The sequence below is a fragment of the Dermacentor silvarum genome, chromosome 1 (genome assembly GCF_013339745.2).
Source record: "Dermacentor silvarum isolate Dsil-2018 chromosome 1, BIME_Dsil_1.4, whole genome shotgun sequence".
Classification (NCBI taxonomy): domain Eukaryota; kingdom Metazoa; phylum Arthropoda; class Arachnida; order Ixodida; family Ixodidae; genus Dermacentor; species Dermacentor silvarum.
In genome coordinates, this window is record NC_051154.1 from 408,070,103 (window position 1) to 408,142,191 (window position 72,089).

At 45.7% G+C, this 72,089-nt stretch overlaps 3 protein-coding genes across 3 annotated transcripts; 1 reads left to right on the forward strand and 2 right to left on the reverse strand.

The window, feature by feature from the left end:
* Nucleotides 1-20,552: 20,552 nt before the first annotated feature.
* On the reverse strand, nucleotides 20,553-30,737 carry LOC125942538 (uncharacterized). The gene is made up of 7 exons (XM_049660721.1): nucleotides 30,568-30,737; nucleotides 29,891-29,944; nucleotides 29,579-29,638; nucleotides 26,833-26,886; nucleotides 25,792-25,886; nucleotides 23,223-23,445; nucleotides 20,553-20,755 (listed from the first exon to the last, which is right to left on the reverse strand). The coding sequence occupies exons 1-7, from the start codon at nucleotides 30,683-30,685 to the stop codon at nucleotides 20,595-20,597; spliced, it is 765 nt and encodes a 254-aa protein (XP_049516678.1). The 5' UTR covers nucleotides 30,686-30,737; the 3' UTR covers nucleotides 20,553-20,594.
* A 3,927-nt stretch (nucleotides 30,738-34,664) lies between these two features.
* LOC125942539 (uncharacterized) lies at nucleotides 34,665-37,879 on the reverse strand. The gene is made up of 3 exons (XM_049660723.1): nucleotides 37,856-37,879; nucleotides 36,688-36,782; nucleotides 34,665-35,336 (listed from the first exon to the last, which is right to left on the reverse strand). The coding sequence occupies exons 1-3, from the start codon at nucleotides 37,860-37,862 to the stop codon at nucleotides 35,034-35,036; spliced, it is 405 nt and encodes a 134-aa protein (XP_049516680.1). The 5' UTR covers nucleotides 37,863-37,879; the 3' UTR covers nucleotides 34,665-35,033.
* Nucleotides 37,880-40,979: 3,100 nt separating this feature from the next.
* Nucleotides 40,980-44,354, forward strand: LOC125942537 (uncharacterized). Its single transcript, XM_049660720.1, has 2 exons — nucleotides 40,980-42,152; nucleotides 43,479-44,354. The coding sequence occupies exons 1-2, from the start codon at nucleotides 41,006-41,008 to the stop codon at nucleotides 44,027-44,029; spliced, it is 1,698 nt and encodes a 565-aa protein (XP_049516677.1). The 5' UTR covers nucleotides 40,980-41,005; the 3' UTR covers nucleotides 44,030-44,354.
* Nucleotides 44,355-72,089: the final 27,735 nt, after the last annotated feature.

Below are 72,089 nucleotides of genomic sequence, written 5' to 3' on the forward strand. Positions count from 1 at the left end.
AGCGAACGCACTCAATCTCCCACGCGCAAGCAAGGAAGCCGGAAGCCAGCGCCGGAGGGAGCGGGGGGGGGGGGGGGGGCGCACTTTCACTCTGCCAACAACCGCGCTCGTCGCTCGCTCGCACCGTCTCTATCTCCACACGGCTCTGACCTTTATGCGCCGCGTGCATTCGCCGCTCAGTTTCCGTTGAAGCGATAGACCGCACGTACAGTGGTGAGCACTGTTAGGGTGAAAACGCGAGCGCGTGGCCGACGGCACTATCAGCGCCGCGTAACAGCCATCGTGGAAACATTGCACATCGCAGCATGTGCTTTGCGAAACACTCTGTCCACCCGACGCGCGCATCACGTCATCGATACGCTTGTTTCGTCGTCGCTAGCCGCATTTTTTGTTCGCTGAGCTGATACCTTCTGCATTTCAAGGGTCCATCTGGATTGAAGATTGGCGCGTGAAGGAAAAAAGTGAGTGTAAGAGGGATAATTATTAAACTTTTATTCAAGAGAAAAATTGCACATTTTGCAATTCAGTTAACAAGGACCATGAGAACAAATATAAAAACATGAGCAAATCTATAGCGAGTCATGTGACCACTTACAGGCACGACTGCAGCTATTCTGGACGGTAACGAGTCGTAAAGTGATCGACATATTCCGATCGCTTTCAGCCTTTCCCACTCGTTGCTGACTTGCGCCCACAACTGGCCGAAGTCGCGGAATAAAGGGGCTTCCTTGCCAAAGAAGCTTTCAGACCGGCCCCACACTTTTCATATCACATTCAGGTCCGCTCCTTTCGGAGGCATTCCAGTAGCTGCATTTGCTGACTCCGCCTGGAACTCCTTGACAGCCCGCGCCGGGTGTATCGGTGACCGGTCCTGTTGAACAGGTAATGCACCGTCTGGGAATAACTGCTCGCATATGGCAACAGCACATTGTTCAAAATGTTGCGTATTGTTCCAGACGATAAGTGTCCCACGTATACGTTGCAGGGGGCCCTAAACCATATCTTGAAACAGCCACCCCACACGTTCACCTCGATCTCCCACTGGCAGAAACACCTTGCACGTTGTCCGGTCGTTCCTGCGTGGCATTGTGACGTTAACTAAAACATTGCTTTTCAAAGCAGGAATTTGCCTCACCGTGTGCCTGTAGTCTCCAAACACGCAATCTTTGGTCTTGTCGCGTCGAAAACGTCGACTCATCCGAAAAGATGACGCGACCCCATGCTTCGTGCAGCTCAGCGAACTGCCGTCGTGCGTCCTTGTTTGCCGCCGTTAGTAGTGGCTTCTGCGCTGCGACGCGACTGCGAAGGCCCGCAGTACGCAGGCGACGTCGAACAGTGGTGTCCGAAACGTCCAAATCCAAGTCCTCGCGTATTGCTGGGGCTGGCAAGAAAGGGTTACGAACAGCAGCTGCAACTATGAGGGCGTCTTCATCGTCTGTGGTAGCTTTAGGGCGGGGCGCGCGGGGTGCATCCTGAATGCGACCTTCATACTTGTAGGCTTGAATTATCCTGTTCACAGTCTTCAGGGGCCTATTACTAAAGCGCCAATAGACCGCTGGGAATAACCTTTCAGGGAAAGATCGACAATTGAGCGCCGTTCATCATCGGGAACCCTAGCCATAATACGATCTGGCGACAGAATGAACGGCTGCGAAAGATGTTGGTTGTTTTATATACGGCGTTGCATGCACAACAACTTGAAGGGAACGAATAGACACGCCCCCATAGATATACAAGTTTTTTTGTCTGTTCTGTTCAAGCACAGATGTTTAAAGAAATCTTAAAATGCAGGATGCATGGGCTTAGAAAACAAAAATCGGCTAGCAGACGACGAACAAGTGCATTCATGACGTCATGCGCGCGGTGGAACAATTATTTCGCGGAAGGCGTGATGCGCATGCGCAATGTTTCCAGTGATGACCGTACGGGGCGCTGACAGTGCCGTCGGCCACGCGCTCGCGTGTTCACCCTAACAGTGCTCACCGCTGTACCTTCGGCCCGCTGACGGCGTATGCGCTTGCTGCCAGCGTTTGACAGTCGTTGTCTGCAGTCATTCGTGTGATCTATTCATGTTTGTTTGTGCGCGCTCACACCACGCTTGTTCATTCAGTTAGTAATAGTCGGGCCACATTTTCAACGCACGCTACACATGCAATGCTGCCCGGATCGGCAGTGCAGCGCTACAGTGTGTCCCTTCGCACGCGCTGCCCACGGGAAGCGCTTCTCATCAACACCACCGTTTCACACGCGCCTTCTCGTGGTCATCGGAGTCTTCTCTTCATGTCGGTCTACTTACGCCGCAGCACACCTGCCTTACTTAATCAGCTCAGGGTTACTACAATTCATATTGCTACCAAAGCCGCTCACCTTACTTCGTATGACATTGCTGTGTTGCTATCGCATTCATTGCTTCGCCCTTAGGGCGAAACTGTGACATTTTTCTGTGAAAAGCGAGCGGCGAGAATGACGGCCTTGCGATATTTATCCGAAGACGATAGCTTCGAAAGCTATGCAAGGTTTCTTCGGCGTGTAAGTGAACTTCTTTACGGGACTGTGTACAAGCCTCCGCCGTTGACTCCAGTCTGGCATGTGATTGACAGGCATTATCCACTGGAACACTACAACGAAGTGGAGTTTCTAGCCCGGTATCGTTTTTCCAAGCGAGCTGTTGCAACCATACTGACAGAGCTGCAACTGCTTTGTAACACTGACAGCAGAGGAGCGCCGCTACCTGCTCTGTTGAAGGTCCTCATCGCACTGCGTTTTTACGGAACGGGTGCCATGCAAACTGTTGTAGGGGACCTTGTGCGTGTATCCCAACCCTCTATATGCCGATGCATTTGAGATAAGACACAGCTGATATGCCTACGTCTGTATCCCAAGTACGTTCGGCTGCCAAACGCCAGTGAAGCGAGGAGTCATGACTAGGTTCTATGCCATTGGAGGATTCTCCGGGGTTACTGGGTGCATAGATTGTACTTATATACCCATTAAAAGCCCCGGTGTAGACGACGCAGAAGAGACGGAGGAACGAGCCACACGCCTCGAGAAGCGTCGTAAGTACGAAGTGGCCAGGCGAGTGGATTCAGATGAGGATAGCACCCGAAACGTGTTCAAGTCACTGGACGACAACCCCTTATCCTCCCGCCTCACCGACCATCTAGCCGTCTTTGTGGCAATTGAGAAACAACAAGATGAAGACTTGCATAATAAATACGTTACCATTTAATAGTGTCTAGTCTTTAATATAACCATAACTTAACGAGAGGTAACAACCAAACCTAAACATTCAGACGTAGGAAGCTAAATGAAAAAGACGTAACCGTAGAGAGAACCAAGCTAAACAATAAGATTAACCGTACCTCTAGCTACGCACACCCAGCATAACTGAGTTAAGCCACAGCCAATTTTTCTTCCTCCGTGAAATAAGTTTTGCCCGGCATGGCAACACACCACACAACACACACACACGCACACACACGCACGCACACGCACACACGCGCGCGCGCGCGATACAAACGCAGGCCAAAAAGAAAAAGAAAGCGACGCCTGACCAACCGAACTGTCAGATGCTGCCAAAGTTGCTAGGCTGGGCTTGCTTTCCTGCCATGTGCATCATTTTTGAGCTATTTTTACGTCATTGACGAAAGAAATGGTATTTATGCCCTTATATAGAAGTAGAAATGCAATTCTAACAGCGCCGGAAGTTTACTTTGGCAATTCATTAGAATATTTTGCATATTTTCGTAAGTAATCTCAAAACCAGAAGCCTGTAACGTTCCACTTCCTTTGGTGAGGCGTAAAGTCCCTAGATTTTAGGCAAAAAATATATCTAGGGACTTTAGTGAGGCGCTCCTTCCGCAAGGAAGGTAAAAGGAAGCTTTTAGAATTCGCGATGGCCTTCTGAGGGCGCCTAACGTTTAGGTAGCATGAAGGACTCCTTGAGTAAGGTAGGGAAACGGTCTAAGGTTAGGAGCATTTCTGAATCCGGGCCTAAATGAACGTCTGAAAGACGCACTAAAAAATCCGTGCAGTCCGTTTAGAAGGTGATAAACGGTCGTATATCGTTGCTAATGTCCGGCGGATATGACTATTGCAAGAAGTTCTACAATCCTGCTTAAAGTAGTTTCGAAAAATCCTGTCTTGAAATGGGATTTTGTAAGACTAATCTGCATTTAAAAAATACAGATTGAATCCTGCTACAATCAGGATTTTGACATCCGTTTCTTTCACTCTCCCCTCTAGCGCCCCCCTCGTCTCCCTTTCCTTCCCTCTCCCCATGCCCTTGCGGCGTTTTGCCGGCCAACGGCATGCAGGTTTGCGCTTGTCCAATACACGAAACAAACAGCAATAACATTTTTTTATTGCAAAAAGTAAACACGACTAGACAAGCTAGCAATCAACTTTAAATGTGAGTGCCTCCGAGCAACGTCTATTACAGGTATCGACCTTGATAAACCTGGTTTCGAACAGGCTGCTGAGCTGTAGCTCCTTAATTCAGCAGGTCTTCTTACTGCAAAAGCATTAGGCATGTGTAAAACGTATGTTAATTGAAGCCACACTTTTCTTAGTGAACGTATAGTTTTTCAATGCATTGGCAATAAGCGCTGCAACATATCTTGGCAATGGGCAGCACTACAATATATTGGTCCAAGCGCACAGTTTTCGAGCATTCCACCTTTATTAACATGGTTCTAACATTAACCGATCACAAGGGAAATTCCCTTCTGTTGCCTTGAAGACATACTTTACATCTAACTGAAGGTGTTGCATGTACACTCGGCCACAAAATATTGCGGGGGGCGCGAGCGCATGGTGAAGCGGTCCTCCTCTCCTTCTAGCGGTGCACCCCTGGTGTCGAGACCGACTCTTGCGCGCATGCGCGTCCTTCCGTGACCGCAAGCGTGCATGTTTCCGCGCTTGTTACTTGCGCGCCGGCGATATCCGAGTGTAGCCGCGAGGTGCGCTGTGGCGACTTCGACAGCCCGCGCCGCTGCGGACGCTTTTTTGTCGAAACACGAGCGCAGATATATATCGCCCGGTCGCAAGCGCAACAAGTCATTTTTTTCTACGTTGCCTCTTTACGTGGCCAATCATCGTTCTTTTTTTTAAGAACGGTACGTTCTCCCGCAGAACAGCGTGGCAGAGAAAAAAACCTAGTATACGGGTCTGCAAAGACTGCGCTGGCTTCTCGCCCATACGTATGCCTTTAGATGACAGGCGACACAAAAAAGTGCTGATCCCTGTCGTGTTTCCACAAAAAGCGGCCGCAGCGTCGCGGGCTGTCGAAGTCGCCACAGCGCACCTCGCGGCTACACTCGGATATCGCCGGCGCGCAAGGAACAAGCGCGGAAACATGCACGCTAGCAGTCACGGAAGGACGCGCATGCGCGCAAGCGTCGGTCTCGACACCAGGGGTGCGCCGCTAGGAGGAGAGGAGGACCGCTTCGCCACGCGCTCGCGCCCCCCGCAATATTTTGTGGCCGAGTGTACAATCGCCAACCAGTGTAAGTGTCGGCTATTTTGCTAGCTTTCAGGAGGCTGTTGTCTTGACTAGTTGGCGACTGGTAGATGACAGCAGCCTCCTAAACATGTGCGAAGTAGGTGCCAATTAGCATTCAAAGAAAGGAATAGATAATGCATTCCTGATAATGTTGTACGAGAAAAGAGGTAAGTGCGTTACACCACCCCAATTTTATTTGCCACAGATCACATAGCCAATTCAGAAATGGCGCAGGCTTGAGCATATACCTAAACACCAATCTATCAAACACATCGCATACTTCAAATTGAGCAAATATATTGCGATTCCTTAAAAAATAAAAGACAGCAGACGAGTGCAACCTTCAGTAACAGCGACTATTTGCAGCACGGCTGCTTCAAGCATATACAGTAAGAACTTCAGTTGCTTGTAATTAAACCATTAAAATGTTGCATGCCTATGACTTGCCTGTTTGAAAACCTCCACACAATAACATTGCGAAGCAGTTGTAAAGTATTTTTTTTCAAAAACAGTGAGTCATCCACACACAAGGTGGGAACATAAGCCGTAATTTTCCACCCACTTTGACCTTGGTGACATTTATAGTTACGCAATGGGTTGAAGGTTAAGCTCGTGCAGTTTATAAATCAATTATGATCTAGAGTGCTTGCATATGCAATTTATTGCTTACACCGAAATGAGCCCACACACTAAAACCCACATGGCGCGCGGCGACGATTTCATCGCCGTTGCACTTTATACGGAATATCACGGCGACGACGACGGCGGCAAAAATGCGCTTGGAGTGCCCATATAATTTCTGTCGCAATAAAAAAAAGAACCGCGGCGTAAATTTCTCTCTCTCAAATGGCAAGGTCGCCGTTACGTCGTCGCGCCGTAACACGCGTGTTCGAGTCGATGTCGCAACGTTGCGGCTGCGACGCAGAGGGAAGCAACGACAGAGGCCCAGTCCGGCCAACGAAACTGCTCACAACCGGCCAACGCTCGCTTCAACGGCAGGAAAAGAACGGGGGGTTAAGCTGGCGCCGGGCCGGCGGCGGGCGCGCACGCAGACAGTCGAAGGTGGGGGAGCTACTACGGAGTTGAGAAGGAGAGTGAGGGGAGCCACCGAAGCGACGGAGTCACCTCTGCTGAAGCCAAATCCGCTTCCCTGACGCCCTCGTCCCTCACCTTCGACGTGTCCGCGCGCGCCCGGCGCCGCCCGCTCCCTACAGCATCGTTTTCTGCGAGCGTTGGCCAACGTGGGCAGTCTCGTGGCCCCTACTCGCCATCTGCTTGCGCACCGTGATATATAACGACTCCATTCGTACGTCGTGCTGTGGTGCACGAATACTTCAGAAATAAGTCCCTCCTTTAATTCGAACAAACTTTCGGGCTCCTTCGAGTTCGAATTATCGAGATACGGCTGTATATGTCACGCTGAAAATTTAATTCGTACGATTTAATATGAAATAACAGTTACCTTGCTTATTGGAGTTCAGGAGTTTCGTGGTGGCCCTTTGGGCGGCGGCGTTTTCGTCTACCCCTTTCGGCACGTGTAGAGGGTACATGATCGGTGTCTTCACCCTCGCGCGCCTTCTCTCTTGCACGTAGGTATGTGCCTGCATAGTAAGTTACAAAAAGACTCTTTATTGTTATGCTGATAAACTCGGAGTATCTATGTTTATAATGTAACAGCAGTGCCTATTACAACTGTATATTGGAATTTTTCTTTTTTTAACAGAATTTTGTTACTGCACAGACTTGCAAAAAGAAAACGCCAGTGATACCTTAAAATTTATTTGTTGCAGGACTGAAGCCAAAAATTGTTAGGTATCCCGAAAAAAGATGCTGTAAATAGCTACACTGTCGGATTATGTTACAAAAACAAGGCAACAGTGCACTACATACAGGGTGTTTCACTTAACTTTAGCCAAACTTTAAAAATATGCAAGTGCCACGTACCAGGACAGAACCACGGTAATGTTGGAGATACTCAGATTAATTTTTGCGTTCCGCCTAGTTAGATAATTAGTTCTAACTAATTAATTAACTTCTCAATCACTATAGTTAGATGAAAAGAGTCAATGAGAAGATTGTAAATCAACATGAGAAACCCCTGATACCGCTTTCTGTTTCTCAATATGAGCTACATAAAGTGTTTTTCCAAGTGTGAAAGATGCCTGCAAATACACGCAAACTGCCTCGAGCGGCCAGTCGTTCGGCAGTTTTGCGTGTATTCGCGGGCATCTTTCACGCTCAGAAAAACACACGAGTGATCTCGCACAAGAGCGTTGACGGAAGAATGCTGTGGCTACGCGAAGATCGTAGCACGTCTCATCATTCTGCGCCAAACGGGAATGTCATCGTCATCCTAACGATCAATGGTCAACGAAACGTCACAGAGGTAATTTTAGACAGCTTTGGCAAACCTGAATACGCACACAATAAAAGAAACGTACGCAGACGTTAACATGCTTCTTAAACAATATTAGATATTCCAGTTAAAATCAAGGCGCTTTCATTGCAAAACTTCATTACCGCCTAAAACTTCCACCTAAAACTCCCGCCTGAAAACCGTAAATAATTAAACACGACAGGTGTCAAAGTGGCAGTGACTACTTACGTGAGCAAAGAAGATGTGGAAGGCAGTCTGGCACTCCGCAGTTCATGAACGAATACGCGTCAGGAACTTAACGGCTGGTCCTGAGAAAAATAACGGTGAATGTAACGGCGGGTTCAAAAGTTACGCAATCTGGAGGGAAGCTGCGCGGACAGCGCAGTCCGCTCGGCTGCTCAGACTGCGTCGGCGCAAGCGATGACGCCGATGAGCCGTCGCTAGAGTGACCTAGAATATGGGAGAGTGTCCAAAGCGCCGGCTCCGGCGAGGGCCTTTTTCTGTGAAATGCTGTGCCGCGCCGCTGCTGCTCCGGACCCGTGGGCTTTTCGCGCTCGCGAAGCGCGCGGGAAGCGAGGGTCGTCTGCTACGCGCTGTATTTTTTTGCGTTCGTCTTCAACGCAAAGCACCTAAACTCTAACTTCTACAGCGTGGTGCTGCATGGAGCTCACCAATATCTGAGCGTTTCTTTGTGCTTGGGCAGCAATATAATGCAAAAACTAACGTATCAAACTCATCAGCGCGGCCTAGCTCCAGTGCTGGAGTTCGGGAACGGTATTACGGTAACTGTGCGTGCGTATAAACGCGCTAAATGAGCCCGCGCAACGAAAGAACGTAAAAAAATATACGTTATTCGCATGGGTACGCGGGCGATAGCACCACGCTTGCAAGAATAAGAGTAACAAAAAATTTCACAGTTTCGCCCTAAGGGCGAAGCAATGAATGCGATAGCAACACAGCAATGTCATACGAAGTAAGGTAAATGCATTCCTTAGCAATATGAATTGTAGTAAACATGAGCTGATTATGTAAGCAGGTGTGCTGCGGCGTAAGTAGACCGACATGAAGAGAGACTCGATGACCACGAGAAGGCGCGTGTGAAACGGTGGTGTTGATGAGAAGCGCTTCCCGTGGGCAGCGCGTGCGAAGGGACACACCTGTAGCGCTGCACTGCCGATCTGGGCAGCATTGCATGTGTAGCGTGCGTTGGAAAATGTGGCCCGACTATTACTAACTGAATGAACAAGCGTGGTGTGAGCGCGCACAAACAAACATGAATAGATCACACTGAATGACTGCAGACAACGACTGTCAAAACGGTGGCAGCAAGCCCATACGCCGCAGCGGCGAGGGTACGCGCGGTCTATCGCTTCAACGGAAACTGAGCGGCGAATGCACGGCGCATAAAATTCAGAGCCGTTGCGAGATAAGAGATGGTGTGGGCGGAGCGACGAGCGTGGTTGTTGGCAGAATAGAAGTGCGCCACCCCCCCGCTCCCTCCGGCGCTGGCTTCCCGCTTCCTTGCTTGCGCGTGGGCGATTGAGTGCGTTCGCTCTCCGTGATAGCGCGCGTCCCCGCACGCTTCCGCTCCGGCATACGGCGCGCGGCGAAGATTTTATCTATAGGGAACCTCACGGCAACGGCGACGACGACGGCGATGCCGACGGCAGAAATCCGGTGGAAGTGTCCATATAATTGCTATCGCAATAAAAAGTAAATTACTCGCGCAGTCAAGTGAAATACTTGCGTGCGTGCAGTGACCGCTTCGCTCAACATTACGCGCTTTTCGCTCACGACAGTGGCGCACCGACGGGGGGGGGGGGGGGGGGCTGTAACCTCCCCCCCCTGAGGCCGAGTTAACCCCCCTTTTGTTTAACCCCTTTTCTTTTCTTGCGCCTTTGAGTACTGCAACTAAGATGATGTAAGACGCGGAATCGTCTACACAAAGTGCATTTTTTGACAATTTCCCGTGAAGAAATTGAAATTAGTGCGGTTTGGAAGGTATTGGCAAACTAAGGCAAACTGTCAACCCCCCCCCCCCCCCCCCTCTGGGAGAGATCCTGGTGCGCTACTGGCTCACGGTCAGTAGTGGTATATGTAAGGGAAGCAAGAGAAAGAGCAAGGACGGCCCTAACGCCGCAATATTGGCTTATTTCGCTTCAGAGATTGCGTACACAAACAATTCTTGCTGTGCGCTATCTCTTCAACACAAACTTCGCGCATGATGTACGTTAAGGTTCACCGTGAGCGAAGGTTTTTTGAAATTCAGAAATTCGAAAGAAAAGCCATTCGATCCAGCCATATAGCTAAACAAATATATTTATTTTTCGACATTGAAATGAATAGATAGCTATTACTGGCCTAGCCATTTACTAATTTGTGATGTAAAAGTTATTACTGCAATAACCTTGTTTTAATAATCCGTGAATCCTCTCTGACATTACCAACATGTCACTTCTCATTATATAGTTATTGCGTAACGTGTGATTTTTTACTTAAACTAACAAGCCTTCATGGCGCGTGACGATGTTTGTGTTTGCATTATATTGAGTGGAAAATCGTCTTGAAGATTACTGTCTCTGATGCACTACAAATATCGCTATTGATTCTACATATCCCTAAAATAGTTACCTTCAATAACAGCAAAAAATGAAAAGTTTATGTTCTGGTGTTTCGTTGCCTCTTTCATTACGTAACTACAAGTACGTAGTTATTGATAAGTAAGTATATTTGCTGTGTACGAACCAGCGAGAATACGAAATAAATTCCCAAAGTTACTTTCATGTTAAATTCGCTTAGTGTTTGCGCTCTTGCAACATAAGAAGGCGAAAGACGAGTTGCACATACGTAATCCATCATGTTCGTTTTCTGACACTTGCTCGTAATTATGGAATGAGGCATACGTATACAATGTTGCACTGTTAGCGTTTCATTTATTTTGGTTTGTCTGGTTTTTTGCCGCGTATATTCTCGCACGGTTGTACTGCTAAGCTCGAGGACGCGGGTTCGATTCCAGGCCACGGCGGCTTACATTTCGATGGAGGCGAAATGCATAAACACCCGTGTACCGAGATTTAGGTGCACGTTAAAGAACCCCAGGTGGTCGAAATTAACGGAGCCCTCCACTGCGGCGTCTCTCATAGCCGTATTGTGATTTTGGGGTGTAAAACCCCAGAAATGATCATTACTATTATTACCCTTTACCTGTGCTCTCAGTTCTTCATGATATATGGGCAAGTTAGACACGTTGAGATCGAGATTGGCATTCAACACGTTTTTATCGTCACACCCACAGCATCAGAGGGATTTCTGGCCGTCGTCATATGACCACACGTCATATTGTTATCGTTAATCGTGACGTGAGTGCAAGTATGTCAAGTTACTAATGCCATGACCCATCAGTCATCTTAGCCACACATTAGTGCCTTTCCACACTATAATTTGGTATATATACCAAGTGAACGAGCCGCGAGAGTTACGCGCTTTGTATTTATTTTTGATACCGCGGCATCGGCCAACAGACACATTGCGCTTCCCAAGAGCCCAGTTAAGGATTTCGCCTTAATAAAGAAACAACAGAGCACGGGATGCAGTCTTGTAAAGCAAATTGAATGCAATAAATAAATGAAAGGAAACGATAGGGTGTAAAAAGCATTAGCATGAGCTAGCCATATCTGCTACGTTCTCTTCGTTATTATCGCGGTGTCCAGCTTATTTTCTTCAGCACGTTCACGTTGCTCATTCCACGCATAACTAAGTGAAGTAAGCGCGCGGAATGCGTTACTCAAACAGCCGCGTAAGCGCGGACCAAGCGAGCTAGAAGGAAATAGACAAAATACCCGTATTCACAGCCGGCAAACGCGTTCTCTGTGCGGTAAGTCACTGCGGTATTACCTGGCGGTGACGTGGTACTTAATATATCCCAAATTCGCAATGTTGGCTAATAGCAACGAAAATATCAGGCTCGTAGCAGACGCCCACCGCCTTGGCGCGGCTTCCGCAGCGGAGAAAGCCCACGATGATGATGATGATTTTGGCATCCCCTTTGAAACGGGGCGGTGACAAATAGTCACCTAGCCTGCTTGATTTAATCAGGTACTATACATATTCTTTATCTAGCATTTTTGTATACCTCTCTTTATTATTTTTATTTTTCAAAAATTTACCTTGCACCACTGCCTATGATTTTAAGAGATCAGGTCGTATCCATCTTTTCCCAGCTTTTTTCCACCAGTACTCCAATCGTCTCTTCTGATCTCTACGGCTGATCTGTTTATGTTTCCTTCCACTTTGAAACCAAGCGCTTCTGGGAGTTGCACGTTACCTACGGTTCTCGCTGGGTGGATCCCGTCGCATTCCATCAGGATGTGCTGAGTGGTTTCTGGATCTTTACTGCAGCATGCACATGTCTCATCTAGTTCCGAATATTTCTTCCGATATGTTTTCGTCCTTAGGCAACCGGCTCGAGCCTCAAGCAAGGCACTGCCCTTTGTGTTATCGTACAGATTTTCCCTTCTAATTTCTTTCTTCTCATTCTTGTAAATCTCCATTGTCCTTTTCGTTTCCATTCTTTGCATCCAATTCACGGTCTCTATTTCTCTCACTTTCTTTCTGATGACCCCTGGTTGTCTATTTACAGTTTCGATTATCCTGTACTTGGTTGCCAACTTCCTTGACCTCTTCCTCCATTCTGTGTCTACGCTTTTCATGTAGAGATACTTATGCACTTTAGCCGCCCATTTATTTCATCCATGTTCCTGAGCCTTTCTTCAAAACTAATTTTGCTCTGTGCTTCTCTGACTTCAAAAGAGGCCCAACCCACGTCACCCTGCACTGCCTCATTTGTCACCCATGCCACCCTGTCACCCATGCCTCATTTGTCAACCCATGTCACCCTGCACTGCCACGGGCCCGGTACAGCAGCGCCGCGGCGCGGGAGTTCACACAAAAAGGTCCTCGCTCCTCCCATGCATTCGCGCGGCGCTTTACACTCTCCCATATCTCTCCCATATATTTGGTCACTCTACCGTCGCGCCACTCCTCGCTTTGTCAGGTAGCCGCTATGATACGTCGCGGCGCTGCATCCTCTTGCGACACACGCTGCTGCAATGCAGAAAAATACTGAATGTGGCTTCGTACTCCGGTACCTGAAGCACAGAAATGCTAGCTAATTTAACTAAGAAAATACTAAATGCGGCTGCTACCATAATGCTAGCGCCACGTTACAAAGATAATTTGAAATAACAAAAGTCGAACTTTTTAATGCCTCATTCTTGGCACTTAGCGGTAGGTAGGTAGGTTCCTAAATCGCTTTGTAATACAAGAAAGTGATGTGCAACCTATAATGAAATCGAACCTCTGCCGTGGGGCACAGCAGCCGGTTCTCTGCAACTAGACTACGGTGTCTTTTTCTTCCTTTCGGTCAAGGTAAAACAGGTTAACCAAACCGACAAAACGAAAACAGCGACAAACAATATCAAAACATTTTACAGTTTGAACCGTCAGTCCAACTTGGCTGACATTGTCATTTAAAATTCTCTGAGCGTTGTCAAGGGATCTACCCTCGACAGCCACTCAGGAACACAGCAATCATGCGTTCTAAATTTTTCTTCAAACAAAAATGGCAATATTCGCCAGGAGGGACAGATCGCGTTGAAGTGTATCGAGGACTGTTCAACAATGTCCTCGCGTCGATGACAAAATCAACGTCGAAAGTGGTGCTTAGTTTCTGGAGAAGTTCAGAAACTGCGACAAGCGGAATTCGGTGACTTGTAACCCATGATGCAAGCCATCCTTGAAATTCCGCACATTTACGTGGACAAAGACTTGCCTGATTTTCTGCAGATGATGATGCATAGTCCGAAGAACCTCCATTTTCGATGCCCGCGCTCATAGGAGGGTCGTCTTGTGGAACAAAATATTCTCTAGAAATGTCTTGCGTATGTGCTTCTACATTTTCTCCTTTCAAGGCAAGGTCACTTTCGTGAAAACTGTACTTGGATTGAGCATCCTCATGTGGCGAGGATCTTCTTCTTTCTGGGGTTTTTACGTGCCAAAACCAGTTCTGATTATGAGGCACGCCGTAGTGGAGGGCTCCGGATTAATTTTGACCACCTGGAGTTCTTTAACGTGCACTACAACGCAAGCACACGGGCGTTTTTGCATTTCGCCTCCATCGAAACGCGGCCGCCGCGGCCGGGATTTGATCCCGCGATCTCGTGCTCAGCAGCGCAACGCCTTAGCTGACTGAGCCACCCCGGCGGGTCATGTGGCGAGGATACTTCACTAGAAGCATGGGTACTACTTTCATTAACCTACCATGATACTTATTGGACGGTACTCATGGCAACAGGACTGGCAGATATCAGTTCGTCATTAACTCTACGCCTCTTCTGACGGTCTGAAAGGTCAGCGTAACTTTTCTTCTTTATTGTGGACTTCATTATGAGCATAAAGAGCAAGTGGCTGCCCATTCAGTGCTCATTCAGTGGCTGCCCATTCAGTGCTCACAACACCCGCACCTGGGTTGATTGCACTCTTTCTAACAGGGCGAGCAAAACAAAAACCACGTCCGTTTTTCCCGCCAAAAAGCAGAACAAAGAAAACAACAACCAAAAAACAATATTGTAGGCTGCTAGAACAAGCGATTTTAAACGTCTTCTAAAATCCGCCTTATAGCAAGATTTTTCCATCCCCATTGAATCCTTCTCGATGTTGACTTCTTCAATCTAGATTTTTGACGGTCAAAACGAAATATCCATGAATAAGAATGATTATATCTATTTTGTGCTAGCTGGGAGGCAGCAAGGACTTGTGCCGGAGTTCGGACTTCTTCCCGAAAAGACCACTGCATCAAGGCCAAGTCAACTACCAAAATGGCAGCACCAGCGTCCCCCCATCCTGCTGCAGCAACCTCGGGAGCCACATACTTTTCGTAGATCATCCGCTGAAGACCCTGAAACCTGGCTGGAGACATACGAGAGGACCGCGACGTTCAACAAATGGAGAGACGACGACAAGCTGCGCCATGTTTATTTTTCATTGGATGATGCTGCTCGGACTGGTTTGAGAACAGAGAGACCACCCTGGTGACATGGGACCTATTCGTGAGAACTTCGTGAGGACTTTCACGAATGTCGTGCGAAAAGAAAGGGCCGAACATTTATTAGAAACCAGAGTGCAATTCCCGAACGAGAACATCGCGATCTTCACGGAGGAGATGACTCGCCGCTTCCGCCACGCCGAACCCGATATGTCTGAGGAAAAGAAAGTTCGGTTCTTGATGCGGGCGTCAAAGAGCATCTATTCACCGGATTGATGCGCAACCCGCCCAAGACGGTGGCAGAATTTGTTTCGGAGGCCACAACGATCGAAAAGACGCTTGAAATGCCAGCCAGGCAATACAACCGCCGTGCACTGACAAACTACGCCGAAGCTCAAGCGCTAGGCGCCGACGACCTGCGCGACGATCAGAGCGGTTGTACGGGAAGAGTTGCAGAAATTATTCCCAAGGTCGAGCCTCAGGTGACTTCGATCACTGACATAGTTAAAGAAGAGATTCAGCGGTCACTGGAAGTGCCAGAAGTTCCGGCATCGCCTCACCACAGCTGCAAGCGATGACCTACGCTGCCGTGGCCCGTCATCAAGGCCCCCTCCGCGCTCCCGCCAGGGCCCCGTAACGCCGCAGTACCGTCGTCCACCGCCGCCGCCGCCAGCACGCCCGCCCGTCGCCCAGCGCAGCTACCAGAGGAGACGGACATTTGGCGCGCCCCCCGAACCACCGCCTGCTCTGCTATCACTGCGGGGAAGCCGGCCATGTACTACCACCGATGCCCATACCGCGAGATGGGCCTACGATGGTTCGCCGTCAACGCGCCACGTCCACAGCTTGGCGAGCGGGACCCCGCGACATCGCTGACTACCTCGCCGGAGCCCAGTGGCAACCACGACGACCCTCACGCTCGCCGTCACCAGGACGTTTACCTGTCGCCGCAGCGCCGGCCATACACTGGCCCAGCCCGGGGCCGGTCCGTGAGCCCTATCCGGGAAACTAAAGGCAGCAACCGATGGAGGGTGCGGTTGCTGTACGACGCAATTCCGAAGATCCTCCGCCACCGACGAAGAAGATTCGCGAATCATCACGACGAATGATCAGCACGCCGCCTGGCTCTTGCCTTGACGACAACACTTCGCCGCCGAAAGAAGACCTGCCGACGCCACTAGCAGCAGCGGGGCAAGCCGACGCAGCCGTGATCCGACGCCACGACTTAACCGCAACGCCAGACGACGGTCTACCGACTTAGACGTGCTAATCGATGGTCATAACGTCACCGCTCTCGTCGACACTGGAGCCGACTATTCCGTCTTCAGTGGCCCGTTCGCCGCCAAGTTGAAGAAGGTGAAAACGGCCTGGCAAGGACCCGATATCCGGACAGCGGGAGGCCACCTAATAACGCCGACTGGAATCTGCACAGCGCGAGTCACGGTAAACAACCGCACTTACCCGGCGAGCTTCGTAATCCTGCAGCACTGCTCCAGGGATGTCATCCTAGGCATGGACTTTCTTAATCAACACGGTGCAGTCATCGACTTAAAGTCCAAGTTGATAACCCTTTCAACGCACAACGCGATACCACCGGATACAAGCATAAGTTACCATGCCTTGAATGTGCTTGAAGAATAAGTCACCGTTTCGCCTCGCTCCAGCGTAATGATTTCCGTCGGTACCGAGTGCCTGCAGACATGGAGGGCGTCATCGAGGGCGATCATCCCTTACTGCTCTACCGTGAAATTTGCGTCGCTAGAGGCATAGCTGAGCTATGTGCAGGGAAAGCAAGGGTGATGCTCACTAATTTCAGCCCCGAATACAAGCACATTAACAAAGGCACCACGGTCGCCTACATCGACGAAATAAGTACAAGCCAGCAGTGCTTTCGCCTTCACGGATTCCAGTGCGCCTGCAACGACGACTATAGTATCTGAACCAACTTTCGACGTCAACCATAACCTTCACAGGCATAAGAAAGAACAACTAAACGCTCTGCTCCTGCAATACAAGGACTGCTTCTCGTCATCGTCAAAGTCGACAAACCCCTGTCGCCAAGCACCGCATCATAAACGACGAAAATGTCCGCCCACTCCGTCAGAGCCCGTACAGAGTTTCGGCGCGCGAACGCGAGGCCATAAAGGCAACAAGTCGACGAAATGCTACGCGACGACATCATCAGCCGTCCAAGAGTCCGTGGGCGTCCCCCGTGGTGTTAGTGAAGAAGAAGGATGGAACCCTACGTTTCTGCGTCGATTATCGTCGCCTAACAAGATCACGAAGAAGGACGTATACCCCTTCCACGGATTGACGATGCCTTGGATCGACTCTACAACGCAAAGTATTTTTCGTCGATGGACCTCAAAACCGGCTACTGGCAAATCGAAGTCGACGAGAGGGACCAGGAGAAGACTGCCTTTATAACACCAGATGGACTGTTAGAGTTCAAGGTCATGCCGTTTGGTCTTTGCTCGGCACCTGCAACTTTCCAACGCGTCAGGATACAGTACTGGCAGGCTTGAAGTGGCAGACTTGCCTCGTCTATTTGGACGACGTTGTTGTGTTTGCCTCAATCTTCGAAGAACACCTGCGGCGCCTTGAAACAGTTCTTCAAGCAATCAAAACCTCCGGACTCACTTTAAAGCCAGAAAAGTGCCACTTCGCATACGAGGAACTCTTGTTTTTGGGCCACGTCATCACAAGTCTGGAGTGCGCCCCGACCCTCAGAAAACTGTGGCCATCTCCAACTTTCCTCCGCCCGCTGACAAGAAGGCAGTGCGTAGATTTCTTGGACTGTGCGCCTATTACAGGCGCTTCGTCAAGAATTTTTCACGGATCGCTGAGCCACTGACGTATCTCACGAAGGCCGACGTCGAGTTCAACTGGGAGACGCCGCAAGTGGAAGCATTTGAAGAACTGAAGCGATGCCTGCAATCGCCGCCAATACTTGCGCATTTCGACGAAAAACGCCGATACCGCAGTCCACACCGACGCAAGCAGCGTAGGACTCGGCGCCGTGCTTGTGCAGAGGACTGACGGACTAGAAAGGGTTTTAAGTTACGCTAGCCGGTCGCTATCGAAGGCGGAAGCAAATTATTCCACAACAGAAAGGAGTGCCTCGCCATCATCTGGGCTACATCAAAGTTTCGCCCCTACCTCTATGGCAGGCCCTTTAAGTTGTGAGTGACCACCACGCCTTGTGTTGGCTAGCTAACTTGAAGGATCCTTCAGGTCGCCTCGCACGATGGAGTCTGAGACTTCAAGCATTTGACATCACTGTCGTTTACAAGTCCTGGCGAAAGCACTCTGACTCCGACTGTTGTCTCGCGCCCCCGTCGAACCGCCGCCACAGACGATCAGGATGACGACACTTTCTTGGGACCGATCAGTGCCGACGAATTCGCCGAACAACAGCGAGCCGACCCGGAACTATGGAGCCTTGTAGACTACCTGGAAGGCAAGACCGTCATTGTGCCCAAGGTGTTCAGGCGAGGATTGGCGTCGTTTTTCTTGCAAAACGACATTCTCCTAAAGAAGAGCTTCTCGCCTCTCCGAGCCAACTACCTCCTCGTGGTACCCTCAGCATTGCGTCCAGAGGTTCTGCAAGCTCTCCATGACGACCCAACGGCTGGACACCTCGGTTTTTCCCGCACGCTCGCGAGGATACAAGAAAAATATTACTGGCCTCGCCTCTCTGCCGACGTCGCCCATTACGTAAGGACATGCCGAGACTGTCAGCGACGCAAAACACCGCCGACAAGGCCAGCCGGACTTCTACAGCCGATCGAGCCACCTCGCCGACCGTTCCAGCAGATCGGAATGGACTTACTCGGGCCTTTTCCGACGTCGACGTCCGGGAATAAATGGATCGTCGTAGCTACGGACTACCTCAAGCTACGCCGAAACAAAAGCCTTGCCCAAAGGCAGTGCCGCCGAGGTAGCCCGATTCTTCGTTGAGAACATCCTCCTGCGTCACGGTGCCCCAGAAGTCCTCATCACAGACAGAGGTACGGCCTTCACGGCTGAACTAACTCAAGCCATCCTGCGCTACAGCCAGACAAGCCATCGCCGGACCACCGCCTACCACCCGCAGACGAATGGCCTCACCCAGTCCAAAATTCCAACAAGCTAGTCTGTTGGCTATGCGGAAATCTGGCATGTTGGCTTATGGGCCTTTTAGCTTGTGGGCTTATTGGCTTGTGAGCCTGTTGGCTTGTGAGCCTGTTGGCTTGTGGGCCTGTTGGCTTGTGAGCCTGTTGGCTTGTGGGCCTGTTGGCTTGTGGGCCTGTTGGCTTGTGAGCCTGTTGGCTCATAGGCCTGTTGGCCTAGGCCTGCACATACACAGCCCTGTGTTTATTTGGCAGAAAATAAGTCTCTCTAAATGCCTGAAATTATTTTATTATGATAGCAATTACACGGACACTCCAAGCGCATTTCTGCCGTCGCAGTGAGGTTCCGTATGCTCTATGTGCGAGTGAAAGCGTGCAAGGGACGCATGCTTTCACGCGGAGCAAACGAGACTTCTTCCATCACGCGAAAGGCCGTGGGGGGACAGGGAGGGGAGACGACGTTTAGCTGCGGCACCAACGCGTATTCATATAAAAGTTGTCGCAGTTTCACCTGAAAGGCGAATCGTCAATTGCGATAGCAAATTTGTAGAGAGCTATACGGAGTAATGATAGTAGCTTTATCAGCTGTTTAAACTTGGACATGCAGCAGCACCGGCAACACGCAGAACTGTTGTCGACGCCGTCGGCGTTTTGCCCGCGTTCGCACAAAATGCGTGCGGGGTTGGTGACTGTTGCCGGAGCCTCTGATATAAATAGTCACTTGGTGCCGGAGCTAAACGTCGCTGCGTCTCTTCCCTCCCCCTCCCCCCCAAGGCCTTTCGTGCATCGGAAGAAGGCGCGTTTGCTCTACATATATGGTGATTGTAAAGGAGGAAAGAGACGCCTACTTCTGCAGCCCTTAAGGGAGCACGGCGCAGAACGCGCGTTTGTTCTCCGCCGTGGGTTCACTCCCCGTGAAAGGCGCGTCCCTCGCGCTCTTTCACTCGCACATACAGCGTTCGGCGGCGCGCGGCGACGATTTCATCTCCATTGACGTCATACGGAACCTCACGGTGACGGCAACAGCGACGACAGAAATCTGCTTTGGAGTGTCCATATAATTGCTATCGCAATAAAACGTTGCGAGGTGAGAAGGTGGTAAAGACTTCTGACGCTGCTCGACGAGTGTCCTGTTCTGATCTCATTGAAAACCTCCGAGCTGCCACCAGAGGCACCGGCAACAGTCACCAATGTCGCACGCGTTCGGTGCAAATGCGGGAAAAACACCTACGGCATCAACAGTTCTGCGCGTTGCTTGTACTGCTACATGTCCAAGTTTATACAGCTGATAAAATTGCTATCCTCACTCCATATAGCTCAAGCATAGCTGCGAGTCGGCCTAGTTGGAACAGATTCATTTTCTCAAAATTTTTGCGCGCAAATAAACAGGGACGAAGAAAAGGAGACACAAGGACGAGCGCTCGTCCTTGTGTCTCCTTTTCTTCGTCCCTGTTTATTTGCGCGCAAAAATTTTGAGAAAATGAACCATATAGCTCTCTATTAATTTGCGATCGCAATTGATGCTTTGCCTTTCGGGTGAAACTGTAACATATTTTTTATTTACATCAAGGAAAACAATCGACAAAAAGTTTTTGGTATAAACATCTTCACTTTCTCCGCACGTCGCCCAGCTTCTGCGCGAGATGCTTCCGCACATCCTTGAGCCTTTTTTTTTTGCTCTTCCTCCGGGACATCGCAGCCCATGAATATTCCGAAGAGAGCTGCAAGGAAAAAGCAATCAGCAAATTTGAAAACGTAAAAAATGCAGTTGGGATTATATATACAACGAAGCTTTGTGTAAATGCATAAGGAGTGCTGAAACACATGTTTGTGTTTATTCAATGTGAGTGCAAAGTGAATTTAGATGGCATGTTGGCAAAGATTGCAATGCACCTGCGAATGCAACCAGCGTTACAGGGGTGAAAAGAGGAAAGCTGACTTTCTGCACCATTTGTTTGGGTGCATCTACACCACCCTCAAGGAGGCGCATATGCAACTGTCCACGTGGATGCCAGATGGCACAACGCATGTGCAACGTAAGGCCATCTCCTTTGGTGCCCTCTCTCCGATCTTATCGCGATGCGCCTCCCTCGCCCTCTTAGCCAGCGGCCAATAACCCACACGCGCAGGCCAGCTTCCCACTCTGTTACTGCTGTGGCTCAACTAGTATGAGCCATCGCCCCTAGATGGCGTCGCCGTCCCGCAGCAGAGTGTGAGCTGTTCGGCGATAACGCACCAGCAGCAGCAGGAGGCGGCAGCCACTGTCAGCAAGAGAGGCACGAATCAGGCTCGCAAAAAAAGCTTCACTTAAAAAAATCATGTGGATCTCACACACTCTGGGAATCAATGTAAGCGAAACTTTCTGTGCTGTTTGCTTCAACTCTAATTAGCGGTGATGTTGATGGAGTCTTCAGTTATTAGCGCAATACGAGAGTGGTGAGTGAGTGTTTACTTGCATGTACCACCGCTGTTTGCGTGCGTAGTATACAGGCTGTCATTCACTTGTTTCGTGACTGCACGAATTCTACCCATCCTATGCCTCCACTCTACCGTTATAGCTTCCACCCCTCCCGAAGCTTGCAGCAGATTGTTCAATGCTTTTGCAAGGGATATCACAGATAATTACAGCTGTCAAAGGGTATTGTGATGATGCCTGGGAAGTTGCTCAGGGCATTGCGCACATGCTACACGATGGGAAGGTCCCAACAAGTTTCTCGCATCTCCTTTCCTCTCTGCCGCACTCCTGCCATGTATATACATGCTCTGAACCCCTCACAATGCGGCGTGCAAGACAGCAGCAGCAGCAGCAGTGGAAAAGTCCAAGGAAGAGGCAAAGAAAGCTTTGCTTTAAATACACCTGGAACTCGGCAAGGAAGCTTCGCTTTAAAACAAGCTATACAGGCGCAGGTACAGTCAGACATGCATGTAGCAGTTTTCCAGCACCACCTCTACTCATGTAGATGCAATGTAGAGGGTCAAAATGTTGGACTTGGACAGAACCTATTCGTCAACAAGACAGGCAGAAAAGGCGGTGCTTTTGTTTGGTACATTGCCAGTGCCTCTTCGAAACTGGTAGTAGTAAAGCCTAGTGGACCACTAGTTATGAACTGTGTGAAAACTATGGAATATGCCAAGCCTGAAGTTGTCAGGGCTGCAACTGCATGTTTTACATTTATCCTGCACTTCCAGTAACTGTTCAACCCGCCGGGGTGGCTCAGTCAGCTAAGGCGTTGCGCTGCTGAGCACGAGGTCGCGGGATCGAATCCCGGCCCCGGCGGCCGCATTTCGATGGAGGCGAAATGCGAAAACGCCCGTGTGCTTGCGTTGTAGTGCACGTTAAAGAACCCCAGGTGGTCAAAATTAATCCGGAGCCCTCCACTACGGCGTGCCTCATAATCAGAACTGGTTTTGGCACGTAAAACCCACAAAGAAGAAGAACAGTAACTGTTCATTTGTGTCAAATAACAGCAGTCTTCGTTTTTTTTTCTTTTTAAGCGGTTACATTCAGTCATCAAGCAGCTTCAAATGGTGCTGACTCCACCCTTAATGTCTACACTGGAGCACGAAAAGTTCGAGACAATGACTGATGTGAAATAACCCATGATCATTCAAGTGTAGGAGAGAAGTCCATCTCTATTCATGTAGCCAGAGAATGTAGATTTTGTGCATGCATTTATCTGTAGCAACGCCATGACATGGTAAAAATACCGTTGCACGCAAGCCTATGTGCATGCAACTTGTTCACAAGCCTTTTTGGCTACCTCGGGAGTCTAACTTCCTCGCAAATTCGTTAATTCAGATTTGCGATTATTAAGACGATTAGGCACCGGTCACCGTGGCCGAGAATCAAACCCCCGAGCCTACGGTAAACAGCAGAAGCCATAGTAACTGCACCATATATATGCATTGCGGTTTTGAGTGATACACGCACCGAAAGCTCCTTTTACTGACAAAGCATAGCCAACAAAGCCAACCTTACACATGCAAAGGGCTCCATGGTCCAATACTTCAGCATACTGAATTCCTATAATTTATGAACATTACAAAGTTTGAAAATCTGAATAAGTGAACTGCACAGTAGCCGGCCACCCCACTAGCAACAGTAGTTCACTGAAGCAGAAGTTATTTCGAATTGATAGAGTACACTGCATGTCACAGTATAAGATCTACATGCAATGTGTTGCAAACCTTTCAGTGAGGCCACCTTCTCGGGGGTTAAAGCGGGCCTTGGCTCGGTGACCCCCTTTGCCCGGGACTTGTTAGACAGGGTTCCCGTAACGCTGCGGCTCCTAAGTTGCTCAGGTGTCCAATAAACCGACGTTGCCATGCGGCAAAACAACGAATCGGTTGAGGCCCGAAACAATGTGCCCCAGGCCTCCTTTTCAAGCCATTGATTGCTCCCAGCGTAGATCTGTAATATGAAGAATTGCATTAGGCATTATATTTCTACACGTACAATGACCTCCATCTAGAATACACTGACAAAGCATGAGCTGCATTTGCCTGTGCTGGTGGATATTACATCCTGCATATGAGTTTTGACATCTCCCTCTTCTGCACTTTCTTAAACGTGAGCCCACTAATGAAATAGCACAAAAATTAATTGTTATACAGTTGAACCTGCTTATAACGAACCTCCATATAACGAATTCCTGGATATAACGAAGTTTTTCTATTCCCCGCCGTTACCCCATAGAAGCATATGTATTTGAGACCTCTACGTAACGAAGTGGCAGCGGGAGACCCCCTCGATATAACGAAATTTCCCCTCCGACAACTTAGAGATTTCATCCCAAATTTTGTCATTCTTGCGCGAGCTGCAACCGGAAGCACCTTTTCCGCCGTGATGGAATGCGAAGCGAGCACACGTGTGCGTGCGTGCGTGTGCGAGGCGGGCCTGCCTCCCTCGACCCGGCGATCTTGCCGCCGCGGGCGTGACCTTTCCCCCTCCCTTCATTCAAACCTGATCCTGCCGCTTGCTGCAGCTGGCCTAGCCCACCAAGCCGGCACTCTCTCCTTTTCCAGTTAATGTTGCCGACGTGCTGGTACACGCTGTGACACATCACACTCGATGAGCGCGGACACGCGCTGTCAAACGCTGGCGGCGTGTGGAGGCGCCGCTGGAGAAGCGAGCGAAGTGACCTTCGTGCTGTTGTTTATCGCTTCAACGCAAGCTGAGCGCCGAGAACACACAGCACGCACAAAGCTACGAGCCGCCAATGCACCTACAATGCTACACTCTGCTACAGTGACTCTGCCCCAGCGCAGATCGCTTTCAAGCTACGGCCCACGCAACCACGCGCCACCGCGCAGTACGCAGTTGATGCCAGAGTACAGTACAACGCCGCCCCGCTATCCGTCGCTGGTGCCTCGAGCGCACCCTACCAATGTATAGTGATCAAATAATTATGGGGTTTTACGGGCCAAAACCACAATCTGATTATGAGGCACGCCGTATCGGGGGACTCCGAAATAATTTGGACCACCGGGGGTTCTTTAACCTGCACCTAAATCAAAGTACACAGGTGTTTTCGCTTTCATCGAAATGCGGCTGCCGTGGCCCAATTCAATCCCACGATCTCGTGCTTGGCACCCAACACCACAGCCACTAATCAACCACGGCGGGTTGCGCAGGGATCCTGGACAATTGCCACACAAGCATAAATTGGGGAATGAGACTCCCGATCAGGAAACATTCCCCGAAGGCGCTGCATTGCACGCACCGGAGCACTGCACATGTTCGTCATAAACCACAGGCGTTCGCAAACCTTACAAGCGAAACTGAATTGGTAGAACACGAAAGTGAAATGTGTCTTCACAGAAGCTGTTGCATGTTTGCTTTGGGAACTCAAGGTCCGCTATAGCGAAAGGCGCGCAATTTGCGGGTCGGCAACCGTGTTTCAGGTTTGCTTGGAAGTGCAACTCCCCCCTGCTGCGGAGTTGCTTCGCCAAAGGTACGAGCATTTTGGTGTAGTTCCCTATTGTCTTGGGCTGTCAGTTGAGTTGCGACGATGGCACCAACTAGGAAAACTGCTGCACTAAGTGTCGAGAAAGGCAACAATGTCGACGCGGGAATCTCACGAGGGACACTCCAGCGTGAAGCAGAATGCCTTTGCATGTTCACAGCGCACGCTGTGAGCTCTGCCACTTGCATTCCTGAAGCTCAGCGCAACGCAACTCAAGTGGCTGCCCAAGACACCACGGAGCCAGACCGAGATGCTTGTACCTTCGTCAAAGCGACTCGGCAGCAGGATGCAGCGCACCAAGCGAACCTGCGACATGGTAGCCGACCTCAAATTGTTCGCCTTTCGCTGCAGCGGACCGCGAGTTCACAAAGCAAACATGCAACAGCTTCTGTGAAGACACATTTCACTTTCGTGTTCTACCGATTCCTATGAAAGAGAGTTTAACCATATTTTTCTTTTATACTAAAACTAAAAATGCCGCCATTACCGCGTGCCTGGCATGACCCCCGAGATTAGGCAGCGCCCGCAATGTGGTGAAATATCTCGAAGGACCTGTGCAAGGGCTTATGTCATAGCTGTGAACCTCCAGGTGCATGTGTCACCAGCGCTGTTGTTTTGCCAACTGAGCTTACACAAGAGATGACTGCAATGCAATGCTTTCAATGATCTAAGCGTACCTTCAAATACCAGGCTGCAGGGCCTAGCACACAAGTTACAAATTAAGGTTTTTATCGAACATAAGTTTTCTTTCCATGAAAAAAAAAGCAGCACCCAAGGCATTGTGAAATTACCTTTCCATCGTCTCTTTCGCTGCCAATCACTGTCTGGAGGCCCTCTGGCTGCTCACTCATGAGAGCGTCCTCCAACTCCTGTGAGGTCCAGGGTTCTAGTATGACAAGCATTCAATAGGGATAAGGATTGGACACAGGCAGAAGTAAATAACAGCTAGTACAACAATAGCTCTCAAAGTAATAAATGTGGTGAAAGTGCGTAGTCCGCAGCCTTATCCTGAAGCATTTCTTTGTGCAGTTCTCAACATGCTGTTCATTTTTTGCTTTGGTGTTGCTCTGCTCGAGGCTTCCACCTGCACTGCCTATAAGCGAAACCTTGCAGTGTTGCATTAGTTTGAGAGCACACTGCAGTAAGTCAAAGGGTTGTCGTGATGTAGAACAGCTCTAGCAGACTACTAGAGCTCAAGTACTATGCTCATAATTTTGCAATGCTTCTAGCTGTGGACAATAACTACGTACTCTGAATATTTTTTGTAAGCTGTAAACTGTTGCTGATGTGTGGCAATTCATTCTACGGCACTACTTTAACTAACAAAACAACTAACAACCAGGCTACTTTCTAATAATTCATTATTATGGCCGTACAGCACAAGTACAGTCAAGAAAGGAACTGGGATAGATGCTAACTCTAAACAATGCTCTGCTACACAAAACGCACCTGTAAAATACATGGCACATGTGCAAAAAGAAATTTCAAAAAAAGGATGGATGCATGATTAATAACTGATGACTCCTACACAATAAATGCTATCTACTCCAAAGCTATCTATCATGCCGCAGAAAATAAACTTGAATTATCCAAGCCAGACATGAAAGGAGCCCTGCAATGCTTCGGAGAAAGCTTGTTGGGCGGCACCAATAGCTCCAATAGCACCATCATGACGCAGTGATTTCGTACACTTCGTGTGACGGAAATGGCATCGAAGAGAGGCATTATGATCATTGGTTAAAATGCCTTGTTCAATTCACGATCGCAAAATATTGCGAGTACTGCTAAAATAAATACATGCAAAAAAGGCATGTTTACGAAACGTTTCTTACCAAGCTCATCTGGGACCGTCTGTTCGCTGCTGCTACATGGCAGTACCCCAGGCACTAGAAAAAACATTTTGATTAGATTTTCTGCTAATTTCTAATTGATTAGTTCTGTATCAACATCTGCTAACACACATTCCCACTAATTATCCAAGCAAATGCATCAGCTAAGTTGTAACAAATGTTATGAGCCTCACTCGTCCAAAGATTTTCTTTTAGTCACAGAGCACCACAAATGAATGGCACTCATTTTATCATTTTTTGGGTGAATGCTACGCTACTTAGAAGGCACCAGCTTCCCCGAAAGAATTTTTTTTGTTGTTACAGTTTGCGAAAATGTATTGGAAATCTGGCTTTCCAGGGTTTCAGAGATTGTAGTTTGGAGTTGCTGTATTGACAACCGCCATTTTTTTCAATGCTAAAATCATTGTGTGTTTCGATGTTTCCTCACCTCAATTAGGCTTGGAAAGCTCTAGTGGGTCGTGTTCGGAGCTTCAACTTAGTACTGACGATTACGAGGAAGAGTACAAACCTCTGGTGGCCTCGATAGCTTGAATGTGGCTCAACAAAGATGCTTTGCTGCTGGCACCTCTGCGGTTTCCTTTTCTCACAGCACCAAAAATAATATGTCGTATGTGACCTCTATTCCAAGAAATGTCAACCCTCAAATAGACAGTTTCTGTGGAAATGTTTATCTGCAACTTAAAGGGCCCCTAAACCACCTCAGATAATTTTTGAACATTTCAAGTAAACACGCGCATTGATTACAGAATGCCATCACGATCAACGATGCCAAACGCTGCAGCGCTATGCGCCGCGGGCGCACCACAAAACCAAAAAAAACAATGCCGTCCTCCTCCCCTCGCCTCTCCGGTAACCCCAGCGGTCGTCACGACATCAGCGGGGGGAATCTGGTGATGTCAACTGCGGAAATGATGTCCATTGGTCGAACAAGAACCTACGACTTCCGGTTTGTCTGCTAGCAGGTACACGCGCTCCCTGCTCGTCCTCGCCGCGTTGCTCGCTTGTGTGCGCTTGTGCATCGGTAATTACAGCCCGCAACGCAAGTGCCAAATCGCTCGTGCTCCAACACAGTCATGCTTAGCGGTCTGATTAGCTGCGCGAACAGAGTGCGACAGTGTTGGCCTTTCCAGACGTGCGCGCAACACAGGGTCTATAGCGGCATGCTTCGCATAACACGCGCCGGCACCGCAGCAACAGCGAGTAGCCGAGAAGCGCCGAGTCCACGTCCACGTTACCGGCACGCTAACTCGCCGCACGCCGTTTGCCATTCGCAGGCCACCGTTCGACAGGCGTTTTGCTCGCGAGCGGCGAGATTTCCTTGCCGTACGTAGAGAGGATGAGACCGGGACTCATTTGTGCGGCAGCCTCACCGCCGCTGATCGCTCGACGGCGCCGATATCGTCGCCAGGCCTTTTCCGGTTCCCTTCAAAGCTAAAGCGGAGGGCGCTTCGAAATGAATTACCGACGCTCTTCTTCTTCTTTCTGGGGTTTTACGTGCCAAAACCAGTTCTGATTATGAGGCACGCCGTAGTGGAGGGCTCCGGAATAATTTCGACCACCTGGGGTTCTTTAACGTGCACTACAACGCAAGCACACGGGCGTTTTTGCATTTCGCCTCCATCGAAATGCGGCCGCCGGGGCCGGGATTCGATCCCGCGACCTCGGGCTCAGCAGCGCAACGCCTTAGCTGACTGAGCCACCCCGGCGGGTAAATTACCGACGCTCACAAGCCGCAATATTTTCTTATCGTTGTTATCGCTCTTCGCAATAATTGTACACAAAGAAGAAAAATACGCTGATGTTAGTGGCGCCGTCGGCTGCAATGCGAGCACAGCCGAGCCCGTCGTCTCCCGGCTGCAGCTGATGTTTTCGTTGCCGGTGGCGGAGGCGCTTAGGTTCGCGGTCGTCGATTGGGCCGGTGATGGTGCAGCGGGCGGGGCGCCGGCCGAACTGCCGTCTACTTTGGACACCTCTCGCGCGGCAGACTGGAGGCCGGTTCATCGTCCGTATAGGTGCCGCTAGCATGGCTAGCGTGGACGTGTCTTAACCGGAAGTAGGCAGTGTTTTGAGAAGCGCGTTGGTGATGACTTATGTCACGTGACATTTCGAGCAGCACTCGGCGAGAGGGGAGACCAGCCGACGAGGAGAGTAGCAAAGGAAAGAGCGAAACGAGCGAGGGGCGTTTTTCGATCATCAAACCGCGTGTAACTCCGCTATTACCGGCACCATTTCGAAAAATTCTCGCGGCTACGTGTGCGTTGTAGACTCGTGCATAACTGCAACACAACTAAATTTCAACCTCTGGGTAGCTTAGGGGCCCTTTAAAACCACTGACAGACAACAGAAATTATCAATTGAAATGCTGATATTGCAATAACGAAATCTATTCATAAAAATAAGGCTTAGGAAAAATTGAGAAACAGCGATGTTTAAACAAAAAAAAAATGTTGACTTGGTAAAGCCAAGGCACTTCTGGATAAGAGTGTGCTTATCTGAAAGCCTTCCACACAGATTGGTATGGACATTATAAATGGGTGAGCACGTGTACGGACATTATAAATGGGTGAGCACGTGCTTGTGAATAGTGCTACAGGTATGTAGGTGAGTATTGGTGAAAGTGACTAGATAAGTATGAGCGCGTGCACACATAACATATTGGTTAGCAGGAGCAAGTTTCAGCTCACAATCTGTTCATGAGAACTAAGCAATGGTGTCTGAGAAATCTTACCAAGCTGGTCTGATGTGGACCCTGCGGTGCTGGTAGAGGCCGTAGCAGCAGTAATGGATCCTGAAGATAAAGCACAAGCAATGTTGTTGCATATCAGCTCTGCAAAAATTTGTGAACTTGAGGAAGCTTTATGAAAGTGAAAAAAAATGCCATGCACCCAACAGTAGCATGAAGCTACACAGGAAATTTGTAGCTTTGTGCTGCTGTAGGGTAGAGGAGAATTTTTGCTTTCAAGGGTAATTAAGACTGAACAGTCACACGTGAGTATGGCAAACAAGGAAAACCGGCACTGTCCATCAAGTATTAACTTACCTGGGGGTTGCACTGCTTCCGATTCATCGGCGCCAGATGGCCTGTTGCTAGGTTCTGCAATGAACACACCAACAAGTGTTTGTGTATTCTTTCATATATTACAAAGTAAACATGTCAATGTAGCAACTTGCAATGACACAGCTGATTAACTTCTGGGCTTTGAACAAGCAACCCTCGCCAGAGCAATCTCTCTCATTGCCTTGAACAGCATTCGCAACATTCTTCTCCTGCCTTGTCCCATACTGGAGCCAAGGGCCTATGGTATGCTTATTTCACGAGCTCCACCCTTTTCCTTCCTTTTTTTCTGCATGAAATATTTCCAAATTTGCTTGGCAGCATTTCCCAGAAAACCTGTCGTGTTCTGCGAATTTGTGCACTGCGGCCAAACCCCCGGTAAGCAAGAGCTGTGCGGACTCCGCTAATTTGGTGTAGCGCAAACTTTTGCTTGAATTTTCAGCTGTTTTAGGCACATGCCTATGTACTCTTTTCCAGACATCACCATCACGTGTACAAATTTGTTCACAATGTCTAAACCTGGAGCCCCTTATTACGACTCAATAAATTTAAACGCCGATAAATATTTCCATGCAAGCGGCTCCAGATGGAAGCTCTAAAAGCAAATTACTAGTAGTCTATAAGAGCTACTACGCAACACTGGCATATATGAAATCGCTTACCAAGCTGTTGTGCCACACGCTCCTCCGCAGCATCAACGGAAGCCACAGCTGCAGTGGTTCCTGAAGACCATACAAACAATAAGTTATTCCAATGTAGATGAAGTATACTAGCATTCATACATCCATAAAAGTAAAATTAATCTGAGTGTGCTAGCAAATTTAAAATTGCATATGTGGACAAAATATTTTCTCACCCACAAGCTATGATGGCCTGCTTGTTGGCCCACATGGCCTGCTGCGAGAGTGCAGACCCGAGTCTGCAATGATAATGTGCCAACAACAGTGTTTCTGCTACCTTCAACATGACATCAAGTAAACAGACATGTAAATGTAGTACCTTGCAAGTAACATGACATATGAATTATATTTTGGTTCTCAAAAGGACAAAAAGCAAATTCCAATTCAGGACATGTTGTAGACCCTAGCATAATAGAACTCTACAACATAATTCTGGGGCCCCGAATTGTTAATTATAAAATGCAGAAAGAACATAACTGGCTTGTGACTACACTTGCCCTGCAACAAGCTACCACGAGCCCTGTAAAGTGAACTGGCAGCAGCTAACCGCATATACATACTCTAGGATGACTGGTTTGACATGTATTTCAGGAGGCTATATCCCATGCGTAAACAGCTGCAATGCACAATATAAAGTTTATTTAAAATGTCTGCAATGTTTTCATCCCAGAATTGAACAACATGCATCCTTTTTGCCAATATATCTAATGGTCAAAATTTAACTGTAGACATTAAATGCAGGTGCCTGGCTTTTGCTAATGAAGTAAAAAAAATTTGCTGCAATATTAGTAAGATGAAGACAAACACTGAACTTGGAAAATGAACCATATATGTAGCTTGCCTTTTGCTTCCTGCCCTGATATCCGTGAGGGTACAGGAACTTCTGCCCCCACCACCACATCCAGTGACCTTGCGTAAATCATCTTGGTCTCTGAAATCATTATTAAAACACTATAAGTCTAACTCATCAGGCATGTTAGTGAATATAGATAAGCTGTACATTTGTAAACATAGAGGCAGAGTGCAGGAAAAAGAGCTGACTTAATGCCATTTCTTTGCCATTCACCTCATTGTAGAATAACTTTTATCCAGTAACTCTTGAACATACAGATTTATTTATCATGCTTTTATGGGAAATTCGTGGCAGTAGAGTCCATTCAAATATATTTCAAGTTCAGACTCTCGGTATGCTTGCTCGTTTACAAACAAATCTGATCGCTTGCATGAGAGTTCAAAGTTAGGCTATTGCACATAGCTCAATATCACCGATGCCATTGTATGGAAATAGGGATGGTGCAAAACAAACACTGGTGATAAGTGCTTGAAAACACTGCTGCCTGAGTGATGCTGTCCTAGCTTTATGCCTGCCATTTCATTTCGCACTTCGCCCCACGAGCTGGTGCTACAGCACACATAAAGGCACTATTCTAAATGAGCATGCGAGGCATAAACCGAAGACATACCTCCAAAGCACAGAACCACCTAGCCCAATTTTCAACATTACTAATTATGAATTCCAATGATAAAGTGAATGCAACTTTTGCTGCCCTTTTTGGAGCAACTGTTCCAATGAAAAAGTGATGGCACGAGTCACGTCTTCCAGTAAGAATGGGAGCACATTTCGCACAGCGACAACATTGTAGACCACTCGAAGCTGCTCCACAAGAACTGACGGAATGAAACGCAACTCCGCATGACGTATTGCCTTCATGCATGCTTTTTCAGTCATTTACTTCTCACTGCGCTTAATGGCACAAGATAGTTGTGGCTTTCGTGGTAATGGCAAATGCCATAAAATTGCCATGGCATGCAGCATTGTTTTTGCTGTTCGATAGTGAGCACTCTCGCTTGTGCAAAGAATCGGACACAGAGAGCAATGCTGAAGCCACCACTTATGAGTGGGCATTCAACAGGACTAGCGTGTACTAGAGCAGGATGCCTTTGCTGGCAACAAACAGTGGAAGCCGGTGACCACACACAGGGTATCCTGGGTAACTCTCACTATGCTCCAACAGCGTGGGTTGCATTCCAATCGTCTATTAGGAGTCACAGCTCTACGCCAGAAAGGGGTGCTCACTTGAAGATTAGGTCAACTGCTTTGAATCCACCTGTGGAATTCCCCATGACCACTGTAGGTTTGTTTCATTCACCTGCACCACTGAACAAGTTCACAGTGTGGCACGAGCAGCTCAGAAATGGCACAGCTCAACTCTAGCTGTGTAGGTGTTATGTTTTGCCAGCCTAATGTGCATCACCCACGCAAGTTTAAGAGGTTAGAAGTCACAGGTATGGTCAACTTCAGAACCACACCCTACATTTCCTTGAGCACAGTAGACACGCGTAAACAAGGTTTCAACAGCGTTTAAGCTCATGTGCTGTGTTGTCTTCTGCGCTGCTGCTTCGCACCTGCATGTCTGCACCAAGTCAGCATCATCAGTAGGGAAGTTAAAAAAAAATGTGAACTAGTCCTGCACCTTTCCTGTACCGTTTGAAACAACCATGGTTCACATGACGTCATTGCTGCATCACTGAAACAAATGACATGGTGCAGCACCTTGTGAACTGTTTATGTGACGCAGGTGAAACGAATAGACCTTATTCTAGCCATATGCACACAGGCTAATATGGTTTCCTCATGGGCTACCATGGTGAGCTAACTAACTATTATTGATGCAGAAATAATTGATACTAGCAAGCTATGAAAGACTTAATCTTTGCTCAACTTTCACTTTAGGAAAACTTAGCTGCCTATTTAAGGTATTACTGTGATTAGCATTATCGGGGTATTTCATGCACTTTATAGTTTGCCTATCTGTGTCTCACCGTTTTCTTGCCGACTTGGGTCGCTGTATTGTCCATTGCCTTATGATTAGCGCATTGGGCTTATGTGCTGGGGAAACAGGTTTTGAGACTAATCAGACCAACTTGGGTTGCTGTATATTTGAGAATGTGTGTGTGCTGCTCTTCATTAACCTGTTTATGCCAACTTGGATTACTGGGTATGTGCTACTGTGTAGACGCCGCTGTTCAATCAATCTCTTTCACAGCTACCGATTGTTCAATCAATCTCTTTCCACATACCGATTGACCTTGTGTCAATCGGTATGTGGAACTGGGTATGTGCAGCCCGGTTCCTCGCCAGGCGAACGCTCAAGTTTCCCGACTTCGTCGCACCGATGATAATCAAGACGATTCGGCTCTCGTAGCATACACTGATGCCAGTGTTAATGGTGCCACGATTCACACAGCTCTCGTGTGCCCATTGATACCAGAGGCAGGCCAGACGTGCTCGTATGTTGCCGATCCTGCACCGCCGGCTTATCTTGCCGAGCTTGCCGCCATACGGCATGCCTTGGCCGCGTTGCTCCCCTTTGTTCAAGCTGCTCGATATTCTCAGCTCATCATTCGCACGGACTCGACTCAAGCCATCCACGACATACGTAGGGTATCTCGGTCCTCTCTTCTCTCGGATAGCATTCACCGTATTGCTGCCACTACGAATTTAGTGATACGCGTTCAGTGGGTGCCTCGAGCAGCCCTGCCGGGTCTACTTGAAGCAGATTTGGCAACCCACCCTGAGAACATAACGTACCCACTTCCGCATTTTCCTGAAGACGCTTGCGGACAACTGCTCCGGGAAAAAGAAAACCTCCGACGTACCACACGAGCTCTTATACCTCCGTGTGGGTCAGACCTCCCTGGTGGGTTAACCCGCCGAGAGGAGGTTACGTTACGGAGGCTGCGTGTCGGGGTCGCACTCACCCCGTCTGTGACCGCTCTCTGGGCACAACAGTACCACGGTCCCTATGATACATCGTGCCCCTTTTGTGACACTACGATTCAAAATGTGACAGTGACACACCTATTATGGACGTGCTCAGGACTTCACCTAAGCCGTCTCCGCCACCTACGGGCAACAGGCCTTCGGCCTGGCCGCCCACCCGACCTTGAACGTTGGATTCATGGATCGTATCATCGTTCACTTCTGGATTTTTTACATGAATCAAGTCTGTTCGTGTATTTTTGATATGCTTTGTATTATGCCTAAGGGCAAGCTTTCGAAAAAAAACTGGGTATGTGCTAAACTTTAATGAACCTCTTTGACAACAACTTCGATCACTGGGTTTGTGCCTTTTTCCAATGCCAAAAAGAATTACTTAAAACTTATCTGGTGTTCGGCAGAATCAAACTCGCGACAAATATATTCAACAATTTTGTCTGAATTCACACAAGCACCACGTGCGGACTTCATGTTGGCACTGCAAGATGGAAAGCACAAAAAAGGAGCCAAGCTGTATACATGCCTCAAACATCAGGCATTTCAGCGGTGGCAATAAAGCGTGTCACTGTACTGCTTCATTGCTATTGGCATTAACGCTGACATTCATTGTTAGATGGGTGCTGCTGGAATTTTATAAGTAAATAACAATCATAAGAACATGTAAACGTCACTCACCACTCTCAAAATTCTTGGACGCAACTGCATTTTGAAGCACCGAATTAAGCTGCCGAGCTTCAGTTAATTTGGCCTTCAACTTCTCAATTTTCTTGAGGAAGCTTTCGTTCTGTTCATGCAGCTCCTTTTTGAGGTCAGCATTTTCTGCTTCTGCTTTTTCGAGCTCAGCCCGTATATCGCAGCCATCGCTGCAACACATACAGCTGGACGGGCTCTCCTGCTCAATATGGGCAGCCAGGGCTGCCTCAATCGCACCTTGCGTATCGAGGCGAAGCTGCTTTGTTGAAGGTGCAGCCTGCAGTAGTAATTTTAAAAAAAAGATTGCTGTGGTGGTGCACTAATGCAAAGCTTACTGCCTTTCACAGAAATATGTCACACATAGAAAGTAAGCCTTTGGAACTCAACAAGTCTAAATTTACAATGATGTCTAAACTTCCACTTGTGACAGTGTGATTCCAGATAGCCATTGGATAGAGAGAGCCTTAATAGGCCTTAAACGCTTCGCAATATTGCAGTTTAGAGCTCACATATTTTTATCAATATTGAAAGCACGTAAAATGGCTCTTTGTTTTCTTTTTTACTAATTTCTAACATCACACTGAGCTTTTCAATTTGAAGGTAAATGTTTGAAGAAAAATGCATAATCTTGCACTCGGCTGCGCAACGCTCTACAGCGAAGCTGGGCGATCGTAGCCCAGCAATTTCCGGAATGCGTGCAAACTTTTCATCTATTACTCATGATGATAATTTCTTTTCGTGAATCTCGGACTTACAGCCGTCACTGCACATTGCATAGCGCAGCTTGCAGCACTGACACCACGTTCCAATACTGACACCACGTTCCAACGCATTGAAATGCCCACAAAGCGTTCCAGCTGACCTGCTCCGTAAATGCGTCTCTTTCTCTCAGTCTCATTTTCTTTATCTCTCTCCTGAGCATGGCGCGCAAAACCTCTTCACCTCGCAGAGCACGAGCGTGCGAACGTGCCAACTGTGGACGAAGACGACGTTGCTCGACCGCAATCATAGGTTCGCATAAATGCACGTCCTACAAGCGTGGCTGTATAGCCTAGTGGTTACGACGCTTGCCTTGGGACCGCGGGTTCGAATCCCGCCTCAGCAAGAAAGTTTAATTTCTTTTATTTCTTTGATAGTTTCTTGAGAGCCACAAAACACGAACCACAAACGACAAATTACGGCTGGCTTAAACAGCGCTGTTAATAATAACTTTTCAAAGCTAGCATTCATACTGTTCCCAGAACATAGTGGAGCAGCAAATGCAAAATAAGAAAAATTGACACATGCCAACAGTATTTCACCAAAGGATTCTCTAAGATATAAGCAAACAAAAGGGCTTTGCTCAAATGACGAGTTATCGTAGCTTTGCTTCTACACTTCACTCTCTCAACCATGCTTTTCTGTACAGTAAATTACACATTGCATTAGACGTGCACTGAAAGTTGGCATGTCATGATGGTCAAATGTGTTCAATGCACAGACTCAATTGGCAGAACTTATGTGCTTTCATCGAGCAGATCAAGCAGTACGTGTCATAGTGTAGTCTAATACCCAAGTGCCAAAAAGAAGAAAGTATTGAGTAATCATACCTTCATCATCATCATCATAAAACTTTATTATATAGATACCTTCCCTTTCGTCCTCTTCTTCCCTTTCGTTTCATTGAGGTTCATTGTTTTTCTGGGCCTCTTACTTTGGAACATTTCCATTTCCTCCAACGTTTCTGCACGGCACCAGAAAGCAGTGGCATTTGAGCAGGCATGAAATAATATTGCGCAACGCATACACAACACTGACAGTATAGGTTACAACTGTTTTTCTTTTTAGCATCTTACAACACAAATGTAACATTACAATAAAACCTGCACTTAAGTTTTCACTAGTCTTGTTATGTCTGACCTTGACAAGATCTATTGACAAGCATTGTAATTATATACAATGGCAAGATTTGCAGGCAATTAAATTTTTACCAGCAAAAACTACCCACGAGAAAATTAACATGACTAGAATTGAGCATGTGTGTAAGACAGATTGGTGTAATGCCATACCAACTTTAAATTATGCAAGGTGTCAACTTCTCCTCAACCAAGCTATTGGTTTTTTTGTTTTTTTTTTCACTTTAGTGGAAGCACCAAGATTGTAAATGTATTTCTGTAAATCACAACAGTTGCTCTCGGAGCACTGCATCAACATTTGCACCATTTTTCCAAGTCAAACATTAACTATTATGATTTGAAATTGGCCCGCTGTTTAGTTTTTTTAACAGAATTGTATTTATTGGGTCAACAAATTGATCTCTACCTGGACTCGTTGGGATCAATACGGACAAAAAAAAAGAAAAGCCCTAGAACTCCATTCAAGAAGCTTAGTCATGCACGAACACCCAATGAAAATTCTCTTCTATGATATATCCACTATGTCAGGTGTTATATATCTAAGCAAATTCTGTTGACCGAGTTATGCCAGTGGTTCAAAGAAATTGGTAAAGTTTCAAGGTAGACTTTTAACTTCACAAAATAGCTAAATGCTTCTCTCTAAATTTGAAGGCTCGCATTGTAATTGTTTTTTACGATTATCAAATTTTGTTGTATCACGCGACTGCTTATCCAATGACTTAAAATTGGCATTTTAAACCATGATGTCTAATTGTAAGAACTTGGACCTGCAGTGATCCCCAATTGCGAAATTGGGTGCCACTGAAAACCCCAATTGGACTCGATGTTTTCTTTTATTTAACTTTCTCGGCAACCCAATATCACTATACACCGACACCGTAAGGTTTGTGCAGCAGCTTACCTGTCATGTGGAGCACCTTAGCTTCATAATAGCCCCCGGAGACACCGTCGTCGCCGTGCCACCATACTTCATAGTCTTTCGTGCCGTCAAAATCGGCAACGCTTGTCGGACGAAATCCTCTAATCGCACTCGGTTGAACAACCTCCGTTGTCGAGTCTACCTCGTACTGAACAAGAACCAGCATTCTGTCTGCAGAGGCACACTAGCAGATCGCGACGATTTTGGTTTTATAGAAGCACGTGCTTAGCAGGGCAATTCGGACAGTGCGCAGGCCAACACGTACGGAAGAAGGAAAAAACACACAACGTCGAGCTATGGATACGACTTCAGCAGGGGAGTGATGAAATCCGTATCATTACAATCGCGCCCCCAGTGGTTGTTCATCTGTAGCAACGAAACTGAAAACACCAAAAAGCGCATTATTTTAAAAGCAGTAATCGTACACCACTGTAAGTCATATACCAATTTATATTTTACATTTATACGGTGGATTTAGCCAATTTAGTTCTCTAAATCGGAGATGCCGCACAGGCAGAGTGTTGCAGTAAGGTACAATGTTGGGCTAGCTGGAATTAGAAAGATTACACATTACAAAGAGATGCAAATTATTTTATATAGTGTGTTCTTGTGCGAGCTTGGCGGCACCCACCACGACCTCCATTCAAGCCACGAGAAAAGCTTTTTTTTTCCCCCACTGAAATAAAGTCGAGCGAGTTGGTATGATTCATGTCACTGAAAGGCACGAGTAACAAAAAAGGCAACACGGGCGCCGGAGTTTGCCTCATCCAGTCCGTCTTTCTGAGCATTTTTTTTTCGTGTTTGCAAGTGTGCCCTGCATTGTCATAAAGCCTTTTCCTTCCTCCGTGCAACTAGCCCGCCAGCATGCACATTTATTATGAAACGAGGGATGCGGCTGACATAGGACTAATTCAATATATTCACATATTTATATATTTCTTAGACGCAGCAAAATAATGTGGAATGTTTACTTTTGGGGTAATTTGCTTTTGAAGATTGCGAAATATCGCAAACTTCTGTTGTAAACAGCCCGGCAACTACACGCTCAAGAAAGCTCAATTTTGGATAAATTAGAGTTTAAGGAATTTCCATTTAGGACGCAAAATTTTATTCATGTACCTTTATTAGTTTTAAACCGCAGCTTAGTAGCTTTAATACCTTCCCGCAAAAATGGGCAAAAGTAGGACCAGAATTCTAAATATTGCTTAATTTCGGTCGAATTATTAAGAAAACTAATAAAGGTACATAAATGAAATTTTGCGTCTTAAATGAAAATTCCTTGAACTCTAATTTACCCACAATTTAGCTTCCTTGAGCGTGTAGTTGCCGGGCTGTTTACAACAGAAGTTTGCGATATTTCGCAATCTTCAAAAGCAAATTACCCAAAAATAAAAAATTCAACATTCTTTTGCTGCGTCTAAGAAATAGATAAATATGTCCTAAAGCTACACAGCAAGCCGCAATGCAGAAAGTGCGGTAGTGTCTTCTAAATATGGTCACAACTGAGATACAGTTCGCAAAAACCATGTATCTCATGCTTGTTCATGAACAATTATATTTAAATCACATTAATCAATTTCTTTACATCATATATAGTTGGAATCTACAAGAATTAAGCTTTTTTTATGGTATATACGACAAATTTATATCCTAAGCAGAAGAACCACCACGGTTGCTCCAAAAGTACTATAACGGGGGGCTCGTGCCGCGGGAGTGGGACCGCCACCTGAAAGCATAGGCCGATGCGTAGCGTGCGCAGATTACGCAGAAAGTATTAGTGAAATTTTGTATCCATATTCATGCATCCCCCCCCCCCATGCAGGGATCCCCCCCCTTTTTTTGTAGGAAGCCAGTAAAATGTTTTCAGTGCAACTAGCATATAAATTCCGTTTGTAGCAAATATATTTACATCGATAATAAAACCTACGTTTCCTTTAAGGCTTTCGTTCATCTGCTACACACGAGGTTAAATATTATATAGATTAAATATTTTGGAAAACTCGGACAGAAAACCCTACCTTATCAGGCGACAACAAAAGCGCAAGCTTTCCTGCTAGTCTGTTCTTTCGTTCCTCCATGTGGGAAACTATCATCCATCCATCTATCCGTGCATCTATCCTCGTGTTGCGCAATTCGCACGATTCGCATTTTTAACGAACAAAAAACGACTACTGTTCCGTGTTCTGCTCCGTGACTGAGGCACGTTCGGCAGCTAGACCGAAATATAGTGCTGAATGAAATGTCGCAAATACCGCCGAAACGCTACCGGCAGTATCTGCAGCCTGGATCGAGCAGTCAAGTCCCAAGGCAAACTCGGAAGTACGTGTCGAAAAGGATCACCAAACGTGCCGCCGCTACTACTAAGGTACGTATGCATGCATTGGAAGCTTCATGAACTTTTTGAGATATAAATTATTGGATTACAAACACGAAATCTAGAGTGGATAACAAGCAGCATAGCTATGTGTTACGAGAACGAAACACCTAGCGCCGTCTTTACAGCCGGCATTATCGAAATGATTAAGTGCGGCTCACGTAGCATTTTCGGTGTTCCGCCACTGCTGCCATCGGTTCTTCAATGCCCGTTTACTGCCCCGCGAAGCACGCAACAGCGCAGCACCGGCACTCGCCGCGGTATGCGATGGCGTTGCACTGCTGAGCTCGAGGTTGGATCCCGGCCACGGCGGGATCCAACCCGCCGTTGCCGGGATCATTTCGATGTAAGCTAATTACTGCCCGTTTCTGGAATCCAATATAAAGAATAAGCATTTTAAAACTCGGACGCAGCTGACTTCGCATGTTATTCGTGGTCCAATACATAACTGCTTTGCGCAATTTAGCTGGTGTTTGTCAACATCCCTCAAAGCTTTATTGCAAGCACCTTTTCCAGATAGAATGCTTGAGTTTCAAATGATCTCTGTGTGATGATAATCCTTTTTTATTTGCTCCATGCTGTTTCAGAACACGCCAGCCAGCCTGCACAGCCCTTCCACAGATGCCACTTGTGGCATTAGTACTCAAGACCACAGTGATGATTTAAGGCAACTGAGCTCCAGCCTTGCAGAAATATGTGCTGGTCCAAATATGAGTGCAATTGCAGGTTCTTCGGAAGAGGAGGAAACTGGCCAAGCTATGAGTGCAGCAATTGCAACTTCTTTGGAAGAGGAGGAAACTGGCCAAGCTACAAGTGAAACCGATGTTTCGTGTGATGAAGATGCAACAAGCTTCAGCGGGAGTGAGCTCAATTTTGCTGCAGAGTTGAGCTCCGATAGTGATCCTGTTCAAGAAACAGATGAAATGGACAGTGATGATGAAGGAAGTGAACAGATGCATGATGCCGAAGGAAGTGCGAGTGAAGCTGCAGGAGATGATGATTTCATTAAATATTTTGAAAAACTCGCACAGGAAACCCTACCTTATCAGGCGACAACAAAAGCACAAGCTTTCCTGCTAGTGCTTACATACATTGTCACTGCAGGACTTACATGGGCACAAGTTCAAGGACTTTTAACTCTGATCAATGCCTTGTTTGGGGAAAAAGTCGTGCCATGCACTACCTACTCCCTGAGAAAGCTGTGGAAGAGCAAAAAAGAAGCGTTGAGGGTGCACTTATATTGTCAAGCCTGCCATAACTACCTCGGACTTTCTTGTGATGCCAAAAACAAGTCCAGTGTCACCTGTGCTTCATGTGGTGCAGAAAAGAAGCTTCAAGAGTTAATGAGTTCCGGGAGTTTCTTTTTAATGTTTAACTTGAAGCAGCAGTTGCTGGAACTTTTGAAACAAGTTGGCAGAACCCTCCTCACCAACTTGCAGAAACTGTCATCAGGGCCTCTCGTGCCAGGCGTTTTTGTTGACATCACCGACGGAAGTTTGTATCGAAGTGTACGAAAGCAGTTAAACATGGCCTGGAGTGACATCACATTGACCTTCAACAGTGATGGGGCACCTGTGTTTAATTCCAGCAAGAGCACAATTTGGCCAGTTCAAGTGATGATAAATGAGCTTCCAGTCTTGATGCGGTGGCAAAATGTGCTCGTCTCAGGGCTATGGTTCTCAAAGACTCACCCACCGATGCATCTCTTCTTGACAAAGTTTGTTGAAGAAGTTACCAATGTTGGAACTCTAGTGTGGTCTCATGCTGGAAGGACCGTGAGATCAGCAGTACACGCAGTTGCTTGTTGTGTGGACTCTCCGGCAAGGGCAGCTATCTTAAACAGCAAGCAGTTTAATGGATACTTTGGGTGCAGCTGGTGCTTGCAGCAAGGTGAAGTTATTGATGGTAAGTGTGCTTGACTCTGACATGTTTTCTGAATTTATAACATATTTATCACCTTTGTTTTGAAGATACGAGTAAAGCTGTTTTGTGATTTTTATAACAATCGTAATATCTGGGCACTGAAAACTGCACCAACGATGCTGTTACATTTAATATAGTGCGTTTTTAGAAATGAGGTAGCACATTTGAGCCACAAATTCAGGCAATTGCATGGATGAGAAGCTCCAGAATAGATTACCAAGCTGAATTGAAAACCGTCATTTTTTTCTTTCAGTAATTCCGGAGTGGAAAGAAATAGTAACATTCTAGGTCAGTTCTGGCTCGAGCAAAACCTAATGTTCATTCCCGGTTTCTGGTTTTCGGTTCAGTTTCGGTTCACTTACAACTTGCTGAACGGTGCAAAAATAACTGATGCTGTTCGAATGCCTTCTTTTAATGTGACGCATGAATTGTTCAAGCAGGTTGCTGTTATCAATATCGTCAGCTGGCAATCATATTTATCAACTTTTGTTGTGCTACTCCAAAACCTGAATAAAATTAATGTAGGTGTTTCAGGCATTTGGTCGGTTTTGCGATTGGAATTCCAGAAAAAACTGGATTTCGGCAGTCAGTTTAGCCTAGCAAGTGTGCAGGAGAGCGAAATCACATTTGTATGGCCGGTTAAGAGGCATACTCTTGTTTCAGGGGGACCTTAAGTGGTTATTAATTGCAGTGCAGCAGAGAAGCGATCATTCTTAACAGCAGAGCTGTTTCTTGGTTGCGTCGCGTAGTGCGAATAAAAACTGCTACTGGCGATGTCACCGCACATTGCCTTGACATGGGAGGTTAAGGCGAGGTGAGGAGAGCATGTGCGCGCTATGCTCGGGAGAGAGAAAGAGAAAATGAGAGCGAGAAATTGTAGCAGCACTAACGAGGCAACGCGCAGAGCTGCCGCCGAAGCCGTCCGCGTTTCCCTGCATTAGCGCCAAACACTACACATCATCATTGTGTGTGTAGTAATTGTCACATGGGGTGGAGAGGGGGGGTTGAAATCAGACTTTTTCTCTACACTATGGCACATCTCTTCAAGTGATAGTAGTCGGAGCATATGTGCAGTGAAAGCAGGTTTGGCAGGTGTGATGAGATAATTAGATGGGCCACATTGCATGTGCTTCATGGAGAGCTAGAGCCTAGGGATATATGTTCTATCTTTGCGTTTAATTTTTCATTCTTTTTGGCCTGTGTCATTAGTAAAGTGCACATTAATATATCTGCCAATTTTTCATTTACATGTTCTAGCAAGCTTTAACACACAAATAATTTTGATGCATAAAAAAATTTTCTTTTCAGGCACACTGAAGTACCCATTTTGCAACCAAGTGCCTGACAGGACGCACAGTGGTGTATTGAAAGCAATGGTGCAAGCGGTGCAGAAGAAGGAACCAGTGTTTGGCATCAAAGGTCCGTCTACACTGATCAAGCTGCAAGGCTTTGATCTCGTTTGGGGGCTGCCTCCCGACTACATGCACTGCGTCTTGGAAGGTGTGACCAAACAGGTTACTGAAATGTGGTTGTCAGCTACTGGTTCCACATGGTATATTGGGAGGCACTTAAAACTAATCGATTCCAGGTTGCTCTCGATAAAGCCACCAATAATCTTTTCAAGATCGGGATGGCCTTTGTCAGAGCGTGCATTTTGGAAGGCTACAGAGTGGCGCTCTTGGCTTCTATTTTACAGCCTTCCATGTGTCTCTGACATATTGCCACGACCTTATCTGACACATTTCACACATTTTGCAAAGGCCGTGTTTCTTTTATTGAAGGATGTTGTTCTGGAAAGTGAAATTTGTGCTGCTGAGAAGTCTCTCTTAACATTTGTTCAGCAGATGGCCAAGCTTTAAGGGCAGAATGCAATGACTTTTAATGTGCATCAATTATTGCACCTCACAAGGTCAACACGAATGTTTGGCCCCTTGTGGGCTACATCAACATTTCCATTCGAAGATGGAATTGGCAAGGCACTGCAGCTTGTGACAGCTGCTAAATATGTGCCTGCACAGATTGCTGAACGGTGCATCATGCACCAAACCTTGAGAACAGTTTCAATGCATATGGAGCTTTCACCCAGTTTTTTGTCTGCCAAAAAAGAGCTAGAACATAGCTATAGGAGATGCTCTCAGACATGTGTTCTTGGACAGGCACAGCCAGTTCTTGATATGCCAGAGGTTCTAAAATGGCTTTTTGTTTCTAGATTTGGTAACGTTCCAGAAGTGTCCAAGTATTTTAGAGCCCAGGTTGGCACCGTGATTATTCATAGTTCAGAGTATTGTGTGCCAAGCAAAACGTGCTCTTGCTATGTTAAAATGTCTGATGGAATGTACTGCTTTGTTCTAGGGATTTATGCGAAGGTAGGCATTATGTACTTTCAATGTCAGCAGTTGATCACCACACCATGTGCATTTGATGTGTTGCACATATTAGAGTGCCAGCTTCCACCTACTTCTGTGAATAATTTCTTGTATTGTTGTGATGAAGTGTCTTTGCAATGTGTCTTCTTTAGTGTGTGTAATAAGTCATACTTGTGCGAGTTGCCTAATAGGCTGAAAAAAAAATTAGTAGCCACTTGGCCATGCAGCAGCCAAATTCACTGGCAGGCCATGCATGTTCTGTAAACATTCCTTGAAAGGGACACTAAAATGAAACATGAAATCAGCTTAGACAGATAAAGAATTCTTCGGAACCTCTGTTATAAATTTTTCGATAAGTTTGTTAACAGGAAGAGAAGGTCTAAGTTCTACTTTTTGAATTTCATGCTGAAACCCCAACTCTGGTACATAAGCGTGGCATTGCGAATTTAAAAACTTTTTTTTACTTGGGCTGTGTTGGCTCAATAAAAGTTTCCCAAGCTTTCCATATTCAGTCTCTCACTCCTATAGAACATAACGTAGTTAATTCTTACCGATACAGAATTAACTAGGTCCCAGCAGATGCCGTCAAAATTCATGACATCACAGTGTGCTGGTGCAGAAACTTCAGGGCAGCCTTGACACCTATCTCTTGTTTTTGCAGCTTTTCTGGCTTACAAAGCGTCTTCTCACAGTAAGAGTGGTATTGTAGAAATGTAATTTACTAATACATAAGAAATCATCTTTCTGTTTAGTGTCCCTTTCACCATAGTGAGTGACTGGAAGTTTCCGCACTTCGCTGTTACAAATATAGTGCATATACATAGAAGGTGGTGGTTATGGTTGCGTAGCCACCAAGTTCACTGGCGAGTCGTGCGTGTTCTGTAAACATGCTTTTAAGCCTAGGGAGATATTTGTGAATGAATGCTACTGCTTTTTGTTGTTACAATTTGTGTGATGTACAGGCAGTTGGCACGGCCTCGCAGCCACCAAGTTCACTGGCGAGTCATGCGTGTTCTGTAAAGATGTTTTTAAGCCTAGGGAGATATTTGTGAATGAAAGCTACTGCTTTTTGTTGTTTCAATTTGTGTGAAGTACAGGCAGTTGGCACGGCCTCACAGCCACCAAGTTCAATGGCGAGTCATGCGTGTTCTGTAAACATGCTGTTAAGCCTAGGGAGATATTTGTGAATGAAAGCTACTGCTTTTTGTTGTTACAATTTGTGTGATGTACAAGCAGTTGGCACTGCCTCGCAGCCACCAAGTTGACTGGCGAGTCATGCGTGTTCTGTAAATGTGCTTTTAAGGCTAGGGGAATGTGACTGCTGAATGAAAGCTACCGCACTTACTGTTACAATTAGTGTGAGATACAGAGAAGGTGGTCAGCATGGTCACGCAGTGGTTGATTTCACAGGTAAAATCGATGCCCTAAACCCTGTATTGAATGTTTCACATTTGTTACGCCTCTTGCAGCTGCAACTGTAGATGTGCAGCCGTTAGGAGACTTAACACCAATGCGGGAGCGAGTGGCCTGCGTGACGATAAACTTCAGACTCGTTGCTTGTTGAATGTGGCACAAAACGATAGTAATACCCGGCGAGTCCCAGGAATGAGCGAAGTGCTGGTCAGGTCCTCTGGCACATTCGATAGCTTCGCATTCGGTTGCGCATTCAATGGCTTCTACCTTCCAATGAATAGAAGTAAGCCTCTGCTTGCTCACTACATGCCCTAGAAAAGTAAGCTGGTCGATGGCACACACACACTTGTCATTTAGCTTCAGCCCGGCCTTGGGGAGGCGCTGCAGAACTTTTTCTGAATTCTTGTCATGCTCACTGACTGTGCTTCCCCACACAATGATGTCATCAATGTAACAAAGAACTCTGCATCCCTGCAAAATAGCACACATCATCTTCAGGAAGGCTGCTGGCACTGAGGCGAGTCCAAAGCAAACCCGTTTGAATCTGAAGAGACCATCATGTGTGATGAAATGTGTGAACTGACTACTTTCGATTCTCAGCTCCAGCTGGTGATATGCCTCTTTCAAATCCAGCTTCGAAAATCTTGTTGCTCCTGCCAACTGGTGCAAAAGCTTTTGTGTGCGGGAGTGGAAAACCATATACACTAATTGCTTTGTTGACTTCTCATAGATCAACACATTGGCCTATTGTACCATTTCTTTTTTGCACAACACCAAGGGGGATATCCACTCGGCAGCGTCCATGCGTTCAATGATGCCGCACTGTTCCAGGTGCTTCAAATCCTTCGACACCGTGTTTTGTAACACAAACGGCAGCCTACATTGTTTTGCAATGACAGGTTTGCTCGACGGGCAAATCTTTATTTGATGCTAAGAACCTTTGGCCAGGCCTACTTCCCTGGGGAAGAGATGTGAAAAACTTGTCATGCAGTCTGGCTGGCAGCAGTGTTGGTGATTGCACATTGATCTGAAGACAGCTGAGTGTGTTGCCTTGAATTCGAAGTTGAAGGCAAGGTATGGCATTAAGTCCCAAAATCAATGATCTGCATTTTGCCACATAAAACACATGTGCGTGTCTGTTTGTTGACGATCTCCGCAAGGAAGCAACCTCTCACTTGAATTTGCTTACGTGAGTAGTCCAATAGCCTTATGTTAGCAATGGTGAGCGAGCAACCAGCCAAGTGCTTCCAAAAAATTTTGTCGTTGAGAAGCGAGACAGAAGAGCCGGTGTCCACGATAAAACGCAGGCTTAAATCGTTAATACCGACGTCTACATGAATTCGCTTTCCTGGTGTTTCGTCGGTGCTCGGGGTCAGAACGGTAACCGCATTTGTTGCTTCTGACAATTCCATTTTTCCGCCGTCATCTTGACGATTGTACTTGCTTTTTGACTGGCACACTGAAGCAAAATGACCTATCTTCTTGCATTCTTGGCAGGACAGTCCGGTGCATTGGCGCGATGTGCATTCAAGCCACAGTGATAACACGCACTTGAAGACTCACTTGCCGGCTTAGCAGTGACCTGGTGCACCATTGTATCAGGTCTGAACTTTTTCATTGCACCCTGCGTCAGCTCTATGCTTCTGCCTATTTCAACTACTCCACACTGAGCGTCAAAACGGAGCCTTCAAACAAAAGGTGCTCACGTATCTGCTCCGATGCTGCTCCTTCCAAAAGCTGGTCACGCACCGCCTCTTCAGTTCAGTCGCCGAAGTCGCAGCATGCGGCGAGCTCACGTAAGGCAATGGAGTAAGCCTCGATGGACTCCCCCAGATGTTGTCAATGCTTTGAAAAATGGTGCCGCTCCATCAATTCGTTCACCGTCGTAGCGAAATGCTTGTCTAGCACTGCAAGTGCCTCTTTAAAAATGTCGGTGCTGTCTTTTTTGATGTCTGGTCTGCATTGTCTGGCACTAGACTGTAGTACACCCGCTGCCCCTTCAGGCCAAGTGCATTGAGCAGTATTGCTTGGCATTGCTTCTTCGAGAGCTTCGAAGTAGTTGAAAAATGCTTGCTTCCATTGCCTCCAGGGCACACTTGCAGAGCCCTGCAATAGCAAGAAATGATGGAGGCAGGTGGCAGTTGAACATGGTGGCCGTAGTCCTTAATCCTCGTCGCCATTTATGTTGTATCTGGAAGAAGGCGCCGCATCGATAAGGGCGCGAAAGACAAGACACGGATAGCGAACTGCTCCTGTCAACGAGCGCGATCGTACTACCTTTTAATTATCAAACAGAATATATACAGTTGCCAAAAATAAAGAGCACTAACAAAGGTTGCTAATCTAAACAAGAATGTGCTGCTTCCAGCTAACACAAGTGACCATAGACTAACTACAATTGACAGAAGTGTAGTGTTAGTGCATACGGGAGTTGCAAGCAAGGCACTTGAGCTAGCGTGGGAATGATTGCTTATGTGTATTGGTATAAACATTCTCTTTCTTCCTTTACATGTTATCATGACATTGTAGTTTAATTAATTTACTGCATTATTAATATTAAATAGATAGGAAAGTTTCCACCGACTAGAGTTGAACAGAGGACTTTGAGCACAGTAGCCGGATATTTACACCACTGATATGTCCTTTGGCAAGACCGACAGAACGCCCTTAGGGATTTCGCTTGGGCAAGCAAGCGTGTTGAGATGCTTGGCAAATTTATATTTGGCCGTCCGTCTCTGGGTCAACAGAGTGACAACTGATTATAGGTACATTAGATGTTCAATAATTCAAAGTCGAGGGGGCCCCAGAATTTTGTTTGAATTATCAGATGCAGGTATGATTATGTCTTCGGACAAGATATCAGCTTATGGCTGTAATGAAATATCCATGTAATCATATTTTTAAAATAAACTGCAAATTCGTGACTGCTTTCTTGCAGCATGCAACTTCAAAACAAAAAGTTCTCGTATTCCAGCAAGGACAGCTTTTCAGCTTGTGGTTTTTATTGCTTTGACAAGTGCAGACAGGTTGTTGGCTTTAATTTCATATGAGCACAATGTTCAGCTAGAAGTGACTAAAGCAGCTGATATTTCTAGTATGCGCAAGCAAGAAGTACGAATTAAGAGATTTAACCGAATGGTGCAGTTTGAATTAATTGATTGGAATACATTGAAAACACAGCAGGCCGACCACAAATGTTAAATTTGTTTGAATGAACTGAGAGCACGGAATACAAAGTTGGATTATGGCAAGTTTACTGTACTGTCAACGGGCGTCGTATGCCCCGCTGTACTCTTGTCTCGATTCCAGCTGGTTCCGTTACGTCATGCCGACGGTTACACGGGCCGCTTGCCTCCGTGTTTGTGTGAAGTCTGATGATGGCAGTGAACTGCTTGCATAGCTGCATGCATATTACATATGCAGGTGGGCATATGTAATTTGATTGGAGGACCACCAGCAATGCAGAGCAAAGCATTAAAGCACGCGGCGGTGCAGGTGATCTTGTGACTAGTGCCTGCCCCTGTCTCTCTCACGACAACTGCCCTAAACCAGTGCCGCTTGACAGGGTTGTGGATTTATGGCTTCAATAGAAATTAATTAGGTCTGCCACTTAGCTATGTGCAGTATGCCAGAAGCAGTAAAAAAATGCTATTTAGGAAGTTTTTGGAACGACACTTGTACAAAGATTGTATAGGAGGACTAGGTATACTAAAAGTGCATCACAGATGTCAACAACTTTTTGTATCACATAAATGGGTAATCTATTTGTGAAGAGCAGATATATTTTTAAAAATGAATTATCCACTTGAATCCTTATATTGTTAATTGAACTCTGGCATGAAGTGCAAGGATTGATGCAGAAGAAAATTTGCTGTTCTGAGATCAGTGTTTAGTGTGTTTCTCTACTCTACACACCAGTATTATAACTTTTTCAGCAACAATAGATCACCAACCAAATCAGTCGCCATACTGTAACATGGCCTAGTGGGACATCATGCCTTTTGGATAATGAGACAAGTCGCCCACCTGACAGTAGCATGAAGATTCGTGCTACTCTCGGTTGGATGACTTTTTGCTTTTATCAAATGTTCTCTCCCTTCTGCATTTCTGCTGTACTGAGTTGCCTCTCTTTAGTCAAGTACTTGAAAACGAGCTTTGGAAATTGTGATGTTGCAGTCATCATGGCTTGCTTATTATAATTTATAAGTAATTAGTGCAGAAGAATCATGTTCCTCCGCATTGCTGTGATAATAAGTGGGCTGTGAAGCTTGTTCGTGTGTTGTTTTGATTTTCTCTGATCAGTCTCAGAGGGAGGTCTTCTGCAATCGACTTGATTGTGACTGTGCTTGGTGTATAACTGTATGATTCCTACATGTGTTGTCATGCTGGCAATTTTAGATTCCAAAGTTTAATGTATATACATATATCATGATTAGTGGCTACTTTGTGGTAAAAATTGTTGTTTCTACCAGTGTCTTTTTTATCATAAACTCTCTGGTGCATATTAGAGATGCCTTTGTGTGTGAATAAAGGATGACAATGACAAATGTGTTCAAATGCTTGGTTTTTCAGCAGTTTTGATTGACTTGCTGTTTTAAACAACACTACTGCTGCCTAGAGCTTGACAGTGGCATTATGATGAAGCTTTTCAATTTGGACTGTTTGCATCTGCTGCCTGGATTGGCTCTTTGATAAACCTATACATACATATGCACTGCAGGCCCGTAGGCAGGGGGGGGGGCGATGGGTATGGGCCTTTTCCCGATCCAATTTCCCGAAATCTTCATCTTTCCGTGCTTTACCGAAAATAATTACTGCAAAATAGATGCTTTCGTAAATAGTCGAGGCCCCAATGTTTCTGTAAGCTTAAGGAAGTGTGTGGTGGAAGCTAAGTGACATTTTAGGTTTCCCTGTTTTTGTTTATGGAGCAAACAGCAATAGCTAAGGGAGCTTGCCACACACACTGGCATCTACTTGGTGCAGTGCAATGTGCGGGGAAGCTGCAGTTAGCTCTGAAATGAGAAAAGGCGGGTAGACAGGAAGAGCTGCTGCAAAAGTTGAACGTGCCTTTTGTAGAAACCCGCGAAGGACCACACAGGAAGAGCGGTCGATGAGCAAACATGGCGTTTAATGGAACAGTCACGATGACGATGATAGCAGGTGAGTGAGGAAGAAGTTTCTACATACTCCCCGTCGCGACATGAAGGGTTATTTCCGTGTCCTTGTCAAAGAGATAGTCCAGTTACACCATATCAGAACAATCCTGAAGTTCCAGCAGGCCAGATAAGGTAAAGGAAACCTCGCACGGGCGGCGCTGTTCACTGGTTCGTGTAAATTCCCTTTGTGGTCTGTATTCATCAGGGTCTGGGCCTTGTCCTTGTCTTACCGAATGCGCAGTTGTGCTTTGTTTCTTAGTGTAAATTCTGATGTGCACACGTAGTGGTGTTAGACGATGTTGCTCAGCGTTGAACATCAGTAGCTGGCACTTTGTATTCTGTGGTCGTTGCTTGATCTTCGTTGAAACAGTCTGAACGTCATCAAGGGGTGTTCAGCGTCGGCAAAGCACTCGGCGAAACGGACACTTTGGCTTGTCTTTGCACTGCTTTGATTTTACGCAGATGATATCCTGTCTCGGTTGCATCATTGTTCTTGCTTTTCTGGATATCTGCGGCAGTAGTAGTCTTAATGGTTGGATGTTGGTTGTTTGTGCCATGTAGGATGCAGCACTAATATAAATTTATTTGGTAAAATATGCTAGAGACATCCTCACCAGCAAACTGTCACGCCAATGCCCAAGAAATTACAAATCTCGTGAATGTAATATATTTTTGGCATTATTAATTCTCACATTAGGATCCCTGTCTGCACTTAATAGTGCATTCTTTTACGAAATGGAGGCACAGGCGTACTGCAATGTGCTGACAGTCTGCCTCCATGCACACACTTTATTGTGTAGTTCTTTTAATCGATCATGAAGACAATGGCCAGTCTTTCTGACAGTGTTTGCTACATGTAAGGTGCATGAGGTATACAATATCTGCAAACTCTACAAATGATTTTCTTGAGTTGGCTGGTTGAAGACGGGTGATGTGGGGATGGCCTAGAAAGGCCTTGTTATTGCAGTAGACATAAATGGGTTGAATGGTGGCTGCACGTCACTCAAAAAAGTAACAAGAAGACATGAGGCAAACTAAAGACTGTGTGAGCACTGACTAACACCAATAAAACTGATGAATAGGAAGAGGCTGATTATGAGGTGAGATTATGGGGTTTTACGTGCCAGAACCACGATCTGGTTATGAGGCACGCCGTAGTGGGGAACTCCAGAAATTTGGACCACCTGAGGTTCTTTAACGTGCACCTAAATCTAAGTACACGTTGTTTTCGCACTTCGCCCCCATTGAAATGCTGCCGCCGTGGCTGGGATTCAATCCCGCGACCTCGTGCTCAGCAGCCCAACACCATAGCCACTGAGCAACCACAGCGGGCTGATTATGAGGCTGAAGGGCGTACTCCTTCTCAGACAATTTAGACGGCTGTTGGCTGACCATGTGTAATTGGAGCTAATTATACATATTTCAGTAGTGACACTATTTCATATATACTTAAGTGCAAATCTTCAACTTCGTTTATCTGTGCACTTTAGCGTGCATTTAAAGCATTGTTTTGCTCCATAGAATTATATAACACTGTGCAAGCTTGACAATATTTATTTCTGACAAAGACAGAGTCTCGTAAATTACGCATTGGCTACTTCAAGATGTTGTGGGAGTTTTATTCGTGAAGAGCATGCACACATTCATTACTGAACATATCTCAACCAAACCTGCTGTTCCAGTGAAAGTATGCTGTTCTTTTGGCAGGCATTTTAGCAGTGTGTAAAGAGGACAAGCTTGCAATACTTGGGCTAAAGGAACAGTGGGTTTGTATTTCAAAATGTTGATTGTATAATAGATGCATGTCTATTATGTGTACACAACTTGATAGTCAATTTGTGTATGCATATATTTCACTTACAATATTGGTTTTAAACCAAATGCTATATGACTCACGTATTTTTGATGGTGCAGTTCAAGCAGTATACTGCTTGCCGAAAATCACCTTTGTTTCAACATTCTAGGCAAATATATATAATTGCTAGATGCACTGATAAGGCTTGCACAATTCATAAAATACCTAGTTGTTATGCGTAATTAAGTGTTTCCATACTTCGCTGCTTGCATTTCGGTCGTAGGTACCGTACAATATATGTAAACAACGTTATTAAATTCGATACCGCAAACGTACCATTACTGCGTGCGGTACTGTTTCCAGCAGTGCGCCCACGGAATGGCGCGGCTACCTCGCGCATTTGGCGCCCGCTGAAATTGTCAACGAAGCTTCACATCAGCAGCGTTAGGCAATTGGAAACTCCAAGCTAAGTTTGTATGGGTGTTCTGTGCTGCAAGCATATGCGCGAATAAACAAGGCCGTTCACGTCAGTTTCTTGCGTGATGACGTGAGACAAAATATCAAAACAATGATTTCTACAATAACTCGAGATCTGCGTCGGAGAAGTGCTCCATCGAGTCGAAATCGCACATTCAGATCGAGGCGGTTTTCACGAGCGCACTCATTTTGGCCGAGCGAGGCTGCTGTGTCAAATGGCCGTCGCTTGCTGACTGTTTGGCGTATAATAAAAAAAAACAGCCAGTGCATCTGAAAAGCTAAGTGTGTCAGCATAACATTGCGTACAAATGCACCCGTCTACATAGCCACATTTCATTCAGCGAAACGCCGCGGCGATCAAGTGCGACGTACCGGCAGCCTTCGCTTCCCCGCTTCTTGTGTATATGCACTGTGCGAAGTTCCGGAAAAGTGGTCGATTTCAAATCGCTGTGGCCAAAACTGAATCATAAAAGCAGTTGTCAGTTCAGATCCGCCGGTGGTGTGCACGTACGAACTTGATCGTTGGCTGCGCTATACGTACGTATCCTCCGCTGAACGTAAAAAGGGCTCATTGAAGTTTGTGCATTCCAACTTCGGAAGAATGGTCCGATATTTTCGGAGCATGAGAAAGTATAAATACACACGGAGGCGTTGTGGAAATCGCGATGTCGCTGGACGGTTGTTATCGCAGTCGATCGGCAGCTTCGTCGGCGTTCTGAACATACGGTAGTTCGAAGCCCGCACACTGCGACGACTCGATCGCGGTCGTCGGTCACGTCGTTGTTGGCCTAATATGACAAAATTAAGTGATCTGCCGACTAGTTTGTTTGTGAAACGCATTTAAGAAGCCCAAAAGTTATCCTCAGTATAAAGCACCTATAATAATTCTGCCATATGACGCGCAATCGTATTGCTGTTGGAAGGGTATGTTGGAACCATATTTCTGTGGGAAGGTCGCCTGTGGGAGGTTTGAGAGACCTACAAGAATCTCATTGGTGTGGGAAGAATGCCCATAGAGCGTCCTGAGGGACCCACAAGAATCTTATTGCTGTAGGTGGGTCGCCTATAGAAGATTTGAGGGACCTTCAAGAATCGGAAGGGCGCCCACAAGATTTCTTGAAGGACCCTCAAGAACTCTGTATGTCCAACAAGATCGTTCTGAGGGATTTTTTGACTGGGCACCGAGCGCCTAAATAAGACCATCGCCGACACGCTGGCAATGTACGTCGACGTCGAACACAAGACGTGGGATGCCATCCTTCCGTACGTTACCTTCGCATACAACACGGCCATGCAAGAAACGACGCACATGGCGCCGTTCAACCTGGTCTACGGAAGGAAACCGGCAACGGCGCTTGACGCCATGCTACCGGATGTCTCCGACGAAGAAAATCTCGACGTTGCCACCTATTTGCAGCGTGCCGAAGAAGGTCGACAGCTCGCCCGCCTGCGCATCAAGAAGCAGCAGAGGACCGACAGCCGACACTACAATCTTCGACGACGCTACGTCGAGTACCAGCCAGGCGACCGTGTTTGGGTCTGGACTCCGATACGCCAACGAGGACTTAGCGAGAAACTGCTACGACGCTGTTTAAGACCCTACAAGATTATCCGACGGATTGGCGCACTGGACTGTGAGGTCGTGCCAGACGGCATTTCGCAATCACAGCGGCGCCGCGCACGACCCGAAGTCATCCACGTGGTGCGTCTTAAGCCTTTCTACGCCCGCTGACGAACTTAGGTACATTGTTACTTTATTTTTTTTCTTTATTACGCGTGGTTTTGTTTTCGCTTTCACATTTGTTTGTAGCATCGGGACGATGCTTTTTAAGGGGAGGGTATTGACACGTATACATGTTTATCTTTCACCGGTGGCCGCTTTCCACCGGCTAACAAATGTTAAACGTTATCGCTCGGCGCAGGACGCGCCTGTATCGGAAGTTTCTAGAACGTTATCGATGCTTCTTTCCATTGCCTGTTTTCACCGACGCTTATGTTATCTGATTGTATGACCGACGCGAATGGTCTAGAACTTTCTGGAAGACACGCGGGCATCAGGGGTTAATCTAGAACCTTCGATGACTCAGGTATAAAAGCCGACGCGTTCCGCCGCTGGTCAGATTTTCGACGATCGCCGACTGTGTTCGCCGCTATCGTTGTGCTTTGAGTGTAGCTTGCTTTTGTGGGCACAGGTTCGCCCAATAAACGACCAGTTTCGTCATACACAGTTTTACGACTTTTTTATTTACCGTCACTACTACGTGACAATATCGCTTAAGAAAGGGATTGGGGACGTTGTCTGGTCCCGAAGATTTTTTTGGGTCTAGTTCGAGCAAAAGACTAAATATTCCTTCGTCACTTACATCTATTGGGTTGATACCCGTGATATCGGGGGGTAAGAGCTGCGGGATTTTTCCGTTATCTTTTGTGAAGACAGAGTGGAAAAAGTTGTATATATTGAACTTTGCCCCTTTATGTTCTAATGTTAGTTCAGGACTGCCTGTTTTTCTAGGACGGAAATGCTTCCAGAACCTCTGCGGGTTACCAGTAATGTATGACGGTAGCGTTACCTTGAAGTAATCTTCTTTGCTTGTTTTGTTTTTATCTTGAAGTTTGAAATGGCTGTTTTTAGTTTTGATACATTCGTACTGCAGCACGTTTTCTTTACCGCTTTCAGTAGTTGCTTAACTTTTCGTTTTGCGTGTAGAATTTCTCTTGTTATCCAAGAGTTATTTATTTGGGGCCGTGTAAGCCGTAGTGGAATAAAGTAATTCATGCAGTAATAAACAATTTGCTTGAATCGTAGCCAGAGGTCGTTTGCAGTTGTGACAGGATCACAGTTCAATTCCATGAACTCATAAGATTCATGAGCTAAACAAGTTAGTACGCTGGCGTCATCTGCTTTGCTGGAGTTTGGAACATGTGTTACTATTGATTGAAAGTATAAACTGTGATCGAGTGTTAATCGGCAAATCGGCACACTGTGGTCCGAAATACCCTCGACAACATCAACTTGAGCGTTGATAAGGCTAAGGTGACTACTAATAAGTGTTAGGTCTAATATACTGGTGGCTGTTCCTTGAACACGCGTTGGGCACGAAACAACTTGATGGAGGTTGACATTTAGCATTAAATCAAACAAAGCCTCTGAACCCTGTGAGGTGTGGTGCATGCTACTCCAGTTTATATCAGCAAGGTTAAAATCACCTATTAGTATAACTGCAGAGCTACGGACATGTTGCTGAAGAAAATCGTGGGTAGAAACTATGCATTCGCGACCAGAGGATGGGCTACGATAAAAGCAACCCGCCACTATGCTTGTGCCATTGCACATTACTTTGCAGAAAACTGCCTATGTGTTCAGGACATGAGGCAGCAGTGTATATGAAATGGAACGTCGAATTAACGCCACGCCTTCACCACGAGATGCTCTGCTTTTCGGATGACAGCGTTGTTAGGGGGAGCGAATTCCTGGTCGGGTACAGCTGGTGAGAGCTAGGTTTTCATTATTGCCACAATGTCTGGTTCATAAAGTAGCAGGGTCCCACAATTGCGGCGTGCCTCATAATCAGATGGTGGTTTTGGCATGTAAAACCCCATTATTATGTATATATATATATATATATATATATATATATATATATATATATATATATATATATTATATGAATACCATTTTTGTGCTACTGCTACCCAAGGCACGTTATATGCATTAAGCAGCAGGCTCCAAACTTAGAGTGCAGGGGCCTAACCTCAGCGTGATGAGACCCATGGACATTTGTGGAATTTCAAGATCCGTGTTTATCTGCATGACAAAATCAAATTATGTAATAAGTATTGCCAACACACATGTGCCTGAAAATAGTTCTATTGTTTATTTTTCTCAGTGTTGGATACAACCACGCAACCTTGTTGTTGTTGCAGAATAAACTCAATTCAATTCAAATTCTTGCAAAACATTCATTCCTACCTGAATCATTGAATGAGGAAAGGTTAATGTACTTAATCCCTATGCAAGCGCATATGTAATAAAGGTTGCAGTCGTGCCTTACGTGCGTGGGCTCACTCACAATTTTAAGAATTGCGACAAGGGCTGGTGTCAGGGTTGTAGCTTCAGCCCGGAGCAAGGCCTTGTCTATATGCTTCCTGGTGAATGGCACGTTTGAGCAAAAAGCCTTGCAAAAAAGCACATAGAACAACGTTAACATTCTAGTTTTAGGCGTAATTTACCAAACACCTTTGTCGTATGGTAAAGTATATATTGGACAGACCAAAAGATGTTTTAATGAATCGACAAGAGAGGAAAAAGGTTCAATTAAATTGCTTTCAGCAAGCAATTTGTCTGAACACATACGACAGCACAAATGAAAAGTTCAATTTCATAGCACCAATTTCATCACTCCGAACTGTTAGCACCAGCTGTCACGTGTGTTAATGGAAGTTATGACCATTCAAACAACCATGACACTTGCGTCAGCACTCCTCCAATTAAAAAAGTTGCCTGGTCTTACATGTCAGATCCATGACCTGATTATGAGGCATGTCACAGCGGAGGACTGTGGATTAGTTTTGACAATTTGGGGTTCTTTAACATGCACAACCCTTTAATTTCACTCAGAGACAAGCAGGAGCAATACATTTGACAAGCACTATGTCACTTTTGATCAAGACAATGACCTGCGCTATCAGATTGACAAGCACCCCTGTGTTGGCTGTGGATGACCGCACCTGGATTTTCTTTTTTTATCCTTGAGATTTTATGAACACCTTTTTTGAGCCTGGTTAAAAGTTTGTTTCTTTACTGCTATTGCTGTCCACGTTTATAGCGGTTACGGCGGCCGAAGGATGTTGCCTGATTCTTCGTGCATTTCTACTTTTCTCGGTGGCCCCAACCGCTGGAATTTTTTGGATCTGCATAAACGTCAGCACGGATTTACCGACGCTGACATCAGCCTGCTGCACCGACGGACGGATCAAGATTACTCGTACGGCTGCACCGGAATTCACCGCCCCTTAGCGTTATTGGCGGAATCGTCTGAAAGCAAACTTTCGACTGGTGTTGTGCCACGGAAACCTTCATTCTGGCAGCGGTAACGGCGTCAGAAGGACGCTGCCCGATTCTTCGTGCATTTCTGCTTTTTTCAGGTGGTGAAAACTGCTTTGGTGTTAGCGCGCGCTGGCGCGCGCTAGCATTTTTTCTCATTGCTGCCAATCCGCTGCCAGTGCATTTCTTTTTTTTGTTGACTTGTCGAACTCAGTTTGGAAAGTGACTGTTCATTATGTCTTCTGATAAGACCGATTAAAAAGAGCATTCTGTATTAGAGCCGAAACTACATTATAACTTCCGGACCATTAGGCCTTGCTTCACGTAATTTGCACCAACATGACGATCACATGTTTTCCTTTTGTTTGATACCAAATAATCCCCCATACATTTAACGGCCTATTAAAAAAAGCATTCTGTATTAGAGCCGAAACTACATTACAACTTCCCGACCATTAGGCCTTGCTTCACGTAATTTGCACCAACATGACGGCCACATATTTTTATTTTGTTTGATACCAAAATGTCCCCGTACGTTTAACGGCCGATTAAAAAAGGTTTCTTGATAACAACCGAAACTACATTATAACTTCCTGACCATTAGGGTTAGCTTCACGTATTATGCATCAACATGGCAGCCTCATGGGTTTCTTTCGTTTGGTACCAAATATATCCCCATATGCTTAACGCCCGATTAAAAAAAGCATTCTTTATTAGAGCCGAAACTACATTATAACTTCCGTACCATTAGGCCTTGCTTCACGTAATTGCACCAACGTGACGGCCACATGTTTCCTTTTGTTTGATACCAAATAAGCCCCCATATGCTTAACGACCGATTAAAAAAATAGTTTTCTTGAATACAGCCGAAACTACAATATAAGTTCCGGAACATTACGCCTAGCTCCACATAGCTTGTACCACCACGACTGCCTCACGTTTTCCATTTGTTTGATACGAAATATGCCCTCATTCGTTTAACAGTAGATTAAAAAAAGTTTTCTTGATTAGAGCTGAAACTACATTATAACTTCCGGACCATTAGGTCTTGCTTCACGTAATTTGCACCAACATGACGGCCTCATGTTTTCCTTTTGTTAGATATAATATGTCCCCATACGTTTACCGGCCGTTTAAAAAAAGGTTTTCTTAACAGCTGAAACTACATTGTAACTTCCTCAACATCGCGCCTAGCTTCATGTAACTTGCACCAACATGTCGGCCTCATGTTTTCTTTTGTTTGATAGAAAATATGTCCCCATATGTTTACCGGCCGATTAAAAAAGGTTTTCTTAACAGCTGAAATGACATTATAACTTCCGCAACATCACGCCTAGCTTGACATAACTTGCACCAACATGACGGCCTCATGTTTTCTTTTTGTTTGATACCAAATATGTCTCCATACGTTTAACGGCCAATTAAAAAAAGTTTTCTTGAGTAGAGCTGAAACTACATTAAACCTTCAGGACCATTAGGCCTAGGTTCACGTAACTTTCACCAACGTGACGGTCTCATGGCTTTCTATCGTTTGGTACCAAATATGTCCCTATACGTTTAACGGCCGATTAAAAAATGTTTTCTTGATTAGAGCTGAAACTACATTATAACTTCCGGACCACTAGGCTTAGCTTCACGTAACTTGCGCCAACCTGACGACCTCATGTTTTCCTTTTGTTTGATACAAAATATGTCCCGATACGTTTACCGGCCGTTTAAAAAAAGGTTCTCATAACAGCTGAAACTATACATTGTAACTTCTGCAACATCACGCCCAGCTTCACGTAACTTGCACCAACATGACGGCCTCATGTTTTCCTTTTGTTTGATAGCAAATATGTCCCCATATGTTTAGCGGCCGATTAAAAATAGGTTTTCTTAACAGCTGAAACTACATTATAACTTCCGCAACTTCACGCCTAGCTTCACATAACTTGCACCAACATGACGACCTCATGTTTTCTTTTTGTTTATTAGCAAATATGTCCCCATACGTTTAACGGCCGATTAAAAAAAGCTTTCTTGTTTAGAGCCGTAAGTACATTATACCTTCTGGACCCGTAGGCCTGGCTTCACGTAACTTACACCTACATGACGGTCTCATGGCTTTCTTTCGTTTGATACCAAATATGTTCCCATACGTTTGACGGCCGATTTTAATAAATGTTTTCTTGATTAGAGCCTAAACTACAATATAACGTCCAGTCTATTAGGCTTAGCTTCGCGTAACTTGCACGAACACGACGACCTCATGTTTTCCTTTTGTTTGATATAAAATATGTCCCCATAGGTTTACAGGCCGATTTGAAAAAAAGTATTCTTCTTTAGAGCTGAAGGTACTATATAACTTCTGGACCATTAGGCCTAGCTTCACGTAACTTGCACCCACATGAAGGCCTCATGTTTTCCTTTTGTTTGATATTAATTATGTCCCAATACGTTTAACGGCCGATTAAAGAAAGTTTTCTTGATGAGAGCCGACACTATAATATAACTTCCGGAAAATGAGGCCTAGCTTCAAGTAACTTGCACCAACATGACGGTTTCATGGTTTTCTTTCGTTTGATACCAAATATCTCTCCATACGTTTAACGGCAAATTAAAAAGTTTTGTTGATTTGAACCGAAACTACATTATAACTTCCGGACCATTAGGAATTCCTTCTCGTAATTTGCACCAACATGACGGTCGCATGTTTTCCTTTCGTTTGACACCAAATATGTCCCCGTACATTTACCGGCCGATAAAAAAGTTTTCTTGCTTAGAGCAGTAACTACATTATAACTTCTGGACCCTTAGGCCTAGCATCACGTAACTTGCACCAACATGACGGTCTCATGGCTTTCTTTCGTTTGATACCAAATATGTCCCCATACGTTTAACGGCCGATTAAAAAATGTTTTCTTGATTAAAGCCGAAACTACATTATAACTTCAGCACCATTAGGCGTAGCTTCTCGTAACTTGCGCCAACCTGACGGCCTCATGTTTTCCTTTTGTTTGATACAAAATATGTCCCCATACGTTTACCGGCCGATTAAAAAAATGTTTTCTTGGTTAGAGCCGTAACTACATTATAACTTCTGGACCCTTAGGCCTGGCTTCACGTAACTTTCACCAACATGACGGTCTCATGGCTTTCTATCGTTTGGTAGCAAAAATGTTCCCATACGTTTAACGGCCGATTTAAAAATGTTTTCTTGATTAGAGCTGAAACTACATTATAACTTCAGGACCATTAGGCCTAGCTTCACGTTACTTGCGCCAACCTGACGGCCTCATGTTTTCCTTTTGTTAGATACAAAATATGTCCCCATACGTTAAACGGCCAATTAAAAAAAGGTTTTCTTAACAGCTGAAACTACATTGTAACTTCCTCAACATCGCGCCTAGCTTCATGTAACTTGCACCAACATGACGGCCTCATGTTTTCCTTTTGTTTGATAGAAAATATGTCTCCATATGTTTACCGGCCGATTAAAAAAGGTTTTCTTAACAGCTGAAATTACATTACAACTTCCGCAACATCACGCCTAGCTTGACATAACTTGCACCAACATGACGGCCTCATGTTTTCTTTTTGTTTGTTAACAAATATGTCCCCATACGTTTAACGGCCGATTAAAAAAAGCTTTCTTGTTTAGAGCCGTAAGTACAGTCAACCACAAAAGTTTGCGGACCACGCGAGCGCGTGGCCAAGAGCCTCTTCGCGACACTTCCGCTACGTCACCAGCGATCGACAGCAGCGCTACGTTGAAGACGCATCCCTCCTTAAATCTATGGCCTGTCTATTTTCGCACTGTGCGCAAATATTTTCTACCTATCTCTTTCAACGTGACGCGCTCTTTGTTAGCCAGGGCTACTTGCTTATATTTTGAGAGCAGAATATCAGTACAAGTAATCAGACAGCGTATTCTTCGGCTGTTATCAGTTCTATTTTCGCGTAGCCACGCTGTTTTTTTTTTTTCGTGAGTGCGTGAGTGAGCGGTGAGGCAGCCATGGGACACAGATGCTTAGTCAGTAGGCAGAATTTTTCCGTTCCTCCCCCATCGCTAAGTGACAGTAGCGGCCGGGATTTGATCGCCTGCGCCCAGGTTTTGCTGCGCAAAGCCCGAACCACCGCGCTGCTATAGTGGTTACATTTAGAAAAATAAGAAATAATCGGGTGCGATGACTCTTTTTATAACCCTTTGCGACACGGCGTCCTCGTTTGGGGACTCGAACGTCGAAGGCGCGTCCCACGCCACGTGTTTCTTCGAATGACCTAAAACTCAGTGTGCACATTCGTGTCCGCTTCCTGATGGGACAACTAGCGGTCAGTTAACTTCATTGTCCTGCGTATTGCTGCAGATGATCACTTTGCTGGAGACACTACCATGTTAGACAATCGTTCGACGTGCCGCGTTCCAAGACCAACGTCAAGAGTATTTTTTTTCTCCGGTCGACACGAATACAACCGAAAAAGCAAGTGTGCATGCGTTTCGGGCCTAATAGTTGATTCTTTTTATGCAAGCATTGAAGCTGACGGATTTCAGAATAATTAGATAATGAGTTATACGCTAATTAATTTTTTTTACTGAAACTCGCACAAAACAGCACATTGCTTCGTCTTCTTTCTTGGAATGTAATAGTGAGCGTCTTGAAATGATGCCATGCGCATTTGACGCATTTGCAGACAGTGCATCATAATTCGTGTCTGAAGGGGATGAATTTATTCACAAGACATTTATAGAAGTGTCATGAAACATAGGTCTCTCAATGATCTAGTAGGAAGTGAAATGTCCGCCGTTTTCTAGCACCTTATTGATGCGTGTGGGCATCGACTCGTACAAAGATTCAGTAATCTCCGGTCGACCGCGCAGGCTTTCCCATTCTTGTGCGATCGCTTGCCACAGCGTATCGGCCGTGCGGCCGCGGTTGGCTCGTGTGGACAGCCGTTTCTTCAACATGCCCCAGACATTTTCTATGGGATTCAAGTGGGCGCCACATGGAGGCCACTCAAGCTGGCAAACAGCATGTTCTTCTAGCAATGACTGGACGATACGTGCTTTATGGATCGGGCTGCGGTCGTGTTGAAAAATAATAGCAGCCATCGCTGAAGGGACCGTCCAGCGCATACGGAACGAGGTGTCTAGTGATGACGTCGCAGTACCGTGACGCAGTGAAGGGCCCTTCCAGACGCACAAGGGGACCAAGGCCATCTTTGCTGATTGCTCCCCACACGCTCACGGAACACCGTCCACTGGATAGAACACTCTGTGTGTAATTAGGCAGATATCTGCAAGGAATAGCATACAATTGGGTTCCAGCGGCGCGTCTAAAAATGTTGTGATTCCTCTTGCGTATGGACTTTATAATGCTGTTATAGAGTTGCAATAGAAAACGTGCAAACATCATTAGATAGTACTGAAAGACCCACTGGCAGCTTTTAATTAGCTTCAGAGTAAGTAGTACTATGAAACAATCGTTAGTGTTTTCAACATAATACCACTACAGAAAAATCTCGTAATGTCCAAAAGCTCATTTTACGTAAAACATGTTGTGATGCAGAATTAGCTTCGTGAATTAACTGCCAATACACTGTAAACACACCTGCAGTTTAGTGGACGCCAAACCCGCTTCCGTTGGTCCCAGCGCGTGTAAAAAGTTGACTCGTCGCTAAAGATGACATCGCCCCATTTCTCTGTTGTGCAATCTTTCATTGCTGTAGCGAACATGAGTCGTTCTTGTAGCTGGCTGTCTGAGAGGCAGGGCTTCTGTGCTGCTACGAAAGACTGCAGGCCAAGCTCACTCAGCCTTCTTCTTACAGTCTCAGACGATACCGTGAGCGAGAGCGCTTCTCGGATATCCTCTGCACTTTGAAAAGGATCAGCCACGATGGCGGCCGTAATCAGGCGGTCCTCTTCCTCAGTCGTGGCCCTTGGACGCCCACTGCGCTCCATATCTGTGAATCTGTCATCGTCGCGGAAAGCTTGAATAATCCTATTCACGGCAGTCCGGCTCCTGTTGGTTCGGCGGCAGATTTCGCGCTGAGGTATTCCCTCTATAAATAAACGCACAATGTGCCTTCTTTCGTCAAGTGGAAGACGCAGCGGCATCTTTCCAAATAGGCAATCACCACGTGGCCTGAAGCAAGTCTACTACGTTTTCAGCGACTGATGCGAAGATGCGCCTATGTGTGAAAGAAAATTTTCTATGCATCCGCTTTTTCTTTATTTTTGATGACAGTGAAACACCTCCCTACCCTTTCTCTCAAGACGCAGAAGCAGCAACGCTCATTGGACCAAGATGCTGCCAACCAAAGTGCGCCAGTAAACGTCGCGTAAAAAAATCGTCGCAGCGCTTCGTGAAACTTATCTACCCACTGGCACACCAGTCGACAAAGGTTGCAGTGATTGCTCCGATACTGCTATCAAGCCAGATATGTGGCGGTCTTATCGCAGACAGCGCTCTGCGTCAACACAACGAACTAACAATGTCATGCACGGGAATAAAAAATTAACAGGCAGGCGAGTACCAAGAGGGCTCATATCCGGGAGAGCGCCCCTGTCGCCGCTAGGTGGCGTACCGCTAGGTGGCGCGGATAGGCAGTCTGGCACGCGCTCGCGTGGTCCGCAAACTTTTGTGGTTGACTGTACATTATACCTTCTGGACCCGTAGGCCTGGCTTCACGTAACTTGCACCAACATGACGGTCTCATGGCTTTCTTTCGTTTGATACCAAATATGTTCCCATACGTTTGACGGCCGATTTGAATAAATGTTTTCTTGATTAGAGCCTAAACTACAATATAACGTCCAGTCTATTAGGCTTAGCTTCGCGTAACTTGCACGAACACGACGACCTCATGTTTTCCTTTTGTTTGATATAAAATATGTCCCCATAGGTTTACAGGCCGATTTGAAAAAAAGTATTCTTCTTTAGAGCTGAAGGTACTATATAACTTCGGGACCATTAGGCCTAGCTTCACGTAACTTGCACCCACATGAAGGCCTCATGTTTTCCTTTTGTTTGATACAAAATATGTCCCCATACGTTTACCGGCCGTTTAAAAAAGGTTTTCTTAACAGCTGAAACTACATTGTAACTTCCTCAACATCGCGCCTAGCTTCATGTAACTTGCACCAACATGACGGCCTCATGTTTTCCTTTTGTTTGATAGAAAATATGTCCCCAAATGTTTACCAGCCGATTAAAAAAGGTTTTCTTAACAGCTGAAATTACATTATAACTTCCGCAACATCATGCCTAGCTTGACATAACTTGCACCAACATGACGGCCTCATGTTTTCTTTTTGTTTGATACCAAATATGTCTCCATACGTTTAAGGGCCAATTAAAAAAGTTTTCTTGAGTAGAGCTGAAACTACATTAAACCTTCAGGACCATTAGGCCAAGGTTCACGTAACTTTCACCAACATGACGGTCTCATGGCTTTCTATCGTTTGGTACCAAATATGTCCCTATACATTTACCGGCCAATTAAAAAATGTTTTCTTGATTAGAGCTGAAACTACATTGTAACTTCCGGACAACTAGGCTTAGCTTCACGTAACTTGCGCCAACCTGACGGCCTCATGTTTTCCTTTCCTTTGATACAAAATATGTTCCTATACGCTTACCGGCCGATTAAAAAAAGGTTTCCTTAACAGCTGAAACTACATTGTAACTTCCTCAACATCGCGCCTAGCTTCATGTAACTACACCAACACGACGGCCTCATGTTTTCCTTTTGTTTGATAAAAAATATGTCTCCATATGTTTAGCGGCCGATTAAAAATAGGTTTTCTTAACAGCTGAAACTACATTATAACTTCCGCAACTTCACGCCTAGCTTCACATAACTTGCACCAACATGACGACCTCATGTTTTCTTTTTGTTTGTTAACAAATTTGTCCCCATACGTTTAACGGCCGATTAAAAAAAGCTTTCTTGTTTAGAGCCGTAAGTACATTATACCTTCTGGACCCGTAGGGCTGGCTTCACGTAACTTGCGCCAACATGACGTTCTCATGGCTTTCTTTCGTTTGATACCAAATATGTTCCCATACGTTTGACGGCCGATTTGAATAAATGTTTTCTTGATTAGAGCCTAAACTACAATATAACGTCCAGTCTATTAGGCTTAGCTTCGCGTAACTTGCACGAACACGACGACCTCATGTTTTCCTTTTGTTTGATATAAAATATGTCCCCATAGGTTTACAGGCCGATTTGAAAAAAAGTATTCTTGTTTAGAGCTGAAGGTACTATATAACTTCTGGACCATTAGGCCTAGCTTCACGTAACTTGCACCCACACGAAAGCCTCATGTTTTCCTTTTGTTTGATACAAAATATGTCCTGAAATGTCTACCGGCCGATTAAAAAAGGTATTCTTAACTGCCGAAACTACGGTATAACTTCCGCAACATTACGCCTAGCTTCACGTAACTTGCACTAACATGACGGCCTCCTGTTTTCCTTTTGTTTCGTACCAAATATGTCCCATTACGTTTAACGGCCGATTAAAAAAAGCTTTCTTGTTTAGAGCCGTAAGTACATTATACCTTCCGGACCATTAGGAATTCCTTCTCGTAGTTTGCACCAACATGACGGTCGCATGTTTTCCTTTCGTTTGACACCAAATATGTCCGCGTACGTTTACCAGCCGATAAAAATTTTTCTTGCTTAGAGCCGTAACTACATTATAACTTCTGGACCCTTAGGTCTAGCTTCACGTAACTTGCACCAACATGACGGTCTCATGGCTTTGTTTCGTTTGATATCAAATATGTCCCCATACGTTTAACGGCCGATTAAAAAATGTTTTATTGATTAAAGCCGATACTACATTATACCTTCAGGACCATTAGGCGTAGCTTCACGTAAATTGCGCCAATCTGACGGCCTCATGTTTTCCTTTTGTTTGAGACAAAATATGTCCCCGTACGTTTACCGGCCGATTAAAAATATTTTCTTGGTTAGAGCCGTAACTACATTATACCTTCTGGACCCTTAGGCCTCGCTTCACGTAACTTTCACCAACATGACGGTCTCATGGCTTTCTATCGTTTGGTATCAAATATGTCCCCATACGTTTAACGACCGATTAAAAAATGTTTTCTTGATTAGAGCTGAAACTACAATATAACTTCAGGACCATTAGGCCTAGCTTCACGTAACTTGCGCCAACCTGACGGCCTCATGTTTTCCTTTTGTTAGATACAAAATATGTCCGCATACGTTTACCGGCCGTTTAAAAAAAGGTTTTCTTAACAGCTGAAACTACATTGTAACTTCCTCAACATCGCGCCTAGCTTCATGTAACTTGCACCAACATGACGGCCTCATGTTTTACTTTTGTTTGATAGAAAATATGTCCCCATATGTTTACTGGCCGTATAAAAAAGGTTTTCTTAACAGCTGAAATTACATTATAACTTCCGCAACATCACGCCTAGCTTGACATGACTTGCACCAACATGACGGCCTCATGTTTTCTTTTTGTTTGATACCAAATATGTCTCCATACGTTTAACGGCCAATTAAAAAAGTTTTCTTGAGTAGAGCTGAAACTACATTAAACCTTCAGGACCATTAGGCCTAGGTTCACGTAAGTTTCACCAACATGACGGTCTCATGGCTTTCTATCGTTTGGTACCAAATATGTCCCTATACGTTTAACGGCCGATAAAAAAATGTTTTCTTGATTAGAGCTGAAACTACATTATGACTTCAGTTCAGTTCAGTTCAGTTTATTGTCCTTAAAGACTCCCGGAGGGGGTATTACATAAGGGGTGGGTATAACATAGGTTCCACATTTGGTACACATCATTAAATATATGCAAAGTGATCAATCACACGCTGTTTGAACAAAGACGGGCAAGCGATGTTAACAATGCCAGCAGGAAGGCCGTTCCAGTCTTTAGCTGTTCGAGGAATGAACGAGGCGGAAAAATGAGTGGTTCGGGCACGCGGGCGTGCGACTTGCTGCGGATGACTGGTGCGATGAGAGATGCGTGCCGCAGGAATGATGTATGGAGCATGATGAAGGACACTGAAAAAGAACTTGTGAAAGAGCTCAAGACTAGCGACGCGTCGGCGATTAGATAGTAGTGTTAATCCGGATTGTGTTTTAAGTGCAGAAATACTGACGTCATATGAATATTGTGAGTGAATGAACCTAGTGGCGCGGTTCTGAACAGATTCAAGTGAGGTGATAAGATATGTTTGGTGCGGGCTCCAAATGGCAGATGCATATTCTAGTTTTGGTCGAACAAGGGATTTGTAGGCAAGCAGTTTTACGTTTTTAGGGGCCTGACGGAGATTACGCTTTAAAAAACCTAGTGTTTTATTAGCAGATGATATGATGTTAGAAATATGTTTATGCAAGGACAGATCATTGCATACGGTGATACCTAGGCAGGTATAGGACTCTACTAATTCGAGAGGCATGCTTCCGATTTGGTAAGGAAATACTAGGGGATTACGGCTACGAGTGGAATACATAACTTTACACTTGTTTACATTAAGTGACATTAACCAATCACCACACCATGTTAGTATAGCGGAGAGGTCTTTCTGCAGGGCTGTTTGATTGTAGGTGTTACGTACAGTGCGATAAATGACACAATCATCGGCGAACATTCGGATATTACAGGACACATGTGAAGGTAAGTCATTAATATATATTAGAAATAATAGAGGGCCAAGAACCGATCCTTGTGGGACGCCTGATGTTACTGGCACAGGGTTAGATAGATGATTATTTATAATGACAGATTGGGAGCGGTTACTAAGAAATTCAATAATCCAATTCAAAACATCAGGATGCAAATTAAGTCTTGTTAGTTTCAATATTAGACGTTGATGAGGGACTTTATCGAAGGCCTTAGAGAAATCCAGGAAGATTATGTCAGTCTGTATGTTACTGTCAAGGTTAGTGTGAACATCATGCAGGAAGATGGCCAGCTGTGTTTCGCAGGAGAAACCTTTGCGGAATCCGTGCTGGGCGGGATGGAAAAAGTGATTCGAGTCAAGAAAATTCATGATAAGAGAGTATATGACATGTTCCATGATTTTGCAAGGGGCGCTTGTTAGGGAAATGGGGCGGTAGTTAAGAGGCGAGTTTCTGTTACCTGATTTGTGGACTGGAACGACCTTCCCGATTTTCGAGTCATCTGGAATGAAACCTGAAGAAAGAGACTGGGCAAATATCAAAGACAAATAGGCTGCAGAAATAAGCTTTGTGTTTTTTAAAATTTTTGAGTTAATTTCGTCCATGCCGGAAGATGATGAACACTTGATTTTATCGATGACCGCACAAATACCGTCTACATTGAAGGCAATGGGTGGCATTGACGAGTTTATACTATGCGATGACGAAACGGGAGGCGCATTAGATTCGTTAGTAAACACAGAAGCAAAGGCGGTATTAAACACGTCGGCGCAATCGGAATCATTAATAACTTCGTTCGATTCGTTAGTTATCTTAATAGTGCGCGTTTCGCTATTGTTTATGACTCTCCAAAATTGCCTCGGATTATTGATTAATAGGTTTGGTAGATCATTGTGATAAAAGGAGTGTTTGGCGTGACGCAGTGCGTCAACGTAGCTCTGTTCTGCTTCATCATATTTATCCCATGCGCATGGGCGCCCACTCTGTTTGGCGGCGCGATACAGGCGCTTTTTTTGTTTTCTAGGCGTTTTAGGGCTTTTGTGAACCATGGTTTTTGCTGAGAAGAACGAAAGGTGACTTTAGGAATAAATTTCTTTGTAAGTTCACTTAGTTTGTTTTTGAAACGCGTCCAATTGCTGTTGACGGAATGATCGTGAAAAGTTGATTCAAATACAGGAAAGAAGGTATTCATAGCTTCAGTTATTGCTTCGTAATTTCCTTTGTCGTATAGACATATTGTTTTCTTAAAGGTATCCCGTGTTAACAAATTTAACGAAAACGTGGCATGGATGACTTTGTGATCACTGATCTCTGGCAAGTAACAAATGGATGAAAGGCTGTCAGGGTGGTCGGTTAGTATGAGATCGAGGACGTTAGCAGTTTGCTGCGAAATCCGGGTTGGTTCGGTTACTAGCTGAGAAAGATTAAAGTTAAGGCAGAAATCGACAAAATTTTTGGCCTCTGTGTGTCCGGATACCGAGAATGATTGTATGGTACGCCAGTCTATTTGCGGGAAGTTAAAATCACCGAAGAGCAGGATTTGCGCGTTTGGGTGGGTGGTTACCAGTTCGCTTATGACGTTGTTAAGTTGATGACAGAAATCAGAAGTAGCATTGGGCGGTCTGTAACAGATACCAAGTAGCACTTTTTTTGGAAAGGTATGGATTATCACCCATAGCATCTCAAGATCTGACGTGACGTTTAGTAGCGAGCATGGCAACTGCTCGCGAACAGCGACTAGTACACCACCACCACGGGTTCCTTCGCGGTCGTTCCGATAGAGGCAGAAACCGGGCAGGTCTGCTAGAACTTCGCTATCAGTAACGGCGCTGCTCAGCCATGTCTCAGTTAGTAATAGTATGTCACTACCGGTTGATAAGACTATGTTAGACACCAATTCACGCTTTGGGAGAAAACTGCGCGCGTTGGTGTATATTATAGAAAGCGAAGCGCTATCTCTGCAGCAAGTCGGTGTTATGTTATTTTTCTGTTTGGGGTGATGTAGCTGCTATGCCACCTCTTTAACACTACTCGAGGCGGCATCAAAAGTATATTTTCTTGAACCAATGAACAAGGTCTTAAAGCGCAGAGAAAATGGAACGCCTTTACCTTTTGCGAACGCAAGGAGATGTTTTTTTAATCGGCAACGGCCGATTAAAAAAAGCTTTCTTTAGAGCCGTAAGTACATTATAACTTCTGGACCCTTAGGCATAGCTTCACGTAACTTGCACCAACATGACGGTCTCATGGCTTTTTTTCGTTTGATACCCAAATATGTTCCCATACACTTGACGGCCGATTGAAAATTATTTTCTTGATTAGAGCCTAAACTAAAATATAACTTCCAGTCTATTAGGCTTAGATTCACGTAACTTGCACCAACATGACGGCCTCGTGATTTTCTTTCGTTTGGTACCAAATATGTCCCCGTACGGTAAACGGCTGAAATAAAAAAATCATTCTTGTGTAGAGTTGAAGGTACATTATAACTTCCGAACCATTAGTCCTAGCTTCAAGTAACTTGCACCAACATGAAGGCCTCATGTTTTGCTTTTGTTTGATATTAATTATGTCCCCATACTTTTAACGGCCGATTAAAGAAAGTTTTCTTGATTAGAGCCGAAACTATAATATAACTTCGGGACACTTAGGCCTCCCTTCACGTAACTTTCACCAACATGACGGTCTCATGGCTTTCTATCATGTGGTACCAAATATGTCCCCATACGTTTAACGGCCGATTAAAAAAAGTTTTCTTGATTAGAGCTGAAACTACATTATAACTTCCGGACCTATAGGCCTTGCTTCACGTAATTTGCACCAACATGACGGCGACATGTTTTCCTTTTGTTTGCTACCAAATATGTCCGGATACGTTTACCGGCCGATTAAAAAAAGTTTTCTTAACAGCCGAAACAACGGTATAACTTCCGCAACATTGCGCCTAGCTTCACGTAACTTGCAACAACATGACCACCTCATCTTTTCCTTTTGTTTGATAAAAAATAT

Coding starts and splice junctions, on each gene's coding strand:
- LOC125942537 (XM_049660720.1), top strand. CDS start 41,006: ATGAGTGCAGCAATTGCAACTTCTTTGGAAGAGGAGGAAACTGGCCAA. Junction 42,153..43,478: donor GCAAGGTGAAGTTATTGATG/GTAAGTGTGCTT, acceptor TTTTCTTTTCAG/GCACACTGAAGTACCCATTT.
- LOC125942539 (XM_049660723.1), bottom strand. Junction 35,337..36,687: donor AGAAGAGGACGAAAGGGAAG/GTATCTATATAA, acceptor TTACTACTGCAG/GCTGCACCTTCAACAAAGCA.
- LOC125942538 (XM_049660721.1), bottom strand. CDS start 30,685: ATGAATGCTAGTATACTTCATCTACATTGGAATAACTTATTGTTTGTA. Junction 26,887..29,578: donor GTCCACATCAGACCAGCTTG/GTAAGATTTCTC, acceptor TGTTTTTTCTAG/TGCCTGGGGTACTGCCATGT. Junction 23,446..25,791: donor GCGAAAGAGACGATGGAAAG/GTAATTTCACAA, acceptor TTCATATTACAG/ATCTACGCTGGGAGCAATCA.